This window comes from Gorilla gorilla, chromosome 7 (assembly GCF_029281585.2).
Source record: "Gorilla gorilla gorilla isolate KB3781 chromosome 7, NHGRI_mGorGor1-v2.1_pri, whole genome shotgun sequence".
NCBI lineage: Eukaryota > Metazoa > Chordata > Mammalia > Primates > Hominidae > Gorilla > Gorilla gorilla.
This window is the reverse complement of record NC_073231.2, coordinates 27,416,588-27,487,612: the sequence shown is the minus strand read 5'-3', so window position 1 is coordinate 27,487,612 and position 71,025 is coordinate 27,416,588. Positions and strand designations below refer to the sequence as shown.

Sequence of the window (71,025 nt, the reverse complement as noted above, 5' to 3'; positions counted from 1 at the left end):
ATTCTGAGAGTTTCTTGTTTAAATAACTATGTACACACCCAGCAAGCCTGGTCTCTCTTTCACATGAGGGTCCTTCACTTGAGGGTCCTACAATGGCTTTAGAGTCGGTTCCAATTGCCTTTTCGGAGATTTACTGCTTGGGACCAAACCTGCAAGGCAAAGAAATGACTGAACACTATAACAGGAAAATCTTGAAGATGAAGGCATTCCAGTGATTAAGAGACTGAGTCTTAATATAAACAACCCTCAACTCCCTACAGGGCTCTGGTACTCTGGCAAATGGAGTAATTGGGCTTGGGCCCATCAACTCTGTCAGCCAGAAGGCCACATGCCCTCCAGAGGCCTTGGAAAACAGCTCCATACCTCCCTCTGATAAGGACAGTTTCTCAAGTTCAGCTTCAAGTTCAGCATCTGAGATCCTAGGGTTAGGCACACTGTTGGTAAAATGCCTATTGCGGGGGTTGTCAGGCAGATCCAAAGGTTCTTTGGTGGTATCCTGAAGGAGGATGTCCAATTCCTTCTCCAGTTCTTCACTGTCAAAATCTGGAAAGAAAAGACAACATAAAGATGCATAAACTCCAGGGAGAAATGCATTAATGAGTACAGGACTGAGGTTACCAAAACCCGCTTAGCTTTACAAAAGATGCCAGGCCTCCTTGCAGATTAAAAAAAAATCCCAGAAGTCAGGAGGGTAGCTTCAAGCAGAGATGTTTCTTCCACACTCCAAGCTAAGTCACCAAGGAGGTGTATTCTGTTAACACCATGGACCTGACCCTGATTCCCACTGCCCTTGAAGGAGGATCCTCCAGTCAGAAGCCTTGTGAATGAGGAATGCCACAGCACAGATGGGTCATGAGCACAGCTGTCGAGGAGGAAATGGCAATTCCCTGACTGCTCCCGCAGATGAGCCCCAGGGAGGGCAGGCTAGGAGATGCCTGCCTGCACCCGGAAAAGCAAATCTACTGTCAAACTCATCACAGCACAGGGGAGCGAAGTCTTCCAGGATGAAAGGAAGAAACACTCACCTTGGGCCGGGTGTGGTGGCTCACACCTGTAACCCCAGCACTTTGGGAGGCCGAGGCGGGTGGATCATGAGGTCAGGAGTTCCAGACCAGCCTGACCAACAGGTGAAACCCCATCTCTACTAAAAATACAAAAATTAGCCAGGCGTGGTGGCGGGCGCCTATAATCCCAGCTACTCAGGAGGCTGAGGCAGGAGAATCACTTGAACCCAGGAGGCGGAGGTTGCAGCGAGCCGAGAATGCGTCACTGCACTCCAGCTTAGGTGACAGAGTGAGACTCCATCTAAAAAAAAAAAATGAATAAAAATAAAAATAACCACCTTGTCCACTCACCTAAGCCATTTGTTACCCCACCAGCCAGAGTCTGAGAAACTTCATCCTGGGTGTCACAGAGCTGTAAGAGACAAGTGCAAAGCCTTGAGCTGGGCATGGTGGCTCTGAGCATCTCAGTCTTTGGTGGAAAATATCTAGGGTTACAAAGCAATCCTGCCCCAAGTGAGAATCAAGGAAAGCTTCCTCAAGTTCACAAGGTCACAAGTCAAGTTTCGTTAAAGAGGATGTGCAATGAAGTCAAATCTGTCCTCTGTCACCTCCTTCTCTGTGTGTCCCTCCCTGGCCCCTTTCTGTACCTCTTGGATCTGATCCACGAGGCTCTCTGCCTTCTCCACTGTGACATCCTTCATGGAGAGTTTGAGTGCTCCTACCCCAGCCTGGTAGGCGTTAAAAACCTAAAGACAAAGCAAAGCTATCAGTGCAAATGACAGACATTTGGCAAAACACATACAATATTGTTTCAACTCCAAAAGGCAGCTTTGGGGTTTTTTTTTGGCACCCAAGCTCAATTTACCCTATACCCACCGAGGCCAAACCTCCTGACTGGAAAGGCAAAGGCAACCCCAGCCACATCCCGAAAGAACCCAGGGATCCTCCAAACAGCCAAGCCGAAGCTGCAAGTGACCAACACACACGGAGAGACCAGCCAAGTGCTGGAGTAGAGGGGAGTGACTACCATCTGATCTGTCTGGGAGGCATAGATCCGGTCCAGGATGCCTTGAACAGTGTCCAGCTTGGCATGCAAGGCCTCGATGCGCTTCTCTGTCCGTTGCTTGGCCTTGAGAGACCTCAGTGCCTAGAGGCATGGAGACTTAGGTCAGTGCTGAACTGGGCGAGCCAAAGGGCAAGAGGAAGACAGCCCTTCCCAGACGCTAAGGATGTCCCAGCTTTCTTCCCTCCCGTCTGTAAAATAAGCTGTGGTGCCTGGGCCCCCTGCAGACTCTACCCCCCTCAAAACCCCAGCAAGCTGCTCTCTGAACTGCTGGGCATTGCTCCAGGCCTGCCTGGGGCACTGCTATGGGTCTGGAGGAGACAAGAACTCACCAGCTGCTTCTTTCCTGCTCGGCATGCCCGGCGGGCTTCTTCTTTACACCTGGAAACAAAGGGACAGATAAGATTACTGTGCCACAGGATGGGAGTGGCAGGGTCCCAAAGGGTCCCTGAGAGCAGCACTCAGTTAAGGTGGTTTTAAATCTGAAGACTAAACCCAATACCCAGTGGCAAGAAAACTGATGCTGACGGCAAAAACTCTTGTGGCAAGTCTGTTGACAGTCTGTTGTGGCAGGCTCAAGCAGGCTGACTAAGGATAAGCTTTTTCAACCCACAGGGACAGAACATGCAAACAGGGCACATTATACACATCTTCCTGTTTTGGGGAGACAGGGAAGGAACTGTTAACACCAACAATGACCTTGGACATATCCTCTGCCTCCCAACAAGGCTAGACTTTCCCACCTGGAAGACAGACTTCAATGTCTGTGTTCTCCTGCCAGAGGGTGTGTCTTTATTAGGGATTCCTTGTACAGTCATTCAGGGGGAAGGGCAGGGGAAGAGCCCCTCAGAAAGACCTCTGCAAAGGCAGGGACCTGTCTTGTCCACGGCTGTATCCCCAGTCCCTAAGACAATGCCTGGCTCAATAAATATTAGTTGAATGGACACTGGCAAGGAAGCATAAACATAACATTCACAGTCATGGTCTGTGGGGGAAGCATTAAGACTCACGTTTTCAGCTGGGCACAGTGGCTCACCCCAGTAATCCCAGCACTTTGGGAGGCTGAGGTGGGGGGCTTGTTTGCGCCGAGGAGTGTGAGACCAGCCTGGCAACATGGTGAGACCCCATCTCAACAAAAAATTAAAAAATTAGCCAGGCATGGTGGTGCACACTTGTGGTCCCAGCTACTCAGGAGGCTAGGGCGGGAAGATTGCTTGAGCTCAGGAGTTAGACTGCAGTGAGCTAAGATCATGTCACTGCTCTCCAGCCTAGGGGACAGTGCAAGACCCTGTCTCAATTGAGGAAAAAAAAAAAAAAAAAAAAAGGCCGGGCACGGTGGCTCACGCCTGTAATCCCAGCACTTTGGGAGGCCGAGGCGGGCGGATCACGAGGTCAGGAGATTCAGACCATCCTGGCTAACACAGTGAAACCCCATCTCTACTAGAAATATAAAAAATTCGCCAGGCGTGGTGGTGGGTGCCTGTAGTACCAGCTACTCGGGAGGCTGGCGCAGGAAAATGGCGAGAACCCAGGAGGCGGAGCTTGCAGTGAGCTGAGATCGCACCACTGCACTCCAGCCCGGGTGACAGAGCGAGACTCCGTCTCAAAAAAAAAAAAAAAAAGAGGCCTCATTTTTTTTTCTCTTTTGTGATATTCTGTGCTTTCCATGATTTCTGCATTGAGCAGTGAGTACTTTTGTAATTAGCTAAAAAAAAAACAAAAAAACCACCTATTTTTTAAAAGCCCACATATACTAACATTTTGCTGGCTCTGGGGGCCAGCGACAGTGGGGAGGAGGCTCAGTTCAGGGTTAAAAGTTACCTCTCTGCTTCCTGGGATAAGGACTCCACTTTGCGCGAGAGAAGCTGTTCACTCTGCATCAGCTGGTACACCCCAACATCTACGTCATTGACTGGAGAGACCTTGGCATGTGGCCCTCGGGCAAACTTCACAATCTGAGGGACAGGGAGAAATTACTACTGCTGCTACCACAAAGGCTGAGAAATTCCCAACCAGGAGTGCTGGTGGTGGGCATATGAGAACAGCAGGCCCCCCTTATCCATGGGGGATATGTTCCAGTGAATGGAATCCCCTGTGGAGGTCTGAACCCTCAGAGAATACTGAACCCTATACATATAGCTATGTAAACATTTCTCCTTCTTCACAATTTTTCCTATAGAAGATTCATTCTTACTGTAGATCCTAGCAAACTCAGCAAATGATATTTGGTCTTCCTTATTTGGTCCAGAACCTTTGCCTTTTCACTTAAAGGAAGCACTTGACAGCTTCTCTTTGGTAAATCTGGACTGCCAGCACCACTGCTCTTGTGCTTTGGGGCCATTATTAAGTATAATAGGCCAGGCACGGTGGTTTACACCTGTAATCCTAGCACTTTGGGAGGCCGAGGCAGGCAGATCACTTGAGGTCAGGAGTTCAAGACAGCCTGGCTAACTGGTGAAACCCCTTCTCTACTAAAAATACAAAAATTAGCCAGGGGCCGTGGCGCATGCCTGTAATTCCAGCTACTCGGGAGGCTGAGGCAGAAGAATCGCTTGAACCCGGGAGGCGGAGGCTGCAGTGAGCTCAGATTGCGCCATTGCTGGGCGACAGAGCAAGACTCCATCTCAAAAAAAAAAAAGTACAATAAGGGTGGCTTGAACACAACCACTGCAATGCCGTGACAGTCAATCTGATCACTGAGACGACTTCTAAGTGACTCAGGCGGGGAGATGCTGGACAAAGCAGGGATGCGCATACAGGCGGGATACTACGAGGTCCCATCACACTACTCAGAACAGTGCACAACTGAAATCTATGGAACTGTTAATGTTTGGAATTTTCCACTTATTATTTTTGGACCGTGGTTGACGGCAGGTTACTGAACTCTGGAAAGCAAAATCTGAGATAAGGGCTCACTACTGTATGTACTTAATCAATCACTGCTGAGTCAGTGAATGAACAGATGAGCCTCCATACCTTCTCCCCGTTCTGCTCGAGGACTGTGACCCTCTTCTCCTTCTGCAGCTGCAGCAACACCAAGTAGAAGGTCCTCTCATCTGGGCAGGAGTTAGCACAGAGGGTGCTGAGCTCTGACAGGGCCACCACGGGGTGGGAGGAGAGGGGCGAGTTCTGATACAGACGATACACCTCCTCAGCCTTTTCCTGTGGGAAAGGCAACATTGGCTGACAGGCCCTGGCCACTGCCATGGGATGCAGGGACCCTGACCCTGAGTTTCAAAACCATGATCACACAAGGCAAGCACCCGGGAATCCCAACCCCATCCTCCCCAAAGTAGCGGCTTTTCAAAAAGGAGGAAGGATCTGTGTTTTTAAGCCTTGGAGGAAAGTTTGGTGACTCCACACGAAATGAGGCACATGAGATGCTGGGAGCCAGCTCTGCGCTGCATGCCCATCGGGGATTTTACACTCCTGCCTCTCCCTGGCCTGTGGTTTCCCAAGGGAAGACTGAGGAGGTGAGGTGAGGTAGAACAGCTGTGAACAAGAGCTGAGGCCTGATTTCCAGCCTAGCCTGGGTGACCTTGGGCCAGTCACAGCCTCACTAGTCCTCAGTATCACTCTCTGAAGAGGGTGGATGAAATGATATCTAATTCCCTTCCAATTGTAGTCTCTCCATTTTCCTGCCAATTGGCTATACTGCAAACACAAACATTATTGAGTCTGTAAAAAGCCTTAAGGGAAAAGGGCCAGGCGTGGCAGCTCATGCCTGTAATCCCAGCACTCTGGGAGGCTGATCACCTGAGGTCAGGATCACCTGAGGTCAGGAGTTCGAGACCAGCCTGGCCAACATGGCAAAACCCTGTCTTTACTAAAAACACACAAAAAAATTAGCTGGATGTGATGGCGGGCACCTGTAATCCCAGCTACTTGGGAGGTTGAGGCAGGAGAATCACTTGAACCTGGGAGGCGGAGGTTGCAGTGAGCCGAGATCGCACCACTGCACTCCAGCCTGGGCGACAAGAGCAAAACTCTGTCTCAAACAGAACAAAACAAAACAAAAAACAAAGAAAAGCACATAATAAACAGATGGGATAAGATTAGTGACAAGACTAAGAAATATAAGTTCCAAGAAATAATGTCACCATTTCACTCATACATGGAAATTACTACCAGAAACAAGAAAGACTGAGGTGTCCATGGGATGCTATGAAAATATAGGGAAGGACTGCCTGGGGATTCAGGATTTCTTGAAAAAAAAAAAAAAAAGTTGAGCAGAATTCTGAAGAGTGAGCAAGTTCCTAGGTGAAGAGGTGAAACGGGTATCTTGGGAAGAGAGAGGAACATGAGCATAGAAGGGTGGGTCAATGCGGCACGTGTACAAATGTAGAGGGGAAAGGAGAGAGAGGAGAAGCACTCCTATATTATAGAAAGTGTAATATCTTATGATGATCCTTTATTCTGTAGATGGTGGGTGGTCACTGAAGGAAAGTGACATGGCTAGATTAACAGAAAGCTAACTGCCAATTGGGAGAGGATGGATTGTAGAGTTAAGATTAGAGGCAAGGAGACCGTTTACACAAGAGATTATGTGGGTCTGAACAATAGACTATTTGAATAATAAACATAGAAAGAGGAGTGGTGGAGACAAACAAAATTCAGAAGATAACACTGGTAACTGGATATAGGGTTGGAGGAAAAAGTCTAGTGGAAAGTCACTATGGATTGAGTGACTGGTGGATGTGATGCTATTATTAGGAAAAAATTCAGGAGGAAAAGCCTAGTTTAAAGTAAAGACAAAATATCCCATCTTGGTTATGATGTTTTAAGATGTCTGAGAGAGGCCAGGCACGGTGGCTCACGCCTCTAATCCCAGCACTTTGTGAGGCCGAGGTGGGTGGATCACCTGAGATCAGGAGTTTGAGACCAGCCTGGCCAACAGGGTGAAACCCCATCTCCACTAAAAAAAATACAAAAAATTAGCTGGCCATGGTGGCAGCGCCTGTGATCCCAGCTACTTGAGAGGCTGAGGCAGGAGAATCGCTTGAACCCAGGAGGCGGAGGTTGCAGTGAGCCAACATTGTGCCACTGCACTACAGCCTGGGCAACAGAGCGAGACTCTGTCTATAAATAAATAAATAAATAAGATGTCTGAGCGACATCCAAGAATATGTATACAACATATAAGTGGATATACAAATCTGAAACTCAAAGGAGACGGCAGGACAGCGATACAATGTTGAAAGTCCTCAGCATATCCACAGCAAAGATCCCAAGGACATTCAGGGAGGAAAGTAATAAGCTGAAGGAAGACCACTGTTTAGGAAGTGAAGGAAGCCACAAAAGAGAGACAGAAGGACTACTTTGGGGGAACCAAGGAGAACTTGCAGCGTCATGTAAACAAATTCAAGGAAATTGGACATTTCAAGAAGTGACTCGTCAACAGTGTCAAAGGGTAGAAGAGAGCCTAATAAGACACAGACATCGAGTTTTCATTGATCTGACTGCCCTACCAGGTATGCAACCACTGCAGTAACCGCACAGTAACCACACACAAATAAATTAATGTTACACGACATCAAGAAAAGATACTGAGACAACTGGCTATCCATTTGGAAGAAAATAGAGCTTTTCCCCACCACATACACAAAAATAAGTATTGAAGGAAATGTAAACGGAAAAAATTAAAGTACAAAGTAATAAATTAAGCTTGAGTCAGAAGATGCCTTCCTAAACAAGACCTGAAATTCAGTAGCCATACAGAAAAGTCTGAGAGATCTGACTACAGAAATATGAAATCTTCTATACGGTAAAAGACATCATAAATAAAAATTAAGCAAGCAACAGACTGAGAAACAATATTTACATCCTTAATACTAAATACATTATATATATCTATAATACATAAAGAATACAGATTAACATAAAAGATAACACAATAAGGCCAGGCGCGGTGGCTCACACCTGTAATCCCAGCACTTTGGGAGGCCAAGGCGGGTGGATCACGAGGTCAGGAGATCGAGACCATCCTGGCTAACATGGTGAAACCCCATCTCTACTAAAAAAATACAAAAAATTAGCCGGGCGTGGTGGCGGCACCTGTAGTCCCAACTGCTCGGAAGGCTGAAGCAGGAGAATGGCGTGAACCCGAGAGGCGGAGCTTGCAGTGAGCGGAGATCATGCCACTGCACTCCAGCCTGGGTGACAAACTCCATCTCAAAAAAAAAAAAAAAAAAAAAAAAAGATAACACAATACAAAACAGGAAAGGATATAAACAGACAATTCACAGAAGGGGATATGTAAATGGCTAGTACATAGGTGAAAAAAATGCTCAATTCCCAAACAGGACGTATCATATTTTTTTCCCAATAAGCTGGCAAGATTTAAAAGACTGATGTCAACCAGTGCTGACAAGGATGTGGGGAGACTGGACTCCCTAATACAGTCTTGATGAAAGTGCAACTTATTACAAACTTTTGAAAAGTAGTTTGGCAATTTTTGTTAAAATTGAAAAGGCACATATGCATTTCCGAAAAATCAATTCCATAAAAATAAAGGGAGAAGTACATAGATCTCTGCACAAGTGGCATTTTTTTGTAATGGAAAAATGGAGAGAGAAATTGGAATGACTGAAATGTCTATCTGCGGAGCACCTGTTGCATAAATTGTGGCATATCGATAGATTATCATGCAGGCATCAAAAAGAATCGAGTAAATCCATACTGTGTAGGGCCTGGAAAGAGGCGCCTGATATAATGCAATGGAAAGAAAACAAAGCAGGGTGCACACCAATTCCATTTCTAGAAAAAAATGGAGTGATGTGTACACGTGTCTGTGCGTGTGTATTCACTCACTCAACAGGTATTTATTGACTGTCTACCAGGTATCAGGCACTGCTCCCAGGGTCCCAGGGCCCATGGTGCTGTTCCCTTCTAGTAGGAAAGACAGACAAGAAACAAGTGAATAAGATTTTCAGGAAGAACTAGAGTTGACAAAGCCATTAAGGAAACATAAATCTGTAAACATACACACTCACGCACTCTCACACAAATGGGAAGAGAGTACCCAAAGAGAGAAAAGTTGGATGAACAGGAAGAAAACTTTCATTTCTTTGTATTTTTTTTTAAATAACAAAATAATGGACAATTTTTGCTTTTTTGTATTTTTCAGTACCATCCAAAAGTAAAAAGTTACTGGCTGTTTCTCTGTCTGGACTTGGGAAAAAAAATTTACCTCAAGAGCAGGCTTTCTTTGTTTGCCAGTACAAACCTCATCTGTGGGGATCCATGGGTTTACCTCTCCTCTGCCCCAGGCTGCAGGACAATGTGAGATGAGAGAAAGACCGCAGAGAGGACCTGAGCTTGGCCCAGAACCACCCAAACCATCCCGCAGTCTTTGCGGGGACCCTGACTGAGCCCTGGAGACCAGGCCACTGGGCAGGGGAATAACTGCATGGGTGCGGGGAAGGGGTGCAGATGGAGCGAGGGGCTGCCCTGAAGAAAATGTGGGCTGCTTAGTCAACAATCCTGGGAGACAGGGAGAGATTGGCAGATTTTGGAGACCTCTTCCTCAATCTGAGGCAGAGTGGGCTGGAGTCTCTCAAGGTGAGGAAAAATGGGTGCTTCTCTCGGGGTGAGGCGTGGGGATTCTGGGCTGGCTCCAGCTGTGTGAAGCCTCTAGGGCTATGCAAGGGCCCTGAGGTCAGGCTTGGTCTGTGAATTTCAAAAATAACTATTCTCTGCAGTGTCCTTTAGTCACCAGGTGCTCAGTCAACACACACACACACACACACACACACACACACACACACACACAGGCCCCTATCACCTCATCCACAGCAGTCTGGGTGGAGGGGGTGGTTGAAGCAGGTCTGCACCAGATGACAGAGTGAATGGGAGGTAGGAAATGGTGACACAAAGGTCGGTTGAGAAGGAAACAGCAGTCACTAGGCAGGGCCCAGCTACCATAAAAGAGACAATCGGTGTTCGGAAAAGCATTGAGTGGGTTTGGGTTTACAGGCTGAGAGTGAGACAGAACATACCAGGCAAGAGGCCAGCCGATGGGACAAAGGGACAAGAGGGGCAGGGTAGACGCAGAGCAGACGAGAGGCAGAGGAAGGACACTACACTCTGAGCACAGGAGGAGGTGGGCTCTGAGGAGGTCAGGCTTGGGGTAAGAGGGCAGAAAACTGTAGGCCGACTCAGGAATCCTGAGTCTACTTTCTCAGTGAAGTGCCCGCAGCGAGCAAAGAGGACACAGGATGGAATGAGTGTGTGAGGGGACAGAGAGAAAGAAAAATAAGGCTGTGGTGTGGCTCCGAGGGCCTCCCACAGCTGGGGACCATGAAGGGGACCGCAGTCTGATGACACGTGATTTTCTCCAGCAGGGGTGGTAAACCCCATGTGGCTGATCGAGGGCTACGGATTTGCTGGGAGTCTCCTGGTGTGGACCAAAGGAGATGCAAAGGAGCTGAGGAAGGGAGTGGAGCAATGAGCCATGCGATCAAGGCTGTGGGAAAGGCAGGCCGGGAGGAGGCTGACTGACCAGGAGGCTAGGACGGGACCATGGCCCCAGTGGCCTCTTTGAGGGAGAAGAGCATGTGCAGCAGAAGGCAGGCCATCAGAAAGCTGGAAGGGGAAAGGGCACGGTCACAAAGTAGGAAAGTGGAGCTGAGTGGGCCAGTTTAGAGGTGGCAATGCTGAAAGCCACAAGGTCCTCAGGAATCCTGAGAAACTCTTGTCAGTAAACTACAGAAGGCAAAGCATTTCCTAAACTGCTGCTTAACATTAATCCCTACAGATACTAGAAAATAATCCACTGTTACTGAAAATTCCGAGACAAAGGCTAACCCCTTGAAATGTACAAGTCCCACTAATGAATATATATACAAAGCGCAAGTACAAGGGAGAGCAGATAAACTCAGTTATCAACTCAGTTGCCATGTAAAAAAAGAGACAGTCTTTTTTCAAGAACGCACACAAGGGATGTGGAGGATGCTGTGATCACACCAGGTGACACCCAGACACCCCCTTCTGAGTACCCACCTTCAACAGCTCCACAGCGACAAGGACCTCCTCAGCTGGAACCTTATTATCTCCCAGCATGTTAGAAAGAGTCCACTTGAGAGGCTTCAGCAGGAAGACCCCAACCCCCCAGGAGATCCAGCTGCTGTCTACACTGGCCATGAAGTCTGACTCCCGCTGCAGCTCCCCTCGACTGCAGGGAAGAAAAAGAAGGGCGTGTAGTAGCACTTAATGCAATGTCCCATTCCAGTCTCCAGCTCCCCCTTTACCCTAAAAGAGGAATTTTATCATTATCATCATGATCATTTGTTAAGCACCTACGCTGTGCCAATGACACGCAGCATTGTTTATACTCCAGCTCTAAGCGTCACAACACTTCTGCATGGGAGGCGGTATTATGAGCATTTTAACGAATGAGAAAACTGAGGGACTCAGAAGGTAAGCAGAGAGGCCAAATCTACACCATGATAGGTCTGGAACCAAAAGGCAAGTGCTCCACTAAGACAACAGAAACACAGGCGGCTTCTGGGCCTTCGGTGAGATCTCCTTTTACAATTGGTGCTCAAAACAATAAAATGAAAATAAATCACTGTCGAGTGCAAGACATAAGAAAGAAAACAAAGATGTACAGAGAAGGACTTCTTGCTCTTCCAAGGCAAGGGTGAGGATACGATGTAACTATTTGGTGGTGCTGGTAACAGTAACAGCAGCTCAATTTATTAAATGCTTGCCGCGGGCCAGTCACTATGCTGAAGGCTATATAAGGAGTATCTCTTCATATCCTCACAATAAACCTAGGTACAATTATCATCACCATTTTAGAATTCGTCAAACTGATTGCTAAAGACAGCATAAAATTTGTGCAGGGCCACATAATTTAGCAAATGACAGAGCCAGGATTCAGGCCTAGGCCAGCCGGCCCTCAAGCAAAAGCTGTTAACTATTAGGTTGGTGCAAAAGTAATTGTGATTTTTGACATTGCTTTTAATACTAATACTATGCCACGTCGCCTCCGTGGAGAAGTATCACCCTCAGAAATTCTTCAGGACCCAGGCAAGCACCGTGAAGCTTCAGTGGAGCACCAGCAGTCAGGAGAAGAGACTTTAATACCACCATACAGGTATTAAAGTGTCTGAATTGGAAGTGGAAGATGATCCACTTCCAATACAGTAAGGAGGCCCATTCTGGTCCCATCCCTCACTGACTTCTTCAACTACTGTTTCTCCTGTTCCCTGCTTCAGGCATGAACGAAAACGGTTTCCACTGTATGCAATCTCAGAAAGCCTTGTTGGCCAGGTGCAGTGGCTCAACGCCTGTAATCCTAACACTTTGGGAGGCTGAGGTGGGAGGATCCCTTGAGTCCAGGAGTTCAAGACCATCCTGGGCAATATCAATGTCCAGTCCAATGGGAAGGTACTGGGAACAAAAGTAGAGAAGGGAGATCTCTTAATCAGAAAGAGCAGCAAACTAAAAAAAAAAAAAACCAACCAAACAAAAAACATCAGAGTTGACTTTCTCCTTCCCTCACTGAGACAGGTATCACGCTAGGCTGGTCTCAGAATGATAAGTACACTGAAGTGCAAATGACTTATCCAAAGACCAGGGATCCAGTCCCGGTATCACCTTTAACTAGCTGTGTAACTCTGAGTAAGTCACTTGATCTCTCTGAAACTCAGTTTCCTCTTCTGTCTGCTGAGGATAATTCTATCACCGCACCACAAGACCGCTGAGTGGGTCAAATGGTGCATGCAAAGTATCTGCATGCTGGGAAGTACTGTACATGTATTAGTTATCAATGTTACCCTCAGATACCGCCAAAACACTGCACCTGTCGCATACCTATCTCCTACAGACCTTTTAAGGGCACCCAGATACTCAGCAAAGCCCTCATTCTCCTTCACGTCCTCTCTGCTCCAAAAAGCCTGTGCCAAGGACAAGCCAGACGAATGAGCTGTGCCAGGGGTTGTTGGCAACATGCCTACAGGCCTCTTCCCCACCAATGCCCGCTTTTTAGCTCTGACCTTCCCTAGGTTAATGAATCCTATCTCTTAGACCTTCTGCTCCACGGGCCATTCAAATTTGGAGGCCCTTAAGAAACAACAACATAACGGGGTCCCAGTCCAGGCAAATTACTGTCACCTCTGTTAGGCTGGCTTCTCTGGAACTCATCTAATCGGACTATCCCCGCCCCCCAATCTTCCCCCAGATCCCCTCTTCCTCTCCCTCCAGGCCTCCCTAGCCCAGCCTCCTTATTTTCCTTCTTCGCCTTCTGAACACACACTGGATGCCTTCTCTGGGCCAGACACTGGGCTGGGCGCTGTGCGCTGTGCAGAGAACAGGACCAGGGCCCGGCCCTCCGAGAGCTGCCCCCGCCCGCCCTCGCGGCCCTGGCCCCAGCCCGCCCCTCACCGCAGCAGGTCCTGCAGCACCGTGGCCAGCCCCAGCGGGACGCTCCCCTTGCGCTGAAAGGCCTCCTGCAAGTCCCGCAGACGCAGGCGCACCACCCCCTGGCGGCGGCTGTGGCTCAGCACCAACGGCGCCCAGAAGCCCATCTTGCTGTCCCAGTCGGTGCTGTTCACCTCGCGACTCCTCTTGAAAGCGGAGAACAGGAAGGACATGCGCTCCTCGTCCTCCTCCCACTCGGGGGGCAGAAGGCCCGCCGGGTCTCCCCCGGCTGGGGCCTCGGCCTCCCGCTCCGGGGACCACATCGGAACCCCAGCCCCGGCAAGGCTCCGAACACAAGCCTGGCCCTCGTCCGCTTCCGCCCTCGTTCCCTCCCGGCTTCCGTTCCTTGACCACCTCCTTCTCGTTCACACGTCACCGCCGCCCTGAGCGTGAAATAAGTTCCATAAGTCTTCAAGGCGCATGCGTTGCGCTGCGCTCCGTCAGCCAGGAGGCAGGATGATGAAGTTCTTTTCAGAGAGACACCGAGCGCTTGCGCCGACCCCTCCTCCCACGGTCTTTGTGCGGAAAGAAAGGCTTGCGCCTGCGCGGCAGGTGGCTGCACCTTACGTCCCCTTCAAGATTCTGGCTCGGCAAAGCGTTGTACAGCGGCTTCTGACCTGTGGCTTCAGAAAATGGAACTGGGGAATAGCCGCAGAGGGGCGCCAGTGGTGCCCGGACCACCCGGATGGATCCGTGAATCTCTGTATAGAGGGAAATTTATATCAATGAATGCACAAACCAGAAAAGAAGAAAGATCTAAAATAACCAAAGATTCCACCTTGGGAATCTATAAGAAGAACAAATTAAGATCAAATTAAACAGAAGAGAAAAAATAATAAAAAGAGCAGAAATCAATGAAATTGAAAACAAACTCAAAAGATTATCAACAAAACCTAAAGCTGATTTTTTGAAAAGGTCAATGAAATTGATTAACCTGTAGCCTGGCTAACAAAGAGAAAAAACAAATACTCAATATCAGAAATGAAATAAGGGACATTACTGCAGATCCCATGGGCATGAAAATGATAATAAAGGAATACTATGAATAACTATATGTCCACAAATTTGATAACCTAGACGAAATGGACACATTTCTTGAAAGCACACTCTGCCAAAACACACAAGAGGAAACAGACCACTTGAATATGTTTATATCTAATTAATTGAATCAATAATTAACAACATCCACACAGAAAGCATTAGGCCCAGATGGTTTCATTTGATAAGTTCTACCAAATATTTAAGAAAAAAGTTGTACCAGTTCTGTGCCATCTCTTTTATAAGATAGAAACAAAAGGAATACTTCCCAACTGATCCTATGAGGCAAGGATTACCCTAACGCCAAAACCACACAAAGACATTACAAGAAAGAAAAAACACAAAACAATATATCTTGTGAATATAGATGCAAAAATCATCAATAGAACGTTAGCAAATTGAAACCCACAATGTATCAAAAGAATTGTACACCAGGATAAAGTGGAATTTATTACAGCTAGGCAAGGCTCGTTCAATGTTCAAAAATCAATTAATATAATCCACCAATAGACTAAAGAAAAATCATATGATCATATTGCTAGATGCAGAAAAAGCATTTGACAAAATCCAACACCAGCTCATGATAAAAAGTCTCGGCACTCTAGGAATAGAGGGACACATCCTCCACTTGATAAAGAACATAAACAGGAACCTTACAGCCAACATAAGAATTAAGGGTGAAAACCTAGATCGTTTTCCACTGGAGTCAGGAATAACACAAGAATGTCTGCTCACACCATTCCTAGTCAACAGTGTACGGGAAATCCTAGCTAACACAGTTAGCCAAGAAAAAGAAATAAAAGTTGTACAGACTGAAGAGGAAGAAATAAAATGGTCTGTCTTTATAGAAGACATAATTATCCATGCAGAAAATTATGAAAGAATTGCCAAATCGATGTCCTGGAACTAAGAGGCAATGAGAACAAGATTGCAGATACAAAGTTAATATATAAAAGTCAATTCCCATATACCTGTAATGATCAAGTGGAATATGAAATTAAAAATGCAATACCATTTACATTAGCACCCCCCTATAAAACTTAGGTATAAATCTAACACAATATGTACAAATTCTACATAAGGAAAACTACAAAATTCTGATGAAACAAATCCATGAAGGACTAAATAAATACAGAGGCATTTTATATTCATGGACAGGAAAACTAAATATTATCAAGATATCAATTCTTCCCAAATTGATCTGTAGATCCAGTGAAATCCCAGTGAAAATCATGGCTAGTTATTTTGTGGATATCAACAAACTAATTCTAAAGTTTATGTGGAAAGGCAAAAGACCCAGAAGAGCCAACACAATATTGAACAAATAAGTCAGAGGACGGATACAACCCAACTTCAAGAATTACTATAAATCAACAGTAATCAAGATAGTGTGGTATTGGTTAAAGAATAAACAACTAGATAAATGGAACAGAATAGGAATCCCAGAAATAGGCACATGTAAATACAGTCAACTGACCTTTCAAAAAAGAAAGGCAATACAGTGGTTCAAAGAGCCTTTTCAACAATGAGCACTGGAACAACTGTATACCTACATGCAAAAACAAAAACAAATCCAGGTACAGATCTTACACCATTCACAAAAGCCAGCTCAAATGGATCATGGACTTAAATGTAAAAACATAAAACAATAAAACTCCTAGAAGACAAAACATCTAGATGACCTTGGGCATCATGATTACTTTTTAGATACAACACAAAAAGCATAATCCATGAAAGAAATAATTGATAAATTAGACGTAATTATTATTATTATTATTATTATTATTATTATTATTATTTGCTTTCTGAAAGACACTGTGAAGAGAATGTGAAGATAAGCCACAGACTGGTAGAAACTATTTGCAAAAGACATCTCTGATAAAGGACTGTTATCCAAAACACACGAAGAACTCTTAAGACTCAAAAAAAAAAGAAAAAGAATAACCCAGTTAAGACATGGATAAAAGATCTGAGCAGACCTCTCACCAAAGAAGATATACCAACAGCAAATAAGTATATGATAATATGCCCAACATCATATGTCATTGGGGAACAGCAAATTAGACAAGAATAGCATACTACTACACACCTATTAGAATGGTGAAAATCCAAAATACTGACCACACCAAATGCTGGTGAGGATGCAGAGCAACAGGAACTCTCATTCATTGCTGGTGGAAATGCAAACCGGTACAGCTACCGTAAGGTTGGCCAAGAGAAAGGACGAGTATACTCAAAGTCAGGCAAGCAAGTTTATTGACCTGCCGGCCTGCTGCATAACAGTCAGAGGAGGCAGCCCAGGCTGTTTAAGGTGAGGGACTTATATAGGGCTTTGAGGGCCTAGGGGCTTTCTGAGGTTAGTCTACATCCTGCAGTTGTTTGTCACTTCTTGCCCCACCTGACTTAGAGTACCAGGATGTGGTTTGGCCTGGCGGTGGATACAGCTGTACTTAAGTTCCGGTAACTTGGAGTAGGGGCAGCATCTCAGAAGAAATAAGCTGCAGGGCATTTAGGGGAGGGGGCTTGCTGCGTTCTTCTGGGGACAGGTTGTCTCTAAGAGCTACTTTGGAAGACAGTTTGGTTGTTTTTCACAAAATTAAACATTCTCTTCCCATGCAAGTTTACTTATAGTTTCACTTTGAAACAAAGTATAACAGTTCTTTCCCAAAACAAACCTCCTTACTGCCTGTGGACTAGACTGCCTAGACTGCCACAAGATTAGAAGTTATGGTAATTTTACTAAATCAAGATGTAGCTATTTTCATTAAACCAGTATCAATGTCTTATTTATTAATGGTTACACAAGCAGGGATCGTTCTGTCTTGTGCTGGGTTTATAGCCTGTGCCAAATTTTGACACCTTATAGTATTTGGCAGGGTTAAGTATGAAATTGCTTGATTAATAAATGCAAATAAAAATGTATGCTGGCAATTCCTAAGACATTTCTAATATTACTTTACCAATAGTTTTAAAGATAGCTTATTTATTAAAGATTTTACTTAAGTCACATAACTTGAAAAAGCATTTGACTAGTCTTTCCTTTTTCTAATAAAGTATTTGATGTAAATGCTTTTATTTTTTAAGACAATTAATTAGAGCTCTTTGATATATTTTCAGGAGTGCAACATTGTATACATAACGCATAAATACATAGATGTATTAGGCATGCTGATAGAAGAAGTGCATCTTACAGATTCATAAAAACCTTTTTTCTTTATCTTAGACTTTCAGATTCTTGATAACCTGTTTCACAATGCTAGGCAGTAGTCAGCTAAATAGTCTTAAATTTGCATATTAAAGGAAACAACTCAGGTGAAAGTCAGATAGCAAAATTTACATTATAAGGTCTGAAGAGAAATTCTGGTGAGCTAGAGGGAAATTAAAACAGATTTAATTGCCAATTGAACATAAAATTATAGAAATTTATCACTGGATTGTATAAGGAGACCAGTGTTATTTAGATAGGGACTACCAATTCTTTTTTAACTGGATCTCTGAGCTCTGGGCAGAGCCCACACTGAATCCTGGGTCTCCAAAAAGGGAGAATTATTATGAGGCTAGACCACATGATGCTTTTACAGTGCACTTAAAACATTTTTGTAAACAAAGCATTTCTAAGTGTCTAAACTATACCGTTTCTTAAAAACCCAAGAGTAGCCTCTGTTGCAGTAACTATTTTAGTAAAAAAAAAAAAAAAAATCTAGTGGAAACAGAATTGAGTCAATTGAGAACAAAAAAAGTTTTTGCTCAAAAAAAGACAAGGTCCTAGCAGAGAAAAACAAAAACAAAACCATGAAGGCCTTTTAAATACAAACACGCACTTATGCACACATACACATACATTTCAAATATTAGCTTTTAATTAAGTTGACTTTTAACTATTGAGTGTCTTTAAAAATAAAAAATCTTGGGCTGGGTGCAGTGGCTCATGCCTGTAATCCCAGGACTTTGGGAGGCCGAGGCGGGCGGATCATGAGGTCAGGAGATGGAGACCATCCTGGCTAACATGGTGAAACCCCGTCTCCACTAAAAATACAAAAATTAGCCAAGTGTGGTGGCACGCGCCTGTAGTCCCAGCTACTCAGGACTACCAATACTTGGTACTTCTGAAATAGCAGCAATTTGTCCTAGCTGAAATATAATAATAAAATTTTGATTTTTTTTTTTTTTTTTAGACGGAGTCTTGCTCTGTAGCCAGGTTGGAGTGCAGTGGCGCGATCTTGGCTCACTGCAAACTCTGCCTCCTGGGTTCAAGCAATTCTCCTGCCTCAGCCTCCTGAGTAGCTGGGACTGCAGGCGGGCGGATCATGAGGTCAGGAGATGGAGACCATCCTGGCTAACATGGGGAAACCCCGTCTCCACTAAAAATACAAAAATTAGCCGAGTGTGGTGGCACGCGCCTGTAGTCCCAGCTACTCAGGAGGCTGAGGCAGGAGAATCGCTTGAACCCGGGAGGCAGAGTTTGCAGTGAGCCAAGATTGTGCCACTGCACTCCAGCCTGGCGACAGAGCAAGACTTCGTCTCAAAAAAAAAAAAAAATTCAAAATTTTATTATTATATTTAAGCTAGGACAAATTGCTGCTATTTCAGAAGTACCAAGTATTGGTCCGGCGCGGTGGCTCACACCTGTAATCCCAACACTTTGAGAGGCTGACGCTGGTGGATCACCTGAGCTCAGGAGTTCGAGACCAGCTTGACCAACATGGAGAAACTCCATCTCTACTAAGAAATACAAAAGGCGCATGCCTATAATCAATCCCAGCTACTCGGGAGGCTGAGGCAGGAGAATTGCTTGAACCCGGGAGGCGGAGGTTACGGTGAGCTGAGACCACGCCATTGGACTCCAGCCTGGGCAACAAGAACGGAACTCTGTCTCAAAAAAAAAAAAAAAAAAAAAAAAAAGCAGAAGTACCAACTATCAAACCAGAAAGGACTTGATTTAGGAACCAAACTTAGGCTGTCATGAAGACGGGAGAAAAAAAAAGGCAGAACCTTAGCTATTGAACTGCAGAGCAGGGGGACAGCCATCGCTTTCAGTTTGGCCTGGTTAACAAAAAGGAGGCTTTGTTATGTAAATAAAACCCCTTAAGTAATCAAAATAAAACATTTTTCTTGCCGGCCGGGCGCAGTGGCTCAAGCCAGTAATCCCAGCACTTTGGGAGGCAGAGGCGGGCAGATCACCAGGTCAGGAGATCCAGACCATCCTGGCTAACACGGTGAAACCCCGTCTCTACCAAAAAATACAAAAAAATTAGCCAGGGGAAGTGGCGGGTGCCTTAGTCCCAGCTACTCGGGAGGCTGAGGCAGGAGAATAGCGTGAACCCGGGAGGCAGAGTTGCAGTGAGCCGAGATCGCGCCACTGCACTCCAGCCCGGGCGACAGACAGCGACTCCGTCTCAAAAAAAAAAAAAATAATAAAGTTTTTATTTATTTTTTTTCTTTTGTTGGCCGTTTTTCTCCCCTCACTATACCACCTTTTTTTGTGTATGGGAATTTAGCCACTTTAGAGGCCTTGTTCCCCATAATTTGGAACTTTCCTTCGGATTTGATTGAGTTGGATAGAGTTGGTCAAACCCAATGGGAGAAAGACTGAAACAACAAAAACAGAAACAAATAAACATCAACAACAACAAAAAAGTTAAGCAAAACAAACAGTCTCACAACTTACATAATTCCTGAGCACTCTAATGGTAAGGAGAAATAAAGACCAGCTGGTTTTTAATCTTAACTTTAGCCAAGATAAATCCCAATTCAGTTGCTTATCTAGGAATGGATCTCAGGCTGTAGACCACTCTCTACCATCCTAGAAGCAGAAAAACAAACAAAACAACAACAACAAACTCACCTTCCCTGTTGGAAGTGAGCTCAAACTCCATAAAGGAGTTACCTATCTTCCATCATCATGGAAGCAGGAAAACTTGCCTTTCTTGTTGGAAGCAAGTAAAACTCCAAAAAAAAAAAAAAAAAAAAAAACAAAAGTTGTACAGCAAAATAAACTTTAGATTTCAACCAAATTTGGGAAGATCAGTAATTCTCTTGGTGGGGCAGAGGGGTGAGGGGCGGGTTGCTCTCAGACCTCAGCAAATTGTCCCATTGGTTTGAGCCATAAAGTAAGCTCATGCTGGTACCAAGCACCAATAGGTGCTTGTCAAATCTAGCTTGTCAGAGGCTAGATTTGTCAAAGGTGGGGAGCATTCCACTCAGGATCCCTTTATGGTTATTAAATATGGGCCCAGAAAATCTGAGACAGGTCTCAGTTAATTTAGAAAGTTTATTTTGCTGGCCGGGCGCAGTGGCTCACGCCTGTAATCCCAGCACTTTGGGAGGCCAAGGTGGGCGGATCACCAGGTCAGGAGATCGAGACCATCCTGGCTAAGACGGTGAAACCACGTCTCTACTAAAAATACAAAAAATTAGCCGGGCATGGTGGCGGGTGCCTGTAGTCCCAGCTACTTGGGAGGCTGAGGCAGGAGAATGGCGTGAACCTGGGAGGCAGAGCTTGCAGTGAGCGGAGATCACACCACTGCACTCCAGCCTGGGCGACAGAGCAAGACTCCATCTCAAAAAAAAAAAAAAGGTTTATTTTGCCAAGCTGAAGACATGTGCTCATGACACAGACTCAGGAAGGCCTGAGGACATGTGCCCAAGGAGGTCAGGGCACAGTTGGTTTTACACATTTTAGGGAGACATGAGATATCAATCAGTATATGTAAGAAGTACATTGGTTTGGTCTGGAAAGGTAGGACAACTTGAAGCAAAGGCAGGAAAACTGAAAGTGGAAAAGGGATGTATTAGTCAGGGTTAGCTTAGAGGGATAGAACTAACAGGATATATATAAAGAGGAGTCTCTTAAGTATTAACTTACATGATCATAAGTCCCACAATAGGCTGTATGCAAGCTGAGGAGCAAGGAGTGTCAGTCCGAGTCCCAAAACTGAAGAACTTGGAGTCAGACGTTCATGTTCAAGGGCAGGAAGCAGCCAGCACAGGAGAAAGATGTAGGTTGGGAGGCTAGACCCATCTCTCCTGTTCATGTTTTTCTGCCTGCTTTATATTCACTGGAAGCTGATTAGATTGTGCCCACCAGATTAAGGGTGGATCTGCCTTCCCCAGCCCACTGACTCAAATGTTAATCTCTTTTGGCAACACCCACACAGACACCCCCAGGATGAATACTTTGTATCCCTCAATCCAATCAAGTGGACAGGCAGTATTAATCATCACAGAGGGCTTCCAGGTCACAGATAGGTGAGAGATAAACGGTTGCATTATTCTGAGTTTCCGATTAGTCTTTCCAAAGGAGACAATCAGATATGCATTTATCACAGTGAGCAGAGGGATAACTTTGAATAGAATGGGAGTCAGGTTTTGCCCTAAGCAGTTCCCAGCTTGAATTTTCACTTTAGCTTAGTGATTTTGGGGGCCCAAGATATTTTCCTTTCACAAAGCATACCCAAAAATGTGGAAGCGACTTCAGAAGTGGGTAACAGGCATAGGTTGAAACAGTTTGGAGGGCTCAGAAGAAGACAGGAAGATGTGGGAAAGTTTGGAACTTCCTAGGGACTTGTTGAATAACTTTGACCAAAATGCTGATAGTGATATATGGACAATGACGTCCAGGCTAAGGTGGTCTCAGATGGAGGTGAGAAACTTGATGAGAACTGGAGTAAAGGTCACTCTTGCTATGCAAAGAGACTGGCATCATTTTGCCCCTGCCCTAGAGATTTGTGGAACTTTGAACTTGAGAGTCATGATTTAGGGTATCTGGAGGAAGAAATTTCTAAATGGCAAAGCATTCAAAAGGAAGCAGAGCATAAAAGTTTGGGAAATTTGCAGACTGACATTTCAATAGAAAAGAAAATCTCATTTTCTGAGGAGAAATTCAAGCTGGCTGCAGGAAGTTGCATAAGTAATGAGGAGCCAAATGTTAATCACCAAGACCATGGGGAAAATGGCTTCATGTCTGCAGGGCATATCAGAGGTCTCCATGGCAGCCTCTCCCATCACAGACCTGGAGGCCTAGGAGGAAAAATTGGTTTCCTGGGCCAGGCCCAGGGTCCCCCTGCTGTTTGCAGCCTTAGGACTTGGGTTGAGCCATGACTAAAGGGGGCCAATGTACAGCATGGGTCATGGCTTCAGAGGGTGCAAGCCCCAATCCTTGCCAGCTTCCACATGGTGTTGGTCCTGCAGGTGTGCAGAAGACAAGAATTGAGGTTTGGAAACCTCCGCCTAGATTTCAGAGGATGTATGGAAATGCCTGGATGTCCAGGCAGAAGTGTGTTGCAGGGTGGAGTCCTCATGGAGAACCTCTGCTAGGGCAGTGCAGAAGGGAAATGTGGGGTCAGAGCTCCCATACAGAATCCCCACTGGGGTGCTGCATAGTGAATCTATGAGAAGAGGGCCACCATCCTTCAGACCCCAGAATGGTAGATCCACCAACAGCTTGCACTATGCAACTGGAAAAGCCACAGACACTCAACACCAGCCTGTGAAAGCACCCAGGACAAGGGGGTGTACCCTGCAAAGCCACAGGGCCAGAGCTGCCCAAAGCCTTGGGAGCCCACCTCTTGCACCAGCATGACGTGGATGTGAGACATCAAGTCAAAGGAGATAATTTTGAAACTTTAAGGTTTAATGACAGCCCTACTGGATTTCAGACTTGCATGGGGCCTGTGGCCCCTTTGTTTTAGCCAATGTCTCCCATTTGGAATGGGTGTATTTACTGAGTGCCTATACCCCCTTGTATCTAGGAAGTAACTAGTTAGCTTTTAATTTTACAGACTCATAGGTGGAAGGAACTTAATTTGTCTCAGATGAGACTTTGGAGTTGGACTTCTGATTTAGTGCTGAAATGAGTTAAGACTGTTGCCAGGGCATGATTATGTGTTTTGAAATGTGAGGACATGAAATTTGGGAGGGGCCAGGGGTGGAATGATATGGTTTAGCTGTGTCCCCACCCAAATCTCATCTTGATTTGTAATGAGAGGTAGTTTAATCATGGGGGTGGTTACCCTCATGCTGTTCTCATGATGGTGAGTAAGTTCTCATGAGATCTGATGGTTTATAAAGGGCTTTTCCGTCTCTTTGCTCTGCACTTCTCCTTGCCTGCTGCCATATAAAATGTGCCTTTGCTTCTCCTTTGCCTTCTGCCATGATTGCAAGGTCTCCTCAGCCATGTGGAACTGTGAGTCAATTAAACCTCTTTACTTTATAAATTATCCCATCTTGGGTATGTCTTTATTAGCAGCATGAGAACAGACTAATACAAATGGTTTAGCACCATCCCATGGTGATAAGTGAGTTCTTGCTCAGTTAGTTCGTGCAAGATCTAGTTGTTTCAAAGGGTATAGCATCTCTCTCCTTTCTCTCTTGCTCCCACTCTCACCAAATAATGTGCCTGCTCTCACTTCACCTTCCCCCCCATGAATAAAAGCTCCCTAAGGCTTCACAGAAGCCAAGCAGATGCCAGTGTTATGCTTGTACAGCCTGCAGAACTATGAGCTAATTAAACCTTTCTTTATAAATTACCCATATAGCAATGCAAAAATGGCCTAACACAAGTGGTTATGAGATCTCTGTCAAAAATCATTTGACTGTATTTGTGAGGGTTTAATTTTGGGCACTTTATACTATTCCATTGGTCTACATGTCTGTCTTTCTGCCAGTAGCACACTACTTTGATTCTTATAGCTTTAGTTAAGTTTTGAAAAGAGGAAGTATGAATCCTCCAGCTTTGCTCTTCTTTTTCAAGGTTGTTTTGGCTGTTTAGAGTTCTTGAGATTCCATATAAATTTTAGGATGGATCTTTCTATTTCTGCAAAAATACATCATTGGTATCTGGATCGTGATCACATTGAATCTGTAGATTGCTTTGAGTAGTGTTGGCATCTTAAGTCTTCCAATCCATGAACACAGACTGTCCTTCCATTTATTGATGTTTTCTTTAATTTCTTTCAGGAACATTTTGTAGTTTTCAGTGTACAAGTTATTTGCCTTGTTGGTGAAGTCTATTCCTAAGTATTTTTATCATGCCATTGTAAATGGAATTGCTTTCTTAACTTTCTTTTCAGATTGTTTATTGTTGGTGAATAGAAAGGGAACTGATTTCTGTGTATTGATTTTTTCTGCAACTTTTCCAAATTTGTTTATTCATTCTAATAAATTTTTGTGAAATCTTTAGGGTTTTCTATGTATAAGATCATGGCAGCTGCAAATAGAGATAATTTTATGTCTTCTTTTCAAATTTGAATGAGCATATTTCTCTTTCTGGCATAACTGCTGTGACTAAGACTTCTAGTACTATCTTGAATAGAAGTGGTGAAAGCAGGCATCCATGTCTTGATCCTAATCTTAGACAAAAATCTTTTAGTCTTTCATCCTTATGTTGGTTTTCATTTTTCAAATATGTTTTTCATTATGTCTATCTAGTTTCCTTCTATTCCTAGTTTGTTGAGCATTTTTATCATGAGACAGTATTGAATTTTGTCAAATGCTTTTTCTGCATCAGTTGAGATGAGTATGGGCAACAAGGAGACCTTGTCTATACTAAAAAAAAAAAAAAAAAAAAAATAGCCAGGCATGGTGGCACACCTATAGTCCCAACTCCTGGGGAGACTGAAGGAGGAGGCTTGCCTGAGCCCAGGAGGTGGAGGCTGCAGTGAGCTATGATCAAGCCTCTGCACTCCAGCCTGGGCAACAAAGTGAAACGCTGTCCCAAAAACAAAAACAAACAAACAAAAAGAGATGAGGATTATGTGGTTTCTGTCCTTCATTCTGTTAATGTGCTGTATTACTTTGATTTTCATATGTTGAACCATGTCAGCATTCCAGCAATAAATCCCGCTTGATTATGGTGTATAATCCGTTTCTTTGTTTTTTTTTTTTTTTTTTTTGAGATGGAGTCTCGACTCTTTTTGCCCAGGCTGGAGTGCAGTGGCACAATCTCAGTTCACTGCAACCTCCCCGTCCCAGGTTCAAGTGATTCTCCTGCCTCAGCCTCCTCAGTAGCTGGCATTATAGGCAACCGCCACCAAACACGGCTAATTTTTTTTTTTTTTTTCTGAGACAGAGTCTTGCTCTGTCGCCCAGGCTGGAGTGCAGTGGTGCGATCTTGGCTCACTGCAAGCTCTGCCTCCCAGGTTCACGCTGTTCTCCTGCCTCAGCCTCCCGAGTAGCTGGGACTAAGGCGCCCACCACCACACCCGGCTACTTTTTCTATTTTTTAGTAGAGACGGGGTTTCACCGTGTTAGCCAGGATGGTGTCCATCTCCTGACCTCGTGATCCGCCCGCCTCGGCCTCCCAAAGTGCTAGGATTACAGGCATGAGCCACCACGTCCGGCTCTTTTTTTTTTTGAGACGGAGTTTCACTCCTGTTGCCCAGGCTGGAGTGCAATGGCTCGATCACGGCTCACCACAACCTCCGCCTCGTGGGTTCAAGTGATTCTCCTGCCTCAGTCTCCCAAGTAGCTGGGATCACAGGTGCATGCCCACCGGCCCGGCTAATTTTGTATTTTTAGTAGAGACGGGGTTTCTCCATTGTTGGTCAGGCTGGTCTCCAACTCCTGACCTCAGGTGATCCACCAGCCTCGGCCTCTCAAAGTGCTGGGATTACAGGTGTGAGCCACCGCGCCCAGCCTAATTTTTGTATTTTTAGTAGAGATGGAGTTTTGCCATGTTGGCCAGGCTGGTCTCAAACTCCTGACTTCAGGTGATCCACCCGCCTCAGCCTCCCAAAGTGCTGGGATTATAGGCATGAGCCACTGCGCCCGACCGGTGTATAATACTTTTTTAAATGTTTGATTCAGAACCAGGCATGGTGGCTCACACCTATCATCTCAGCCCTTTGGGAGGCCGAAGCAGGAGGATTGCTTGAGCCCAAGAGTTTGAGACTAGCCTGGGCAACATAGCAAGACCCCATTTCTACAAAAAAACAAGAAATTAGCTGGGCATGGTGACAGGCAGCTAAAGTCCCAGTGACTTGGGAGGCTGAGGCGAGGGGATAACTTGAGCCCAGGAGTTCAAGGCTGCAGTGAGCTATGATCACACCACTGCACTCCAGCGTGGTGACAGAACAAGACTGTCTTTAATAAATAAATAAATAATAAATAAAAATCTGTAAATGTTAGTTTCAGTTTGTTATTATTTTGTTGAAGATTTTTGCAGCAAAATTTATAAGGGATATTGGTCTGTAGTTTTCTTTCTTGTAGTATCTTTGCCTGACTTTGGTGTAAGGACAATTCTGGCCTCATAGAATCAGTTAGGAAGGGTCCCCTCCTTTTCACACCTTTGAGAAAACTTGGGGTTGATTTTTCTCTTTTTCTTTTTTTTTGAGACGGAGTCACTCTCTTGTCGCCAGGCTGGAGTGCAGTGGCGCAATCTCGGCTCACTGCAACCTCCGCCTCCTGGGTTCAAGCGATTCTCCTGCCTCATCCTCCCGAGTTGCTGGGACTATAGGCGTGCACCACCACGACCGGCTAATTTTTGTATTTTTGGTAGAGACGGGGTTTCACCATGTTGGCCAGGATGTCTGGATCTCTTGACCTTGTGATCTGCCCACCTCGGCCTCTTAAAGTGCTGGGATTACAGGCATGAGCCACCGTGCCCAGCCGATTTTTCTTTAAATATTTGGCTGGACACAAATCTGGTCCAGGGAAGTTTTTGATTGTTGATTCAATGTCCTTCCAGTTATGTCTGTTCCAATTTTCTATTTCATTATAAATCAGTCTTGGTAGGTTGTGTGTTTCTAGGAATTTGTTCATTTTAGCTAGATAAATGTGTTTTTTTGGCATACATTTTTTCATAGTACTCTCTTCTAACCCTTTTTATTCCTGTAGAATCAGCAACAATGTCCCACTTTCATTTCTGATTTTAGTAATTTGAGGATTCTTATTTTTTAATAAATCAAGCCAAAGATTTCTCCATTTTGTTAATCTTTTCAAAGAATCAACTTTTGGGCTTATTGATTTTCTTTACTGTTTTCCTATTCTCTTTTTAAAATAATCTCTCCTCTATTTTTTTTATTTCCTTCTTTCCGCTACCTTGGATTTAGTTTATTCTTCCTTTCCTAGTTTCTTAATGTGTAGATTGTTTATTTTAGGTCTTTTTTCCTTTTTGATATAAGCATTTACCATGATAACATTTCCTCTTAGCACTGCTTTTACTGCATCCCATAAGTTTTAGTATCTTTGTTGCTTCACTTATCTCCAGATCTTTTCTAATTTATTGTATGAGTTCCTCTTTGACTCGTTGGTTATTTAAAAGCTTGTTGATTTCTACATGTTTGAGGAGTTTACTCTTTTCCTTCTGATACTGATTTCTAGTGTCATATTGTGATCAGAAGAGATACTTTCAGTTATTTTAAATTTATAAAGAATTACTCTGTGGTCTAACTTATGGTTTATCCTGGAGAATATTCCATGTATCTTTGAGAAAAATTGTATGCTTCTGTTCGTGGTGAACTGTTTTCTATGTCTTTTAGTTTCCATTAGTATATAGTGATGTCCAAGTACACTACATCCTTATTGATCTTCATTCTGATGGTTCTATTTTTGAAAGTGGGACAATTGAAGTCTCCAACTATTATTATAGTAGTGCAAATTTCTGCCTTCAATTCTGTTTATTTCCTGTATTATGAACATGATGGATTGGATAAAAGGAATTTAGTGAAACAGAACTTTTAGTAGGAGGTTTTATTTTTATCTGACTAGGAGTTACGGAGTGTTTACTGTGTGCTGTAGCTATTGTTGTCATAGACTAAAATTTCTTTTTCTTTTCTTTTCTTTTTTTGAGACGGAGTATCCCTCTGTCGCTCAGGCTGGAGTGCAGTGGCTCGATCTCTGCTCACTGCAACTTCCACCTCCTGGGTTCAAGCAGTTCTCCTGCCTCAGCCTCCTGAGTAGCTGGGATTACAGGCACGCGCCACCATGTCCGGCCAATTTTTTTTTTTTTTTTGTATTTTTAGTAGAGACGGGGTTTCAGCATGTTGGTCAGGCTGGTCTCAAACTGCTGACCTCGTGATCCGCCCGCCTTGGCCTCCCAAAGTGCTGGGATTACAGGCGGGAGCCACCGTGCCCGGCCGTCATAGGCTAAAATTTCCTCTGTTGTCTTTTTTTTTTTTTTCCTTTTTTGTCTTCCCTATTGTCTTTGGGTTTTCTTTAAGATTTCTTTGTAAATAAGGTCTGAGACATTCCCCCTTTCACTTTCTTCCACTCTCTTCTTCCCTCCTACCTTCTTTCTCCTAATTATCCTAAGCATTTTATTCCCCAAACTAAAAATACAGGTTCTTGGGGATAGAATTATTATTTTTTTCTTTTTTTTGAGATGGAGTCTCGCTCTGTCACCCAGGCTGGAGTGCAGCGGTGCAATCTCGGCTCACTGCAAGCTCCACCTGCCGGTTTCTTGCATTCTCCTGCCTCAGCCTCCCGAGTAGCTGGGACTACAGGCACCCGCCACCACGCCCGGCTAATTTTTTGTATTTTTAGTAGAGACAGGGTTTCACCGTGTTAGCCAGGATGGTCCCGATCTCCTGACGTTGTGATCTGCCTGCCTCGGCCTCCCAAAGTGCTGGGATTACAGGCGTGAGCCACCGCGCCCAGCTGATAGAATCATTTTTAATAGGCCCTGCCAAATCACATTTTATTACAGTTGTTTTACTGTCTCCCTATTAGTGTGCAAGTCCCCTAGATCAGGTACTGCAGATTTTAATCTTTGCATACATTTTGCCCGGTATGTAATAAATTTTCGATAAATACTTGTGAAATTATTGTATGCAGGAGCTCATAAACATTTTCTGTTATTGTTACTCTTCATTAGATAACTCACTCCTGGCCGGGCACAATGGCTCACGTCTGTAATCCCAGTAATTCTGAAGGTTGAGGCAGGCTGATCACTTGAGCTCAAGAACTCAAGACCAGCCTGGGCAACACAGCAAAACCTTGTCCTAGAAAAAGTACAAAAATTAGCTGGGCTTGGGGGCCCATGACTGTAGTCCCAGCTACTCAGGAGGCTGAGGTGGGAGGATCTCTTGAGCACAGTAGGCCGAGGCTTCAATGAGTCATGATTGCACCACTGCACTCCAGCCTGGGTGACAGAGTGAGACCCTATCCCAAAAAACAAAACCCAAACCATAAAAACCTCATTCTTCTAGGTAGAGTTTCTGTCTTCACAGTGGTTTTTAATGCTGATTCATAATAGAATCTCTTTTAAGGAGCTACAAAATATATGTTGGGTCTACAGAAAAGATTGTTGACATGAGTGGAAGATAAGCTATTTCAGCATACATATGATAACTATAAAACAAGAATCAAATGGACATTTTAGAACTGAAAATTCCACTCTCTGAAATGAAAAATTTATTTGGACTTTCTTAAGAGAGATTGAACATTACAGAAGAAAGAATGAGTGAAATTGAAAAGAGATCAATAGATATCATTCCATCTGAAGTGCAAGGGAAAATGAAACTGAAAGAAAACAAGAAAGCGAGTCTCTGTGACATGTGGTACAATATCATGCAGTACACACGGAACCAGAACCAAGAAGAAATGGCTGGAAAAGATGAAAGAAAAAAAAAGTTGATATATTCTCAAATGTAGTGAAAAAACATCAACTTACAGATTCAAAAAGTTCATAAACCCCTCATAAAAATAAATGTAAAGAAAACCCTCCCTGGACACATCATAGTCATCATACAGAGCAAATTTTGTGCATTCACAGGTAACAAAGATATGAACGACAGCTGACTCAAAACAATGGAGGCCCAGGATGTGTGAAATGGTGAAAGAAAGCTGTTGACTCACTATTCACACTCATTGAGAATATCCTTTAAAAATAGTAAGTGAAGACATTGTGGCAGATTGAACTTTCCAAATTTCACCACAACAACAAATGTAACCAGAATAAACAATCCAATTAAAAGGCAGAGTTTCCCCAACTAGAAAAAAAAAGCAAGCTGAAATTATTAACTGTCTAAAATATATGCACCTTAAATATAAAGCTTCAGATAGATTGAAAGTAAAAGATGGAGGCCGGGCATGGTGGCTCATGCCTGTAATCTCAGCACTTTGTGAGGCTGAGGTTGGCGGATCACTTGAGGTCAGGAGTTCAAGACCAGCCTGGTCAACATGGTAAATCCTCGTTTCTGCTGAAAATACAAAAATTAGCTGGGCATGGTGGCAGGTGCCTGTAATCCCAGCTACTCGGGAGGCTGAGGCAGGAGAATCACTTGAACCCGGTAGGCAGAGGTTGCAGTGAGCCAAGATGGTGCCTCTGCATTCTAGCCTGGGCAACAGAGCAAGACTGTCAAAAAAAAAAAAAAAAGAAAAATCAATGAAGTCACAGACAATCTGAAAAAATTATCAACCACCTTGACCTAATAAACATTCATAGAATACTATACCCAACAACTGTAGAATGTTCATTCTTTTCGAGTGCACATAGTATGTTTACTAAGGTAGACCCTATTCTGGGCCTACGAAGAGTCTTAATAAATTTAAAAGGATTGAAATCATACAGAAAACTTTCTTTAGTTGCAGTGAAATTGAATTAGAAGCCAATAAGACATACAAAAAAGACTTTCATATTTGCAGTTTAAACCACTATGGGTCAGAGAAGAAAGCCTGTAGAAATCAGAAAATATTTCAAACTAAATGATGATGCAAAATATCAAAATTTGTAGGACATAACTACAGCAGGACATAGAGAGTATGAGTGCTCGTATTAGTAAACAAAAAAGGATAGAAATCAATGATCTAGGTTTCCACTTAAAAGCTAAAGAAAGAAGAGCAGGCTGGGAACAATGGCTCACTCCTGTAATCCCAGCACTTTGGGAGGCTGAGGCGGGCGGATCATAAGGTCGGGAGATTGAGACCATCTTGGCTAACGTGGTGAAACCCTGTCTCTACTAAAAATACCAAAAAAAAAAAAAAAAATTACCCGGGCATGGTGGCAGGTGCCTATAGTCCTAGCTACTCGGGAGGCTGAGGCAGGAGAATCGCTTGAACCTGGGAGGCAGAGGTTGCAGTGAGCCAAGATCATGCCACTGCACTCCAGCCTGGGCGACAGAGCGAGACTCTGTCTCAAAAAAATTAGAAAAAAAAAAAAAAGAGCAATATAAACCCAGAATAAGTATAAGAAAGGCAATAATGAGAGAAAATCTATAGAATAGAAAATAGAAAAACCCTGAAAGTAATAAAGTTAACATAGACATTATGGCTATTTGAAAAGAATAATAAATCATTAGCGAAACTCATCAAAGAGAGAGAGACAAAACTAAGTTATCAAAATAAAAGAGAGGACATCACTATGATTGCTAAGGATAATAAGGGAATATTGTGAGCAACTTTATGCCAATATATTTAAGAACTCAGATAAAAGAGACAAATGACTTGAAAATTTTTACTTGCCACAAGAGACATATAAAATAATAGAAAATCTGAAAAACTCATATTATAGGATTTGAATTTATTATCAAAAACCTTCAGACACATACATACCCCAAAAGAAAAACAACAAAAATTATCACCAAGTCTAGATGGTGTTACTGGTGAATGGTATCCAACATTGAAAGAAGAAATAATGCCAATCTTATAAGACTCTCAGGAAACTGAGTTTATTTTATAAAGCCAGAATAATGAGTATACCCAAACTTAGAAAGACATTACAGAAAAAGACAATGATAAATCAATATCTCTCATGAATACAGACACAAAAATATGCTTAAGAAAGTATTAGCAAATCAAACCTAGCAATATGTTAAAAAGATAATACATCATGACAAGTGAAATTTAACCCAGGAATTCAAGGTAGATGCAACATTTGAAAGTCAATTTGATTAAACATTTGAATAGCATAAAAGAGAAAAACAATATAATCATCTCAATAGATGCCAAAAAATAATATTTGATACGTTTCAATGTGTCAAACGTTATTGTTTATTGTTATATTTCACATTCTATTAATGGTAAAAACAGCAAAGTAGAAATGAAAGGGAATTTGATCTGATAAAGGGCATTGTCTTACTCCATTTCCTGCTGCTATAACCAAATACCACAGACTGGGCAACTTATAAAGAAATTCATTTCTTACAGTTCTTGAGGCTGGGAAGTCCAAGAGCATGAAACTGTCCTCTGGTGAGGGTCACCACACAACAGAAGAGCAGAAGGCCGAAGCAGGCCTAGGCGAGAGAGAGGGAGGAAATCATGCCAAACTCATTATTTTTTTATCAGGAACCCACTCGCATGAAAATTAACCCAGTCCTGAGACAATAGCGTTAATCCATTCATGAAGATGGAGCCCTCATAAGCTAAATCACCTCTTAAAGGCCCCACCTCCCTGGTCAACATGGTGAAATCCCGTCTCTACTACAAATACAAAAATTAGCTGGGTGTGGTGGTGGTGCATGCCTGTAATACCAGCTACTGGGGAGGCTGAGGCAGGAAAATCGCTTGAACCCAGAGACAGAGGTTGCAGTGAGCCAAGATAGCTCCACTTCAGTCTAGCTTGGGCAACACAGCGAGACTCATCTAAAAAAAAAAAAAAATTGGCAGGCATGGTGTCTCAAGCCTGTAATCCCAGCACCTTGGGAAGCCAAGGCAGGCAGGTTGCCTGAGCTCAGGAGTTTGCGACCAGCCTGGGCAACACGGTGAAACCCCGTTTCTACTGAAAATACAAAAATTAGCCGGGCACGGCAGCATGTGCCTGTAGTCCCAGCTACTGGGGAGGCTGGGGCAGGAGAATTGCTTGAACCCAGGAGGTGGAGGTTGCAATGAGCCGAGATCAGGCCACTGCACTCCAGCCTGGCCAAAAGAGTGAGACTCTGTCTCAAAAAAAAAAAAAAAAAAATTCAACATGAGTTTTGGAGAGGACATTCAAACTACAGCAGGCATCTATGAGGAAACTATAACTAACATCATATCTAATGGTGATTAACTAGATGTGTTCTAAGATATGGAATAAGATAAGCATGTCTGCTTTAACTATTTCTATTTAACATTGTACTGGAAATCCTATCCAGGGCAATTCAGCAACAAAGATGAATAAAAGGAATAAAGATGGGAAAGGAAGAACTGTGACAGTTTTTAGTTACTGACAATAGGATTGCTTACATAGAAAATCCTAAATAATCTATAAAAAAAACTAGAAATATATCAATTTAGCAGTATCATAGCATACAAGGCAGATGGATAAAAATCAACTGTATTTCTGTATAGTTGCAACAAACAATTTGAAAATAAGGGAAGCTAAATCAATTCTATTAGCAATAGTAACAAAAATAGTTAGAAACATACTTACAAAAGATATGAAAGATTTGTACATGGAAAGTTTGCAAAATATTGCCAAGCTTAAGTAACAAATATCTAAATAAATAAATAAGTTTCATGGATTGAAAGACTCAAAATTGTTAAAATGTCAACTATTCTCATTCATCTCTACATTCAATGCAATCCCAATTAAAATTCCAGTAGGCTTTTTTAATTGAAAAAAATTATTCTATATTTAATATATACGGAAATGCAAACCATTTGGGAGGTGGGGAGTAGGGGGAGGACTTGAACTGCCTGATTTCAAGGCTGACTATACAGCTCATAATTAGGACAATGTGGTAATTAGCATGAGAATAGCCAAATAAATAAACGGAACAGAATAGAGTCCGGAAATGGACACATACATATATATGGTCAATTTAATTTCAACAAAAGTGATAAGGCTATTGGATAAGGAAAAAAAGTCTTTTTTTTTTTTTTTGAGACGGAGTTTCCCTCTTGTGGCCCAGGCTGGAGCGCAATGGCTCCATCTCGGCTCCCGGCAGCCTCCGCCTCCCGGGTTCAAGCGATTCTCCTGCCTCAGTCTCCCGAGTAGCTGGGATTACAGGCATCCGCCACCACGACCCGCTAATTTTGTATTTTTAGTAGAGGCTGGGTTCTCCATGTCGGTCAGGCTGGTCTCGAACTCCTGACCTCAGGTGATCCGCCCGCCTCGGCCTCCCAAAGTGCTGGGATTACAGGCGTGAGCCACCGCGCCCGGTCGAAAAGAGTCTTTTCAACAAATGGTACCGGAACACCATTAAAATATGGAGAAAAATGAACATCAATCAGCGCCCCCTTTCTCTTACCCACTCCTCAGCCCCAAGGTCGCCCTGGGAGTTCTTCGCAGGCAGGACGGTGACTCGCGTGGCTTTCGGGAGGCTGATTACCCGCGCCCCTGACCCGTGCAGCGCTGGGTGCAGAGGAACCGCTGGAAGGACCTGTCCCCCGTGGGACCCCCACCAAGTCTCATCCCGTGTCATGTGCCAGGTAGTCTCCCGTGGTTTAAGGACTTTCAAGACTCTTAACAGGTTAGGAAAATCCAGAAGAAAGGCAGAATTGGGTCCCTCGGGCTTGCCTGACACCAGGGACGGTGGAGTTGGGGTGACATTTCACTGGCATGGAGACCTGAAACCAAAAGCAGGATGAGCCGGGCACGGTGGCTCACGCTTGTAATCCCAGCACTTTGGAAGCCCGAAGCGGGCGGATCACGAGATCAGGAGCTCGAGACCAGCCTGGCCAAAGCAGTGAAACCCCGTCTCTACTAAAAATAGAAAAAAATTAGCCGGACGTGGTGGCGGGCACCTGTAATCCCAGTTACTCAGGAGGCTGAGGCAGGAAAATCGCTTGAACCTGGGAGGCGGAGGTTGCAGTGAGCCGAGATCGTGCCACTGCACTCCAGCCTGGGCGACAGAGCTTGACTCCATCTCAAAAAAAAAAAAAAAAAAAAAGGGCAGGCTGAATCACTCGCCCGGTAGTGACGGAGGAGGCCGTAAAAGCCTCTTAGAGGCCCACGGTGGCCTCTGTGTCCTTCATTCCGCCACCCATCCGTCCACCGAGCGCCTGCTGGGTGCCAGGAACTCGGTCACAGAAAGGCTGAGGTCGACTCCCGACCGAGAAGCCTCGCGGTGGGACCAAGTGGCAAAACGACTCCGAATGCAACGGCATCCACGCGGCGGCCGTGGTTGAGGAACAGAAGCTGAGAGCGGCGAGGGCGGTCACAGAGGAAGGAAGTTCAGGGTTAGCCAACAGGAGCCGCAGGTGCCCCCGAAAAGGGGGCGGGGTCAGGGATGCCCTGAACTCCGAATGCGAAGTTCTGTCTTGTCATAGCCAAGCACGCTGCTTCTTGGATTGACCTGGCAGGATGGCGCCACCACCAGCTGGAATAAAGCTAGGTGCGTTCCTGGCAGTGACTCCGAATCCCGGGAGCGCAGCGAGTGGGACAGAGGCAGCCGCGGCCACACCCAGCAAAGTGTGGGGCTCTTCCGCGGGGAGGATTGAAGCACGAGGCGGGGGCCGAGGAGCGCTCCCTACCCCCATGGGACAGCACGGACCCAGTGCCCGGGCCCGGGCAGGGCGCGCCCCAGGACACAGGCCGGCGCGGGAAGCCATCCCTCGGCTCCGGGTCCACAAGACCTTCAAGTTTGTCGTCGTCGGGGTCCTGCTGCAGGTGAGTCCCCACCACGGTCCTGCCTGGGGAAAAGCGCGCCTGGCACCGGGAGGGGGCAGGGAGAGAGGGGGACGCGGCGGGGGTGCCTGGCCCGGGTCACTTGTGGCGGGGCATGTCCGGGCAGGAGGAGCCCGTCGTCGGAGTCGGAGGAAGAACGGGGTCCCCGGGGCCAGGCAGGAGCGACCGGGGCCTGGAGGGAGCAGAGCCCCCTCCCGCAGGAGGCTGGGCCCGGGGATTCCACCCCGTTGGCGGCTGCCTGGCGCGTCTCCCTCCTGCCCACACCTCACGATGTATCGGGAAGTTTCGGAATCGATAGAGCTCAAGTGTGTAAACTTCCAAGCCAACTCCGAGCCACACCAGCTGCGTGAAGGGGAGCGCCATTCTCCCCACTCCCTGATTCCCTCCCCACCCCCATCCTTCTTTTCTTCTCTTTTTTTTTTTTTTTTTTTTTTTGAAACGTAGTCTCGCTCTGTCGCCCAGGCTGGAGTGCAGTGGCGCGATCTCGGCTCACTGCAAGCTCCGCCTTCCTGGTTCAAGCGATTCTCCTGCCTCAGCCTCCCGAGTAGCTGGGACTACAGGCTCCTGCCACCACGCCCGGCTAATTTTTTGTATTTTTAGTAGACACGGGGTTTCACTGTGTTAGCCAAATCCGCCCGCCTCGGCCTCCCAAAGTGCTGGGATTACAGGCGTGAGCCACCGCGCCCGGCCCTCCATCCTTCTTTTCTTGGACAAATTGGTTAAACACGCAGCCCGGCAGGAAAAAGTAACTTTCTCTCCTCTGCTCGTTGTCTTCCGTTTCGAGTCCACTGAGCACACCGGCAGCAGTTTCCTTCCAGCCACTTTCTTGCGCATCAACAGGTACAGGGCAGCGAATTGACCACCACGAGGCAGGCAGCCAGGAGCGGGGCACGCCCTTCCTTCAGGAGGCAGCGTTTCCTGTGAAAGCAATCACTCAGTCTGGAAAAATGCCAATGCCTTCAGTTCTCTTTCAAGTTCATTAAGGCTCTACCAATTGTTCTCATCCAGATTCCTTCTATGTTAAGGAAAAGCAAAACGAAAGCTAAGTACCTGAAGGATAAACCAGTCTTACAAGTGTCAGGAAATTTTACGTGTTTTTGTTTAACAAACTAAACAAAATCCAGGAATCCAATAGCATTTTGAAATCTCCAAATAATTACAGAATTTATGTTTTAAACATCAGTTTATGTTAGGTGGAACCCACGTTTGACTCTTATTTTTAATACGCTTATTAAATGGCTTTCTTTTTGACAGGCTAGTGCGATTCCAGGTGGATGTAGGGCTCACCTGTATAGACAAGGTGAAACATCTGAATTTGGTGGTTTTGGAAATGTCACAGTCCGTTGGTGTGGCTATAAAAGAATACTTGAGGCCAGGCGCGGTGGCTCACGCCTGTAATCCCAGCACTCTGGGAGGCCGAGGCGGGCGGATCACGAGGTCAGGAGATCGAGACGATCCTGGCCAACACGGTGAAACCCCCGATCTCTATTAAAAATACAAAAAATTAGCCAGGCGTAGTGGTGGCCGCCTGTAATCCCAGCTACTCGGGAGGCTGAGGCGGGAGAATGGCGTGAACCTGGGAGGCGGAGCTTGCAGTGAGCCGAGACCACGCCACTGCACTCCAGCCTGGGCGACAGAGGGAGACTCCGTTTCGGAAAAGAAAAAAAAAAAAAAAAGAAAACTTGAGGCTGGATAATTTTAAAAGAGGCTTATTTGGCACATGGTTCTGCAGGCTGTACAAGAAGCATGCCACCAGCATCTGCCTCTGGTGAGGCCTCAGGAAACTTCCACTGGTGGTGAAGGGGAAGGACAGCTGGATTCTGCCCATCAGGGGAAGGGGTGGGGAGGATGGCAGTGGGAGGGGGATGAGATCCGGAAGGGGGGCGGGGAGGGGCCAGGTTCATTCTAACAACCAAGTCTCATGGGAACTAAGATTGACAGCTCCTGGGGGAATGGGGGAGGGGGCGGTTATGGCACCAAGCCTTTCATGAGGGATCTACCTCAAACCCCAACAGGCCCCACCAGCTACATTACGGTTCAGATTTCAACATGAGCTTCTTAACCCAGGGGTCTTTTTATACCAAAAGAACAAAGAAAAAAGCCACGAATGACTCAAAGGAAGCAGATTTCCGACCACAGCCAACCTCAGAACAATTCTGAGTTGCTCATTTTAAGATCAATAAGGCATTTTTTAGGGTGTGTATGCCGGAGAGAGGAAATCACAGTGTGAATATCAAACTTGCCTCTGAAGCAGCCTAACACAATGCTAATCCAAGAGGAACAAGGCAAGGAAACCCCCGGTGAATGACTCATCTCAGGAAGAGGCAGGGCAGGGTCAGGAGAGTCTGTGGAGGAGAAGACCTGGAACAAGACCTCTCTCTCTTGCTCTCTTTCTCTCTCTCTCCCTCTCTCTCTCTCTCTCACACACACACACACACACACACACAACCTCACACCCCCATGAGCCCAAATCTGTGAACTGAGAACCTCACTTCTCTGACCTCTCCTTCCATCTCCCTCAGTCAGACGCCCACAAACCTCAGAGCTGTGTCCCAGCATCACTTGTTTTGACTCCCCTCCCCCACTGCCTTGACTTCGTATCTGCCTAGGAACCTGCCTGGGTGGACTTTTCCCTCTATGTGGACCTTTCCCTCTATGTCTACCGGTGTCCCTGCCATCAATGGCATTTGTCACCTCTGCCTGGGCAGCCCCTCGTGACTCGGGTTATTGATGGCTGTGCCTCATCTCCCTAGGAACTGGAACTGTCCTAAGGAAAGGGAGGGTAGTGCCTTTTTCTTGATACCCCACGATTCCTTGCAGTGTTTCTACCAGGCGCCGACGTGCCCTCCTTGGATGAATGAGTAACATGGGTTCTAGGAAGCCTGCACTAATGCGGATGTGACGTCCTCAGCCTTTCATAGACTATGTTTCATGTGAGAGGTGGGAAGAACAGCTGAACAGAAGGCTGAGCACTGTCCAGGTCCAGAGTCACCAGGAGCTCGTTGTCAGGTTTTCACTTGCTATTAGTAGAGATTTTTTTTTTAAGGTACTATTTTTAGTGTTAAAAGTGAATTCAGGCTGGGCGCAGTGGCTCATCCCTGTAATCCCAGCACTTCGGGAGGCTGAGGCGGGCATATCATGAGGTCAAGGAGATCAAGACCATCCTGACCAACATGGTGAAACCCCATCTCTACTAAAAATACAAAAATTAGCTGGGTGTGGTGGCATTTGCCTGTAATCTCAGCTACTGGGGAGGCTGAGGCAGGGGAATCGCTTGAACCAGGGATTCGGAGGTTGCAGTGAGCAGAGATTGTGCCATTGCACTCCAGCCTGGCAACAGAGCAAGACTCCGTCTCAAAAAAGAAAAAAAAATGAATTCATCAGAAGGCATAATAATCATAAATGTGTATATGTCTAACAGTAGAGCTTTAAAATACATGAAGCAACGCTCAAAAGGATTAAAGGGAGATCATGTCACCCCCTTGTCAGCAACTGAGAACGATCAGATGAAAACAGTAAAATAACAGATCTGAACATTGTCAACCACCTTGACTTAACTGACATTTATAGAGCATATATGCAACATCTATGGGAGATTCCATCTTTTCTATGAACATGGTACTTCACCAAGATAGACCACATTGTGAACTATAAAACAAATCTAAATACATTTAAAACAAAATTATATAAAATATGTTCTCTGATCTCAATGAAATTAAAGTGTTAAGCAATAACAATATCTAGGAGGACTCCAAAAATGTGAATATTAAGCAACATACTTATAAATAACTCATAGTTCATGGATGAAATCAAAAGAGAATTCAAAATATTTCTTTTTTTTTTTTTAATTGGTGTCTTGCTCTGTCGCCTAGGCTGGAATGCAGTGGCATGATCCCGGTTCACTGCAACCCCTGCCTCCCGGGTTCAAGTGATTCTCCTGTCTCAGCCTCCCGAGTAGCTGGGACTATAGGCACCTGCCAGCACGCCCGGCTCATTTTTGTATTTTTAGTACAGATAGGGTTTCACCATGTTGACCAGGCTGGTCTTGAACTCCTGACCTCGTGATCCACCCACCTCGGCCTCCCAAAGTGCTGGGATTACAGGCGTGAGCCACCGTGCCTGGCCTGGAGTTTCTTTTGGGGATGATGATGAAAATCTTCAAAAATTGATTTTATTGAGGGTTATACACTTCTATAAATACATTTAAAGGAAAGAATTACATCATATATAAAGTATATCTCAGTAAAGTTCTTAAGGATTAAAAAAAGAATGGTATCAAAATCAATGACTCAGAGGTCTGCATTACTTACCCGTAAAATATGTATAAATTAAACTCAAAGGTAGTAACAAGATGACAAGGAAATAATAAGACTGAAATCAATGAAATAGAATTCAAACAATAAAAGGAATCAACAAGCTAAGAGTTGTTTCTCAGAAATGATCAACAAAATTAATAAAAGTAATAAACTGGCCGGACGAGGTGGCTCATGCCTGTAATCCCAGCACTTTGGGAGGCCGAGGCAGGCGATTCACCTGAGGTCTGGAGTTTGAGACCAGCCGGACCAGCATGGAGAAACCCCATCTCTACTAAAAATACAAAATTAGCCAGGCATGGTGGTGCATGCCTGTAATCCCAGCTACTCCGGAGGCTGAAGCAGGAGAATCGCTTGAACCCGGGAGACCGAGGTTGCAGTGAGCCGAGATCACGCCACTGCACTCCAGCCTGGGCAACAAGAGTAAAACTCCATCTCAGGAAAAAAAAAAAAAAAAAGTAATAAACCAAACTTTAAAAGAAAAAAAGAACAACAGCATGAAATACCAATATCAAGAATTAATGATGGGATGTTATTACAGACTCTACAGCCATTAAAAGGAAAATCGTGGGATCTTATGAATAACTTTATGCCAATCAATTTGACAACTTAAATAGACAAATTTCTTAAAAAACACTACTTAGCAAAATAGCCACAAGAAATAAAGATAATTTAAATATTCCTAAAGCTGTCTATGAATTGGAATTCATTGTTTATTTGTTTGTTTGTTTATTTATTTATTTATGCTATTTTTTGAGTCGGAGTCTCGCTGTGTCATGCAGGCCGGGGTGCAGTGGTGCAACCTCAGCTCACTGGAACCTCCGCCTCCTGGGTTCAAGTGATTCTCCTGCCTTAGCCTCCTGAGAAGCTGGGATTACAGGCACCCACCACCACGGCCGGCTAATTTTTTGTATTTTTAGTAGAGATGGGATTTCACCATGTTGGCCAGGCTGGTCTCGAACTCCTGATCTCAGGTGATCTGCTCGCCTTGGCCTCCCAAACTGCTGGGATTACAGGCATGAGCCACCACCTCGGCGGAATTCATTGTTTAAATGCTCACACGATGAAAACTACAGGCCCATGTCATTTCACTGATGAATTCTATAAATATTTTTGGAAGAAATAACACCAACAGTTGACAAGTTGTTTCAGGACATAAAGAAGGAGGAAAAAACTTCTTCACTGTTTTAAAAGGCAAGCATCATTCTGATACCAGAATCTGACAGAAGTTACAAAAAAAGAAAAATACTGATCAATATCTATTATAGATACAGATGTAAAAATCCTTAATTCAACAACAGCCAATTAAATTCTGCAAGAAGATAATACACTGTGAGCAAGTAGGGTTTATTCCAGGAATACAGTTGGATTAAGATCTGAAAATTAATGTTATTCATGATATTAACAGCGTGAAATAGAAAAACTATATAAACATGTCAATGGAAGCAGAAAGAACATTTGACAAACTTTGACTTCCATTTATGATTTAATAATTCTCATTAAAAACAGAAGAGAACTTCCTTAAACTGATTAAATGCATGTATAAAAGCTATGGCTAACATCGGTTAAAATAGTAGAATATTCAATGCGTTCCTTCCATGATTAGGACCAATTCCAAGCATGTTCCTGCAGATCATATCCATTTGGCAATGAACTCAGGGTCCTAGCCAATGCACTATGGCAGGAGAGAAAGACGGAATAATTGGGAAGGAAGGAATGGGACTACCTTCATTTGCAGAGAACTACTACAACTAACAGGTGACTCTAGCATGTCACAAGATACAAGCCAGGTAATACACAAGGAAATAGGACTGTGAGAGCAGAAAAAGGAAACGCAGAGTTTGAGGAACAGACACTAGTTCTTCAACAGACACTAGTAGCTGTCACCAAATACTAGAGACTTTTATGTAGAAAGGGGTTGCATTTGATCTCTTTTAAATCCTGGCAGCAGTCAAACTAAGCTCAGCCTAAGCTGTTTTTAACAACCTCCTTCTCATCCTTCTTCCTCTCCTGCTCCTTCTCCTCCTTTTCTTTTTTTCTTTTCTTTCTTTTCTTTTTTTTTTTTTTTGAGATGGAGTTTCGCTCTTGTTGCCCAGGCTGGAGTGCAGTGGTGCAATCTCAGCTCACTGCAGCCTCCGCCTCCTGGGTTTAAGCAATTCTCCTGCCTCAGCCTCTGGAGTAGCTGGGATTACAGGTGCCCACCACCACGCCCAGCATATTTTTAGTAGAGACGGGGTTTCACCATGTTGGCCAGGCTGGTCTTGAACTCCTGACCTCAGGTGATCGCCCACTTCGGCCTCCCAAAGTGCTGGGATTACAGGCGTGAGCCACGGCGCCCGGCCCCCCTGCTCCTCCTTTTCTAATTTAACTTTCTAATTTAAAAAATCTCCCAGTTACAGAAAAGATGCAAAAATTATACTATACACTTTACTTTGAACCACCTGAGAGCAAGCTACCCACAGAATGCACATCACCCTTAAACACTTGAGTGGATATTTCCAACAAATAAGGACATTCTCCCGTATAACCACAATACAATCCTCAATATCAGACAGTAAGCATCAGTACATTACTACCAGCTAATCCTCAGACCCCAATGGTTTTCACTTGTCTTTATAATGTAATTTATTGCACAGAAATCCTGTCCTGAATAACTATACTGCTCTTTCATCTTTTTCTGACTCTAGTATTTCATGGGACATTGGCAGGCTGTTTTGGGGGACAGTTTGTAAAGTGCCTTTTTAAACCTGCTGTTCATTATTTAATATTTGATTCAGTATCCTGCTTTTTAAAAAATTTACGCATCACATAACCCTCATCAGTAAAAGCGTGTGTGTGTCTGTTTGTATGTGAACACTGCCCAATCACAGGAGAATGTCCATTTTTCTCAAGGGTACATGAAACATTCTCAGGACACACTATGTGTTAGGCCACAAAACACGTCTTAATACAATTTTAAAAATTGAAATAATACAAACTATCTTTTCCAATCACAATAAAAGGAAATTATAAATCAATAGCAGAAGGAAAACTGGAGAATCCGCAAATATGTGAAAATTAAACAACACTTTTTTTGTTGTTTTTTTTTTGAGACAGTCTGGCTCTGTCGTCCAGGCTGGAGTGCAGTGGCACAATCTCGGCTCACTGCAAGCTCCGCCTCTCAGGTTCACGCCATTCTCCTGCCTCAGCCTCCCGTGTAGCTAGGACTACAGGCACCCGCCACCACGTCCGATTAATTTTTTGTATTTTTTAGTAGAGACGGGGTTTCACCGTGTTAGCCAGGATGGTCTCGATCTCCTGTCTTCATGATCTGCCCACCTCAGCCTCCCAAAGTGCTGAGATTACAGGCATGAGCCACTGCGCCCGGCCTAAACAACACATTTTAAAACAACCAATGGGTAAAAAAATAAATCAAAAGGGAAATTAGAAAATGTCTTGGGAGGCTGAGCTCTGTAGCTCACGCCTAAAATCCCAGCACTTTGGGAGGCCAAGGTGGGCAGATTGTGGGAGGCCCCACCCCCCTCAAAAAAGAAAGAAAATATCTTGAGACAGATGACAGGCACACTAAAATCTCAGAACTCACCACTAAAGAACTTATCCATGTAACAACAACAACAAAAAAAAACAGCTGTACCCTCAAACCTATGGAAATTAAAAAAATGTTTCAAAAGAAAATATCTTGAGACAAATGAAAACAATATACCATAACTTACAGGATATGAAAGCAGTGTTATAATGGAAAATGATAGCTGTAAATGCTCACCACATTAAAAAAAGAAATAAATCAACAATCTACCTTTTACATAATGAAGTAGAAAATGAAGAGCAAACAGCTGGGCGTGGTGGCTCACGCTTGTAATCCCAGCACTTTGGGAGGCCGAGGCGGACGGATCACGAGGTCAGGAGATAGAGACCATCCTAACACAGTGAAACTCTGTCTCTAATAAAAATACAAAAAACGTAGCTGGGCATGGTGGCGGGTGCCTGTAGTCCCAGCTACTCAGGAGGCTGAGGCGGGAGAATGGCATGAACCTGGGAAGTGGAGCTTGCAGTGAGCCAAGATGGCACCACTGCACTCCAGCCTGGGCAACAGAGCGAGACTCTGTCTCAAAAAAAAAAAAAAAAAAAAGAGGAGCAAACTAAGCCCAAACCAGCAAAAATTAGATCAGAGACAACAGAAATAGAGAATAGAAAAACTGCAGAGAAACTCAAAGAAACTGAAAGTTGACTCTTAAGAGAGATCCATAAAATGTACAAACCTTTACCTAGATGGACTAAGAAAAAAGACAGAAAACTCAAATAACCAAAACCAGAAATGAAAGAGGGGACATTTAAAACAACTTTACAGAAATCCAAAGGATTATAAAAAATACTATGAATAATTGCATGTCAACAAACTAGAGCTCATTGATAAAACTGGTAAATTACTAAAAACACACTACCTACCAATATTCAATCATGAAGAAATAGAGATTTTGAACAGAACTATAGTAAGGAGATAGAATCCATAATCCAAAACTTCCCAGCAAAGAAAAGCCCAGGACCAGTTGGCTTCAATGATGACGTCTACCAAACATTTAAAGAACTAAGATGAATTCTCAAATTCTTCCAAGAAACTGAGTTGGAGGGAACACTTTCTAACTCTTTGTGTGGGCCCCGCATTACCCTGATAATATAGAAGTGATGAAAGGAGGCCTCCATGTCTTGTTCCTGATCTTGGAGAAAAAACCTTTAGTCTTTCACTATTGAGTAGGATGGTAGCTGTTAGCTTTTCATATGTGGCCTCCAAATGTAAGATCTATAAGAATTATACAACTCTTGTAAGAAAACAGCAATTTTACCTTGGGGTATATATCCAAAAGAATTGAAAGAAAGGGCTCAAAGAGATTTTGTACACCCGTGTTCATAGCAGCTTTATTCACAATAGCTAAAATGTGAACACAAACCAAGTGCCCATTGACAGATGAATGGATAAACAAAATGTAATACATATACACACAATGGAAAGGAATGAAATTCCAATGCATGGTACCGAATGGATGGATTGTGATGATTTTATGCTAATTGAAATATGACAGCCTCAAGAAAGCCATAAAATACTGTATGTCTCCATTTATATGAAGTATGTAGAGTAGTTAAATTCATAGAAACAGAAAGTAGAATGGTAGTTGCCACAGGCTGGGGGCATGGGGACAAAGAGACAAAGATGAGCACAAACAAATGGTTGAGTTTTAGAACTGGGAGAAAGATGCAAGTTCTGTCTAATTTTGGAGGCTTGGGGGAATGGAATGTGAGATTGATCTTGTAATGGGTGAGATCTGGAAGCCACTCATGCCAGTCCCTGCTTTGTCCCCACAGGTTGTACCTAGCTCAGCTGCAACCATCAAACTTCATGATCAATCAATTGGCACACAGCAATGGGAACATAGCCCTTTGGGAGAGTTGTGTCCACCAGGTACATTCTAAGACTGATCTCTAATCCTTTACACCTCTCTTTTCCTTACCCTATACTATATACAAAAATTATCTCAAAATTCATCAATAACATTCCTTTTCCATGTTCTTCAAGTTTTCTGTTTCCTACAGTTTCTGGTTCTTCTATTCAACAGATACTTATTGATCCTTTGCCAAATCCAAGGTTATGAAGCTTTATCCCCATGTTTTCTCCTAAGAGTTTTGTACTTTAACTCTTGATGCATTTTCAGTTAATTTTTGTAAATGGCATCAGATAAGCATCCAACTGCATTCTTTTGCATGTGGCTATCCAGTTGCCATTCGTTGAAATGATGATTTTTCCCATTAAATGGTCTTGGCATCCTTGTCAAAAACCAATTGACCATAAAGGTATGGGTGTATTTTTGGACTCTCAATTCTTTTCCATTGATCTATATCTGTCCTCTTTCCAGTGCCACACAGTCTTGTAGTGAGTTTTGACATCAGGAAGTATGAATCTTTCTTTTTTGTTTTCCTTTTCCAGAATTATTTTGTTTATGCTGGGCTTTTTGAAATTCCATATTAATTTTAGGATCAGCTTGCCAATTTCTAAAATCAGCTGAGTTTCTCACAGGGATTGTGTTGCACCTGTTGCTCAGTTTAGAGGTTACTGGCATCTTAACAATGAGAAGTCTTTTGATCCAAAAGCATGAGTTTTTTTGATTTATTTAAATCATCACTAATTTTTAAAATAATGTTTCGTAGTTTGCAGACTATAAATTTTGGGTTGATTTTGTTAAACTTATTCCTAGATATTTAATACTTTTTTATGCTATTGTGGATAAAACCTTTTCTTAATTTCATTTTAGGATTCATTGTGAGTGTATACAAATATAATTGATTTTTGTACATTGATCTTGTATTCTATAACCTTGCAGAACTTGTTTGTTATTCTTAATGTTTTTATAATGGCTTCCTTAGGATTTCCTCTATATAAGAAAATGTAATTTGCAAATAGAGAAAGTTTTACCTTTTCTTTTCCAATCTGGATGCTTTTTATTTCTTTTTCTTACCTAATTGTCCTGGCTAGAGCCTCCAGTACCATATTGAATAAAAGTAGTGAAAACAGATATCTTTTTTGGAGAACATCTTTCAGTTGTTCACCATTAAATATAATGTTAGCTCTGGGTTTTTGTAGATATTCTTTATCAGGTTGAGGAAGTTCATTTTTATTCTTAGATTATTTTGTGATTTTTATCATGAAAGGGTGTTGGAGTTAGTAAAATGCTTTCTCTGTGTTTTTGAGATAATCATGTGACTTTTGGTTTTCATTCTATTGATATAATTTGTTACATCAATTTATTTTGGGATGTTGAACCAACCTTTCATTCCTAGGATAAAACTTATTTGGTCCTGGTATATAATTCTTTTTTGTTTTGTTTTGTTTTTTGTTTTTGAGATGGAGTCTCACTCTGTTGCCCAGGCTGGAGTGCAGTGGCGCGATCTCGGCTCACTGCAAGCTCTGCCTCCCGGGTTCACACCATTCTCCTGCCTCAGCCTTCCGAGTAGCAGGGACTACAGGCGCCTGCCACCACACCCAGCTAATTTTTTGTATTTTTTAGTAGAGACGGGGTTTCACCGTGTTAACCAGGATGGTCTAGATCTCCTGACCTCGTGATCTGCCTGCCTCAGCCTTCCAAAGTGCTGGGATTACAGTCGTGAGCCACCGTGCCCAGCCTATAATTCTTTTTGTATGCTTTTGGATTCAACTTGCTAGTATTTTGTTGCAAATTTTTGCAACAATATTCATAAGAATCGTTAGTCTGTAGTTTTCTTTCTTTGTGAGGTCCTTTTCTGGTCTTAATATTAAGCTAATTGTATTAGTCCGTTTATACAGTGCTGATAAAGACATACCCAAAGCTGGCAATTTACAAAAGAAAGAGGTTTAATTGGACTTAACAGTTCCATGTGGCTGCAGAAGCCTCACAATCATGGCAGAAGACAAGGAAGAGCAAGTCACATCTTACTTGGATGGCAGCAAGCAAAGAGCTTGTACAGGAAAACTCCACCTTATAATAACCATCAGATATCATGAGACTTACTCACTATAATGAGAACAGCATGGGAAAGACCTGCCCCTGTGATTCAGATACCTCCCACCAGGTCCCTCCCACAACATGTGGGAATTCAACATGAAATTTGGGTGAGAATGTATCCAAACCCTATCACCCCTGGCCCCTCCCACATCTCATGTCCTCACATTTCAAAACCAGTCATGCCTTCCCAACAGTCCCCCAAAGTCTTAACTCATTTCAGCATTAGCTCGGAAGTTCACCGTCAAGTCTCATGTGAGACAAAGCAAGTCCCTTCTGCCTATGAGCCTATAAAATCAAAAGCAAGTTAGTTACTTCCTAGATATAATGGGGGTACAGGCATTGGATAAATACATCCATTCCAAATGGGTGACATTGTCGAAAACAAAGGGCTACAGGCCCCATGCATGTTTGAAATCCAGCAGGGCAGTCAGATCTTAAAGCTCCAAAATGATCTCGTTTGACTCCTTGTCTTACATCCAGGTCACACTGATGCAAGAGGCGGTTCCCATAGTCTTGGGCAGCTCCGCCCCTGTGGCATTGCAAGGTACAGCGCCTCTCCTGGCTGGTTTCATGTGCCGGTGTTGAGTGTCTGCAGCTTTTCTAGGTGCACGGTGTATAAGTTATCAGCGGTTCTACCATTCTGGGGTCTGAAGGACAATGGCCCTCTTTTCACAGCTCCACTAGGCAGTGCCCCAGTAGGGACTCCGTGTGGGGGCTCTGATGCCACATTTCCCTTCCACACTGCCCTAGCAGAGGTTCTCCATGAGGGCCCTGCCCCTACAGCAAACTTTTGCCTGGGCATCCAGGCATTTTCATACATCTTCTGAAATCTACGTGGAGGTTCCCAAACCTCAATTCTTGACTTCTGTGCACCTGCAGGCTTAACACCATGTGGGAGCTGCCAAGGCTTGGGGCTTCCACCTCTAAAGCAACAGCCCAAGCTGTACCTTGTCCCCTTTTAGTCACGGCTGGAGTGGCTGGAATGTAGGGCACCAAGTCCCTAGACTCCACACAGCACAAGACCGTGGACTCCTACCAGGAAACTATTTTCTCCTAGGCCTTCGGGCCTGTGATGGGAGGGGCTGCCATGATGACCTCTGACATGCCCTGGAGACATTTTCCCCATTGTCTTGGGGATTCAGCTCCTCGTTACTTATGCAAATTTATGCAGCCATCTTTAATTCTCCTCAGAAAATGGGTTTTCTTTTCTAGCACATTGTCAGGTTGCAAATTTTCCAAACTTTCATGCTCTGGTTCCCTTATAAAACTGAATGCCGGCCAGGCGCAGTGGCTCATGCGTGTAATCCCAGCACTTTGGGAGGCCAAGGCAGGTGGATCATGAGGTCAGGAGATTGAGACTATCCTGGCGAACACGGTGAAACCCCGTCTCTACTAAAAATACGAAAAAATTAGCCAGGCATGGTGGCGGGTGCCTGTAGTCCCAGCTACTCAGGAGGCTGAGGCAGGAGAATGGTGTGAACCCAGGAGGCGGACTTGCAGTGAGCCGAGATCATGCCACTGCACTCCAGCCTGGGCAACAGAGCAAGACTCTGTCTCAAAAACAAAAAAACAAAACAAAACAAAAAAAGAATTATATACCAGGACCAAGTAAGTTTTATCCTAGGAATGCAACATTGGTTAAAAACAAAGAAACAAACAAATAAACAAAAAAACTGAATGCCTTTTACAGCACTCAAGTCACCCCTTGAATGCATTGCTGCCTAGAAATTTCTTCTGCCACATACCCTAAATCACCTCTTCCCAGTTCAAAGCTCCACAGATCTCTAGGGAAGGGACAAAATGCCACCACTCTCTTTGCTTTCTTTGCTAAAATATAACAAGAGTCACCTTTGCTCCAGTTCCCAATAAGTTCCTCATCTCCATCTGAGATCATCTCAGCCTGGACTTTATTGTCCATATCACTATTAGGCTTTTGGTCAAAGCCATTCAACAAGTCTCTAGGAAGTTCCACACTTTCCCACATTTTCCTATCTTCGTCTGAGCCCTCCAAACTGTTCCAACCTCTGCCTGTTACGCAGTTCCAAAGTTGCTTCCATATTTTCAGGTATCTTTTCAGCAGCTCCCCACTCTACTGGTACCAATTTACTGTATAAGTTTTTTTTTTTTTTCGTGCTGCTGATGAAGACATTCCCAAGACTGGGCAATTTACAAAGAAAGAGGTTTAATTGAACTTACAGTTCTACGTGGCTGGGGAAGTCTTACAATAATGATGGAAGGCAAGGAGGAGCAAGTCATGTCTTACATGGATGGCAGCAAGCAAAGAGAGCTTGTGCAGGAAAACTCCTCCTTATAATAACCATCAGATCTTATGAGACTTACTCATTATCATGAGAACTGCAAGGGAAAGACCTGCCCCACATGATTCGATTACCTCCCATTGGATCCCTCCCACAACTTATGGGAATTCAAGATGAGATTTGTGTGGGGACACAGCCAAACCATATCAGTAATATTGTCCTTATACAATGAATTGGAAAGTGCTCCTTCCTCTGCTGTCTTTAAAAAGGGTTTCTGAATAATTGGTATTAATTCTTCTTGAAATGGTTGGTATCATTCAGTGGTAAAGGCATCTGAGCCTGAACTTTGTTTTTCTGGTGAAAGCATATCCATGTATTTAGAATTAGCCAGCTGGATTCAGTTTAGATGATCCCAATTTTGTTGGCAACATCCAAGACATGGTAATCAGGAGCCAGTCGAACATATGCCTTCTTCTCTCCATCAGGCCTACTCAGGGTGTTGAACCTTGGCCACATAAACGTCATAGAGCTTCTTCACAACCTGTTTGATCTGGTGCTTGTTGGTTTTAACATCTACAATGAACACAAGTGTGTTGTTGTCGTCTTCTATCTTCTTCATGGCGTACTCAGTGGTCAGTGGAAGCTTGATGATAGCATAGTGGTCAAGCTTGTTTCTCCTGGGGGTGCTCTCCAGAGTCTCAGTATCTTGGGCCACTGGAAGGTGGGTGATGTATGGATATTCTTTTTTTCATGGCTGTGGACACCTTTCTACACTGCCTTCTTGGCCTTCAAAACCTTTGCATCACTTCAGCTTTAGGAGGGGCAGGAGCTTCCTTCTTTGCTTTCAGTGCCATCTTGTGAAAACGACTTTTCTTTAGGAGTAGTTTTTGATAAATAAGTCAAAATCTTTACTTGCTATATGTCTATTCACATTGTCTCTTTCATCTTGATTCAGTTTCAGTAGTTTGTGTCTTTCTAGGAATTTGTCCCTTTCATCTAAGGTACCTAATTTTTTGTTGTACAGGTTTCATAGTACTCTTTTATAATTTTTTTATTTCTGTATAATCTGTAGTAATGTGCTCTCTCTCATTTCTGATTCTAATACAGTCATGCCTCAGTTAATGATGGGAACTCATTCTGAGAAGTGCGTCATTGTACAAACATCATAGAGTGTACTTCCACAAACCTAGATGATATAGCCTACTGCATCCCTAGGCTATGTGATATAGCCTATTGCTCTTAGATTACAAACCTGTACTAGTAGACAATTGTAACACTATGATAAGTATTTGAGTTCCTAAACATGTGAACATAGAAAAGGCCCAATAAAAATATGGTATAAAAGGTTAAAAAAAATGATGTAGTTGTCTAGGGCACTTACCATGAATGGAGCTTGCAGGACTGGATCTTGTCTGGGTGAGTCAGTGAGTGGTGAGTGAATGTGAAGGCCTGGGACATTCCTGTACACTACTATGGACTTTATAAACACTGTACATTTAGGCTACACCAAATCTGTAAATTTTTTTTTCTTCCTTCAGTATTAACTTTGTGTAACTATTTTACTTTATAAACTTTTTAATTTTTAAAACTTTTTCACTCGTTTTAACACTTAGCTTAAAAACTGTACAGCTGTACAAAAAATGTTCTTTCTTTATATTCTTATTCTATAAATATTTTTGTATTTTTAACTTAAACTTTTTTTTACTTAAATTTTTTTTTGTTAAAAACTAAGATAGAAACACACACATTGGCCGGGCGCAGTGGCTCACACCTGTAATCCCAGCACTTTGGGAGGCCAAGGCAGGCGGATCACAAGGTCAGGAGATCGAGACCATCCTGGCTAACACAGTGAAACCCTGTCTCTACTAAAAATACAAAAAATTAGCTGGGCATGGTGGCAGGCACCTGTAGTCCCAGCTACTCGGGAGGCTGAGGCTGAGGCAGGATAATCGCTTGAACCTGGGAGGCAGAGGTTGTAGTGAGCTGAGATTGCGCCACTGCACTCCAGCCTGGGTGACAGAGTGTGACTCCTTCTCAAAAAAAAAAAAAAAAAAAAGAAACACAGACATTAACCTAGGTCTACACAAGGACAGGTTCATCAATATCACTGTCTTTCACCTCCACATCTTGTCGCGTTGGAGGATCTTCAGGGGCAGACACACATGGAGCTGTCAACTCCTATGTCCTCTGATAACAATGCCTTCTTCTGGAAAACTGCATGAGGCTGTTTTATAGTTACCTTTTTTATTTGTAAGTAGGAGTACACTCTAAAATAACATTACAATGTATAGTATCAAAAATACATAAATCAGTAAGTCATTTATCATTATCAAATATTATATATAGAACTTTATTATATGTGCTATACTTTTAACTGGCAGTGGAGTAGGTTTGTTTACATCAGCATTACCACAAACACCTGAGTAACGCATTGACTTATGACATTACTAAGCGATAGGAATTTTCCTCCTCCATTATAATATTATGGGACCACCGTCACATATGTGGTTCATTGTTGACCGAAACGTCATCATGCAGTGCGTGACTATAATTTGAGTCTTATTTTTTCCCTGTGCTAATTTTTTAACACAATTAGTTGTGCCAATATATCGATCTATTTAAAGAACTAGATTTTGAGTTCATTAATTTACTCTGTTGTTTTTCTGTTCTCCGTCTCATTAATTTCTGCTCTAATCTGTATTATTTTCTTCCTTCTGCTTGCTTTATCTATAGTTTGCTCTTCTTTTTCGAGTGTCTTAGAGTGGATTATTAGGTTATAGATTGAGATATTTCTTCTTCCTTAATAGACATTTAGGAAGGATATTTCTTCTTCCTTAATAGACAATTTCTCTGTAAACTTCAGCTACGCTAGCTGTATCCCATAGGTTTTGGTATGTTGTTTCTTCATTTTCATTCGTCTTATTTTCTGATTTCTCTTTTGATTTCTTTTTAGACCAGTTGGTTATTTAGGAGTGTGCTATTTAATTTTTATATAGCTGTGAGGTTCCCCAGTTTCTTCCTGCTATTGATTTCTAATTTTATTCCATTGTGGTAGGAGAGTGTATTTTGTATTATCTCTATCCTTTTAAGTGTATTGAGGTTTATCTTATGGCCAAGCATATGGTTTATTTTGGAGAATGTTCTATGTGCACTTTAAAAGAATGTGTATCTTGTTTTGATTGAGTAGAGTGTTTTATAGACATCTGTCCAGTCTAGTTGTTAATAGTGTTGTTCAAGTCTATTACTTTCTTGTTGATGTTCTTTCTAGATTTTTTTGGTATGAATTCCTATAGATTAAGGAAACTATGCTTTGCAGTGTGGTTTTCATTGCAAGTATTTTCTCCTACTTTGTTTTCATCTTAGTCAAGATTTCTTCCATGCAGTTTTCTTCCTAATTTTTATATAGTTAACTTTATGCAACTTTTTAGTTTCTCGTGAGACTGAGAAGGTCCTTTCTCTCTCCAAACTTGTAAGAAAAATTTCTCATGCAGTACTTGTGTGATTTCATACTTTACAGTTAACACCTTGATAGACCTAGTCTCTATTTCCTTATAGGGAGAGCATAAGCAAGAAGCTTTATTATTTTTCAGCAGTAACCTTAGTTGCCCCAGCGCCATTACTGAATAATCACATTTTTATCATTGATAGTGTCATCATCATAACACATCAGCAAGGAAGTTTTTCCTTCACAGTGGCACGGTGGCTCACTCCTGTAATCCCAGCACTTTGGGAGGCCGAGGCAGGCAGATCATGAGGTCAGGAGATCGAGACCATCCTGGTGAAACCTAGTGAAACCCCGTCTCTACTAAAAATACAAAAAATTAGCCGGGCGTGGTGGCACGCTCCTGTAGTCCCAGCTACTCGGGAGGCTGAGGCAGGAGAATCGCTTGAACCCGGGAGGCGGAGGTTACAGTGAGCCAAGATCACGCCACTGAACTCCAGCCTGGCGAGAAAGCGAGACTCCATCTCAAAAAAAAAAAAAAAAGCCTTTATTATTTTTCAGTAGTAACCTTAGTTGCCCCAGCACTATTACTCAATAACCACATTTTTATAATTGGTAGTGTCATCATCGTAACGCATTATCAAGGAAGTTTTTTTTCCACATTTTGGGTTTTCTAAGAGTATCTTTCAATATCAGTAAATATGAATCAGAGGAGAGGGATAAATAAATGGGCACTGAAAGGGGAGAGTGAGGTCACCTGAAGGGGCGAAGCCCTGGAGGTGAAGGTCGAGCCTCCAGACATGGGCTCCCACTGGCGACAGCTCCTGCAGGCTGTCACCTCAGTGCCTGGAGACCCTCTGCAATCCAGGGCAGCATGAGGTAGGCCTTCTTTCTGTGGATCATTCTTTGACTCTGTCCAGGGAGGACCCTTTTTTCCTTCCATTTTCCTCCCATGGCAGGTGGCATGGGCTGTATCTGAAGCCTTCCCCTCATCGCTGTATTGTTTCTGCGCCTGTTTGTACCTTCTACTGACCAAGAGCTCACTGAGGGCAGGGATTAGGACTTTTTGTGAGTTTCCAGGGATGCAGGTGGCATTGCCCTGGTCTCTAGGCCTATGTGGCCATTAATCACTTAAAACACAGCCACTTTGAATTGAGATGTGCAGTGAGTGAAAAATACACTCTGGGTTTCGAACACTTAGTATTCAAAATAAAAGAAAATATCTCAATGTTTTATCTTGTTTACATGTTGGAATGCTAATGTTTTGGATATTTTAGGTCCAAAAAGTACATTGTTAAAATTAATTTGACCTCATTCTCTTTTTATTATTTTAATATGGCTCTCATAGAATTTGAATTTTGCATGCGGTTTGTATTGTATTTCTGTCAGCAGCGCCAGTCAGAGGTGTGTATAGATGCAGAACTGACGACAAGACCAAGCCAAGAAGATGGGATTTCTCTGTCTGGGGTCTACTGATGGCCAAAAGAAGAGTTTCCCAGCCACCGCCACGAGCCTCTGGGAACTCTGTGGCAATTCATTCATTGGCTTTTCTCTCCCTTCCCAGGATCTCATAGATCAGAACATCCTGGAGCCTGTAACCAGTGCACAGAGGGTGTGGGTTACACCAATGCTTCCAACAATTTGTTTGCTTGCCTCCCTTGTACAGCTTGTAAATCAGGTACAGAATGTGTGGACCTCTTGTCCAGAGGTGGAGTGAGGGGCAGTGAGGTGGGAGTTGTAGCCAATGTGAGTCAGGGAACCAAGTTCCAGCCCAACTTGGTCTTCATCATACCCTGTTCCATGGTTATGTCTTAGGTCCATAAAATGAAACAGAAAGAAATCATTTTTATAATGCATGCCACCTGGTAGTGCAAACTATCAGCTCCAAGAGGGTAGGGGCATCATTACAGCACAGAGAAGGCCTGGCTGAGTGGACAGGGCTGAGTTTCAGCGGTGGTATGGGTCTGCTCCGGGGCCACGCTCCCCCTGGGCTGTGTGCTCCTGGCAGGTTCTCAGGCTCACTCAGCCTTCAGTTTCTCAGGCGCCTCCCTCTTCCTCAGCAGGCTGGGTTTTGGGGAAGTCACCCAAGGGCTCCTCTTCTTGCAGACTCTCTCACATACCATGTGCCTCCTTTGCTACTGACCATGCCATCTAAATGGTGCTTTTTCCCTAATCTGATGTAATAAATAATGAATCATGGTCCTTTTGTATGACTCCAGGTGTTGGTGACAGCTGAAGGGTGGGTGTCCTGTGTGAGCCCGAGTGTGCTGGTGCAGAATCTGGCCCTCAGAACTCCTTGGCAAACTGAGTTGAGCTGAGCTGAGGGGGAGGGAGTTGGGGTGGTGAGGAAAGGTCAAGGGACACGTCAGGGAAACACATTCCCAAAACCTTGTACTCTGTCATCAGATGAAGAAGAGAGAAGTCCCTGCACCACGACCAGGAACACAGCATGTCAGTGCAAACCAGGAACTTTCCGGAATGACAATTCTGCTGAGATGTGCCGGAAGTGCAGCACAGGGTGAGACAACAGCCAAGGGGCTCCCAGCAGCCTCAAAGAACCCACAGAAGCAAGGAACCCTAAAAAGACCTGAGTCTCCTTGTACCCATATCTATCAGCCCTGACCCCATGGTGCCTCCACCCCCATAGGTGTCCCTGAGCCTGTGGCGTCTCCTGAGCCTGCAACCTGCCCCTCCTGGTCCATCTGCCTGTCCCCACCCCTGTCCCCTGCAGTGGCCCCTTCTCACCCCTCCCCAGCACTAGTCCCCTTGGCCAGGCTGACTTGTTCACTAGGCACAGGAGGCCATGACTTAGGGCCCACAACAGAGGTACATGAAATATTTTATCTTGAAATCATAAGAAAATAATGGTATAGAATCCAGCTGGGGTTATATTTATATTTAAACAAATTGAGTCATAAAATGTAATTTTTAATATTTGCTTTTAATTCAAGAAGACAGAAATGCCCACGGCCCGCAAAAATCATAATAAGGCCACGGGCGGAGCTCCTTCAAGTTCCCATGAGGACCTGAGTGCACCCAGCCGGCCTCACCCCTGGCCCCTGATTTCTCAATAAGTCCTGTCTTTTTCCTATTTTGGTTTTGGAAGCAAAGAGTAATTGCTCTTCTCTGGTCCTCCAGTGTTTGCTGTGATTGAGAGGAACCAGCAGACAGGTGGGGGCGAGGGCTCACTTGTACTGTGGGTTAACTGGAGGAAGGGGCTCAGCTTGTGGCCACACGGGCTTGTGATCTTCCCCTGGAGTGTGATTCCTCCTAACGCAGGCCTCCCCTGCAGCCCAGGGAAGATTAGTGTGTGCCCAGCACAGAAGGCTCCTGGAACTGTAGCTCTGACCCCAGAGCAGGGAGGCCAAGGGGGTAAAGTGTGCATGCTCAGACCCTTCCCCAGCCTAAACAAGGGAGCATAGGGGGACCCCCTGCAGACACGAGGAGACTATCCTTCCCCTGACACCTTCTCAGGGACATTGGGCAGGGAGAGTGGCTCCTCTTTCATCCCACCTGGCCAGCTTTCCATCAAGAGTCCCCCCTGTCCCTCCCTGTGTGTACCCAGGTGCCCCAGAGGGATGGTCAAGGTCAAGGATTGTACGCCCTGGAGTGACATCGAGTGTGTCCACAAAGAATCAGGTACAAAGCCCACTGGGGAAGCCCCAGCTGCAGAGGAGACGGGGACCAGCAGCCCGAGACTCCTGTCTTTTCCTGTCTTTTCTCAGGCAATGGACATAATGTATGGGTGATTTTGGTTGTGACTTTGGTTGTTCCGTTGCTGTTGGTGGCTGTGCTGATTGTCTGTTGTTGCATCGGCTCAGGTAGGTGCTGGCTGAGGGCAGGGCTCTGGGCACTCTCTGCCCTGCCTTCTTCTGTTCCCACAGACAGAAACGCTCACCCCTGCCCCAAGTCCTAGTGTCTCTGGCCGGGCTCTGTCTTCCTCCTTGTGATCAACCCCCATCCTCCCATCCTGTGCAACCCTAGGGCCCTGGTGTCATCCGTCCCTCTCCCAAGGCTGGGGGTCCCCTCATCTCCCAGCCAAGTCTGGGAAGGCAGGGCCAGTTCCTCCATTGTTCAGGCGCATCCAGGCAGGGGGCAGTCAGCTCCTCAACTGGATGACAAGAGTCGAGACGAGAAGTGGTTGTGGGATTTATGTAGCTTTGTTCAGAGCAAAACACAGAGCAGAAAACAGTGATTTTCCACTTGTTTGTTTTTAGCCTACTTCCCTTTATGCTCCCCGCTCCTGAAGGATCTCCCGAGTTAGCAAGGCCTCATGTGGATCTCCAGGCCCGGGGATCTTTGTCCAGTGTCCCAGCCCCCAGCCCACCCCTGCCCAACACTGCCCTCTAAGAAGGAGTGCTGCATGGGCCCCTCCCTGGCCACTAAGGGAACCGTCGTCTCTTCTAGGTTGTGGAGGGGACCCCAAGTGCATGGACAGGGTGAGTTGATTTCTCCAGGAGCTGGGGGCATCAGGGGCTCAGGAACTGCTTCTTGCCCACAGTGTAGTCCAGGTGGGTGGGTCCCCGTGCTCTCATGGCTGCCCTGAGTCTCTGAAGTGGCCTGGATGCTGTGGATTGACTATGGGGGACACAGGCCATTTTGAGCATCATACAGGCTGGTGGGCCATTCTGTAGCCCTGTGCTTCCTACAGCCCAGGTGAGACCCTTACCCCACAGCCTGTACCCTGGGGATGGGGTGAGCCCCCAAGCCCAGCACCAGGGCCTGGCCCCAGCAGCAGGTCCTGGATGTGCTGAGCATGGACTTCCTGGAGTGACCTCACTGGGAGGGGGTGGTGGCAGCAGGTCCAGCTGTGCCCTAGGGACCCCGTGGGGAGCCCTGGGTGTGGGCTTCTGAGTTGGCTCTTTGCCTTCCTAAGGTGTGTTTCTGGCGCTTGGGTCTCCTACGAGGGCCTGGGGCTGAGGACAATGCTCACAACGAGATTCTGAGCAACGCAGACTCGCTGTCCACTTTCGTCTCTGAGCAGCAAATGGAAAGCCAGGAGCCGGCAGATTTGACAGGTGTCACTGTACAGTCCCCAGGGGAGGCACAGTGTCTGCTGGTGAGTTGGGGACAGGCCCCTCCAAGACCTTGTAGGCAGGGGGTGAAGGCCATGCCTCGGCTCTCCTGGCCAAAGGGGAAGTGGAGCCTGAGGGAGATGGGACTGCAGGGGACGGGGCTGCGTGGGAAAAAGCAGTCACCCTCACAAGGGGACAGGCACTCTTCCAAATGTCTGCTTCTTAGTCCCTGTCCTGTCCTTGCCATGTCCTCAGAAACTGGAGCTCCAGAGGAATAGAGTGGGGGTCACAGGGTTTGTTGATGACTGAGTAAGGCTGCACGGTCTCCACTGTGTGCTCCTACAGAAGTTAGGGAGCCCTTTCTCATAACAGCAGGGATTTTAAATTTACTCTGAAATTATTATTGCATTAAACATATTTGGATATAAATCTCTGCCCAAATTTCTGCATATGGTTGTATGGAGGATTCCAAGAAGAAGCACAATTTCCGAGTCAGCCTGTAACAGTGCTGCTTACTGTGTACACGCACATACACGCACATGCACACACATGCATGTACACACATGCACACACATGCATGTACACACATGCACACACACATGCACGTACCCACACATACAGGTACACACATGCACACAGCCCCCTAGTGTTGGTTTGTACCAGTTCATGTATTTTGATTTGACATTGAAGGGCTTTTTCTTTTCTTTTTCTTTTTTTTTTGCTATTTAGGAAAACATTGTTTTAAACGAACATTTCTTGGTTTTCACTGTTTTTGCGTAAGATCAGTGTCTTGTCTCTCAGAGTCTTTATGAAGAAGGCCTGCTCTCCTACTCATGCTTTTTCTCACATTCAGACAGTAGATTCCTAATTTCTTCTTGCCCCTTTTTGTTCTAATATTTTCAGGTGTAGAAGCTTTAATTTTTAACCAGTGAAATCTGTAGCTACATTTACCTTTTCATTGCTCACTACTGTAGAAAGACCTTTTGCCAACACAAGACGAACTCCTCTAACTTCTTATGGAGATATTTTTTTCAATGATGTGATTTTTGCATATAACTTTATAATCTAAATGGAACTTGTTTTGTGTTTCAGTGCAAAGCGAGGCACTCCCTGAATTGTTCTAGTCACTGTCTGGTTTTTCCAACCCCTTTGAGCTGCCGATTCTCCCATTTCCCTCTGCTTTGGGTCCCTCCTTAATCACAGGTTAAATGCTCATCTAGACAATGATCTCCTTCCACCTAGACTGTTCCATTCAGTTCCTTTCTTGCATTAGTACCCATTTATTCTAACCAAAAATGTAATTAAAAAAAAAAGAAGGCAAACATTAAAAAGGTCAATAATCTCCAGCTTGATAAGGTGCTTTGACATGAACAAATGGTTTATATATTTAAAATGAGAAAATTTAAACTATCAAAAGGTACTCAGTAAGTAAAGAGAGCATCCTCCACTCTGCAGTGCCCTGGGTCTTTTTCCTCAAGTAACTATGAGATATCATTTCTGGTGATTCTTTGTCCAAATCTATGCATCAGTGTATGTGTATACAGAAGACATTATATTATTAACCAATGGTCCCCAACCTTTTGGCACCAGGGACCAGTTTTGTGGAAGACAATTTTTCTATGGACTGGGAGGTGAAGATGGTTTGGGGATGATTCAAGCACATTACGTTTATTGTGTACTTTATTTCTATTCTTATCACATTATAATATATAATGAAATAATTATACAACTTATCATAATGTAGAGTCAGTGGGAGCCCTGAGCTTGTTTTCCTGCAATGAGATGGTCCTATCTGAGGGTGATGGGAGATGGTGACAGATAATCAAGCATAAGATTCTCATAAGGAGTATGCAACCCAGATCCCTGACGTGCACAGTTCACAATAGGGTTTGCGCTCCTGTAAGAATCTAATGTTGCCACTGATCTGACGGGGTGGAGCTGAGGTGGTAATCCCAGCAATGGGGAGTGGCTGTGAGCTATGCGGGACCAGAGGTTTTTCACCATCTCCATGGTGACCCAAGGGGGAAAGTGTTGTGCTGCAGGTTTCCCGGCTGGCTGGTGGTCAGGGTCAGTACTAGACTGCAGGACCCCTGACTCAGACCAAGGCATTCCCCACTGTGTGTTACAGGGACCGGCAGAAGCTGAAGGGTCTCAGAGGAGGAGGCTGCTGGTTCCAGCAAATGGTGCTGACCCCACTGAGAGTAAGTGTTTTGCTCCTGGAGATGCAGCAGGAATGGTGGGAATAGGGACGGTGTCCTAACTGGTGTCCCCATTGCTGAGTGCTCTTCCAGAGCATTCCATGCCAGAAACTGGGGGTCCTATGCTATAGACCATCAAGACCCTAAATTGTCTTCTCCCATCTTTTCTTCCCACTCTACCTCATCCTTTCTGCACCCTATTAATGACACTAGCCACTCTGTCTATCCTCTTCTCCACCTCCTCTCTTCTCCTTTGTTGTTCAGGAGAACAACAGCCCTGAGGGGCTGCCCTGTCCTGCATGGCACCACTGACTTCAGTGGGCTAATAGCTCTTTATCTGTGCCTAAGCCCAATTTGCAGAGCTGTTGTATAAACTACATACTGATTCCAAAGACTTAATGCAAGAAAGAATGGAAAATATTCCACTCATTATTTTGTTACCGAAACACCAGGGGTTGGGTCTAGGTCTTGGTGCTCACTGCACACAGAGGGCCAATCACTGAGACAACGAGTATTGACAAGGAAGAATACTTTCATTGAGTGCTGTAGCCAAGGAGATGGGAGCTCAGTCTCCAATTCATGTCCCCTGATGGACTAAAACTAGGGGTTTATATAGTAGGGATAAAATGTAACAATGTGGGCCGGGCACGGTGGCTCATGCCTGTAATCCCAGCACTTTGGGAGGCCGAGGCGGGCGAATCATGAGATCAGGAGATCGAGACCATCCTGGCTAACATGGTGAAACCCCTGTCTCTACTAAAAATACAAAAAAAAATTAGCCAGGCATGTTGGCGGGCGCCTGTAGTCCCAGCTATTTGGGAGGCTGAGGCAGGAGAATGGCATGAACCTGGGAGGCAGAGCTTGCAGTGAGCCAAGATAGCGCTACTGCACTCCAGCCTGGGCGACAGAGCAAGACTCTGTCTCAAAAAAACAAAAAAAGTAACAATGTGTAAGAAAACAGGAACTAGGGAGGGGTAAGGAAGCAATCAAGATGAATGAGGGGTCCAGCATCCCATTGGATGTAGTGATTGGTAAGTTTCAGTTCTTTGATACTTTGAGAGGCCTGAAGATCATTTCCTGAAAAAGGAACTCAGATAAAACAAATGTAAGATTTGAGCTTTAAGAACAGAAGGGTCAATTTCTATGTTTATCAAAACAACAACAACAACAAAAAAACCTTTTGATGGAACTATTGGGTTGATTTCAGTTCTCCCTTTCTATTTATCAATCCCACAGTCACAGAGAATCTGGTCCTGGATCTTTCTGGCTGCTTCATGGTTGAGGAGGGGCATCATGGGAAGCTTCACATACCATGGGTGACCTCATGGTCACCCAGGAATCAAAGGTTAATTTAATACTAAAAGATTGTGTTTCTTCTGAAACACAATCTCTCTCTCTTGGTCCCACTTCCACCAAAGACAAATTATAGCAGGACCAATGTACCTGCAAAATAAGTTTAGTTCCATATAAGTGGCCTGATTACCCACACAAAGTGCAGCAAAAATCACTGTCCACATAGGCTCTCCTAAGTTGGCTTTGCTGGAACCTCTCACGAGGCCATTGCAATCAAAGCCCTGAGAAAATAACCATTTTATCCAACTGTGTTCCATTGTAAAAGAAAACGTTGTTATTAACCATATGTAAGCAAACACATTGCCATGAATTAATAGTCACAAATAATTTTAAAATTCTGGAGAAATTAGGCAGAGAGAGAAATATGCCTCAAATTCTGTTTACAAAAGTATACTCAATATACTTAAAGTATACTTAAAGGCTATAAATAGCAAAGAAGAAAAAAGTTCTCCAGACTGGAAAACAAAACCAAAAGAATCAGCAATATTTCAAACCAACAAAAGCCATACAAATTATTTCAGTCCTCTATTAGTTCAGTCCACTCAATCAGCTCCTGCCCAGCTTCATGTTTGGTTAACAATCACAATCTTTATGAACACATCAGTCTTTCTTCTTTTTTTGTTTTGAGACAGAGTCTCACTCTGACACCCACGCTGGAGTGCAGTGGTGCAATCTCACCTCACTGCAACCTCCACCTCCTGGGTTCTAGCAATTCTCATGCCTCAGCCCCCTGAGTAGCTGGGACCACAGGTGTGCACCACCACATCTGGGTACTTTTTGTATTTTTAGTAGAGACAGGGTTTTGCCACGTTGGCCAGGCTGGTCTCAAACTCCTGGCCTCAAGTGATGGACATTCACCCGCCTTGGCCTCCCAAAGTGCTGGGATTATAATGAGCCAATGCGCCTGGCCACACATTGGTCTTTCAGTTACTGCACTGTAAGTTTTCTCTGTAATCCAATGACAACAATTTTTAATTACATGAAAAATGTACTTAAAACATCCCATTTATATTTACTCAATTCTTTCATTTTTAAGTTTATCCAGACTGCTTCTGAAAATTGAGATATTAGACACCATCATTTAAAGTTAGTTAATTTCTTTGTCAGCCACTTTTTTAATAGCCAGTGAACATCAGGTGCTCACCTAAGAGCTTCAAAGTTAAATATATAGATATTTTCACCAATAAGTCAGAAGACTCAGCTGTTTTCATTAAACAACATTAATTTAATCTTACTTATCAAAAGCTTGACTCAAAGATCGTTTTGTTTTGGTTGGGCTTGTAGTCTTAAGTTTTTGTGCCAAACTGATATCTCAAAATATCTAGCAAAGACAAATATAAGCCCAGACAAAAATGGATGCTGACAATTCTGAAGACACTTCTGTTTTCTTATTTTACCAATAATTTTAAAGCTGACTTGTTTAGTAAGGATTTCCTTAAGTCACATGAACTTGAAAATTGCTTGAACTTATTTACTTAATTTATGAGTACTCTTTTACTTATAAGTCAATTTGGTAGACACAACATGTAACTTAATAATAAATGTACATACACATAAACACATCTAGACCTATATGTACACACAAAGATCCAATAGCTTTTACCTTTGAACTCTCTCCATGAGACAGTAATACAAACTCACCAGTCTACAAATATGTTCACATGGCTGAAATTTGTTAGCCCCAATAGATAATTCAGTGAAGGCTGTGAACCCAAATTTTAGGTAAAGCAGTTTCCATGGCAGTTTGGTTTTTAAAGGCCAAACCTCTGCAGACTCCAAACAGCATCGCAGAGAACACCACCTAGAACCAACTAATCAGGCCCAGTGCTGCTTAGAACAGCAACATAAAAGCCTGGATACAGGAACTCCATCCCACTTTCTCATTCAGCAGCAAACTTCAGTTTCCAAACAATACTGGAGCCAAACAGTATTACAAAAGAATACCAAGTTTACTGAATTCCAATTTCCCATGACTCTAGCAAACACATACAAATAATCACCAAAACATAATACAACTGCTGCAGCAACAAACAAGCTCCAAGGGTGTCCAGACTGAAACAGGCAGGGTGCTTCCTCTCTCCATTGGTTAGGTTTGATCAACCTGCCAACAAAAATTCCTTTCAAATTTCTCAAATTGAGAGGAGCCAGTCGTGCTGCCTGGTACCCACAAAAGACACTCACTTGCCCTGAAACAACACACAATTACAAACAAGCCTCCAAGAGTGTCCAGACTGAGAGGCAGAGTGCTTCCCTCTCACAGTCACTTGGGCCTGTTCAACCTGCAAATGGAAATTCCTTTAAAAATTTCTCAAACTGAGAAGAGCAGATCCTGCTGTCTGGGCCCACAAAGGACAATCACCTATCTGGATGCAAATGTCAGATTTCAAAGGCAGTTCTTCGGAGGTAATCAGGAATGTGATTGGGGCCGGCTGCAGTGGGACCAGAGAGAGACTGAAACTCACCTCCAGCCAAAGTTAGCAGGGCAACTGCTTGGGAGGGCTTCTGAGACTCCTGGCCCATGGCAGCAGAGCCATGAGCAACACTTTCCCAGCCAGGGAACCAAAACCTGTTACCAAAACCTCAGGGGTTTGGTCTAGGTCCCGCTGCTCGCTGCACAGAAAGCCAGTCACTGAGATGATGAGTATTGCCAAGAAGGCTTTAATAGGGTGCTGCAGTGGAAGAGATGGGAGCTCTGTCTCAACTGTATCTCTCTGACCCACTAAAACTAAGGGTTTATATAGCAGGCAAGAAATGTAACAATGTGTAAGAAAGTAGGAGCTAGAATGGGGCAAGGAAACAATCAAGATGAATGAGGGGTCCCACATCCCATCATGGTCTGGATGTAGTGATCTGGTGAGTTTCAGTTCTTTGATACTTTTTTTGAGATGCCTGCAGGTCTTTCCTGAGGAAGTAACTCAGATAAAACAAATGTTAAGTTTCAAGTCGTTAAGGACCAGAAGGGTCAATTTCTGTTTATCAAAAAAAACTTTCTATGGGACAATTGGGTCAGTTTCAGTTTTTGTATACTCATTGCATATTAAATTATATTTTACACATATTCAGTACCACACATTAAAATGAATGTCACTTTTTTCTTTTTATGTTCTTTAAATGAGGCTGTTAGAAAGCATAGCTTTGTACTCCTGGCCCCTTCTATCGCTGTGGATGGTGGTGTGCAGTGCTTTGCACACACATCTCATTTCATTTAATCCCTGGTAGTCCTGAGATCTGGGCAGGTTTGCTCTGTCTTCAGGTTTGCTTCTTGGTCAGGGCCTGCTTGCCCCCACCTAGCTCTGCCCCAGCCTCAGGGAGGGCAGAGGTCCCCTGCCCCAGACCCTGCGCTTTCCACAGATGCAGAAGTGGCCACCCTGGGACATGCTCCCATGACAAGCGCAGCCCAGGCAGCCCGCATCCTCTGAGCTCCCGCTGCAGCCACTCTCTCTCCCTCCCTCGGGCTCTCACCCACTTTGCTTTCTGCCTCCGTAGGGTCAATCCATCCTCCCCAGGTGGGTTCTCAGTCCTCTCTGAGGGCAGATTCTCTGGTGACCTTGACGCCCGTCAGCGCCTTGGGGGCCACGGAGGCCAGGCAGTGTGGGTGGGCTCTCTGTGGATGGGAGGTGGGTGGGCAATGGAGCAACAGGTTTGCCCACGCAGGGGACTCTCCAGGTTCTCTCCTTGGGTTCTGGGCCTGATGTGGGATCCTCTGCCCCTTCTGAACTGAGTCCCAACTCATCTGGCTGTCTCTGTGGCTTTCTCCACCCAGCTCTGATGCTGTTCTTTGACAAGTTTGCAAACATCGTGCCCTTTGACTCCTGGGACCAGCTCATGAGGCAGCTGGACCTCACGAAAAATGAGATCGACGTGGTCAGAGCTGGTACAGCAGGCCCAGGGGATGCCTTGTATGCAATGCTGATGAAATGGGTCAACAAAACTGGACGGAACGCCTCGATCCACACCCTGCTGGATGCCTTGGAGAGGATGGAAGAGAGACATGCAAAAGAGAAGATTCAGGACCTCTTGGTGGACTCTGGAAAATTCATCTACTTGGAAGATGGCACAGGCTCTGCCGTGTCCTTGGAGTGAAAGACTCTTTTTACCAGAGGTTTCCTCTTAGGTGTTAGGGGTTAATACATACTAGGTTGCTTTTTTTTTTTTTTTAACATTTATACAAAGTAAATTCTTAGCCAGGTGTAGTGGCTCGTGCCTGTAATCCCAGCACTTTGGGAGGCTGAGGCGGGTGGATCACTTGAGGTCAGGAGTTCAAGACCAGCCTGACCAACATCATGAAATGCCATCTCTACAAAAAAATACAAAAATTAACCGGATGTGATGGTGTGTGCGTATATTCTCGGCTACTCGGGAGGCTGAGGCAGGAGAGTCACTTGAACCCACGAGGCAGTGAGCCGAGATTGCACCACTGCACTCCAGCCTGGGAGACGGAGCAAGACTCCGTCTCAAGATAAAATAAAATAAACTTAAAACAATGATTGCCCGACTGAGGCTCACATGCCAAAGAAAAATCTGGTTCTCCCCTGAGCTGGCCTCCGTGTGTTTCCTTATCATGGTGGTCAATTGGAGGTGTTAATTTGAATGGATTAAGGAACACCTAGAACACTGGTAAGGCATTATTTCTGGGACATTATTTCTGGGCATGTCTTCGAGGGTGTTTCCAGAGGGGATTGGCATGCTATCGGGTGGACTGAGTGGAAAAGACCTACCCTTAATTTGGGGGGGCACTGTCCAACAGACTGGGGAGCAAGATAGAACAAAAAAAGAAAAGAAAAGAAAATCCATCTGATCTCCTGGAGCTGGGACACTCTTCTGCCTGTGGACATCAGACTCTAGGATTTCTAGCCCTTGGACTCCAGGGCATACACCAGTGGCCTCCCGAAGGATCCAAGGATTTTGGCCTTGAACTAAGAATTACACCATCGGCTTCCCTGGGTCTTAGGTTTTTGGACTGGATTAAGCCCTGCTTCCAGCATCTCAGGGTCTCTGCTGTGCAGAAGGCCTGTTGTGGAACTTCTCAACCTCCATTATCAGATGCATTAATTCCTCCAATAAGTCCCATTTCATATATAGTCATTTACCCCACAACATTTCAGTCAAGGGAACAGCATATAAGATGGTGGCCGTCCAGTAAGCTAAGGTTAATTTATTAATTATTTAATTTATTTACCTTGAGTTCAAGTCACAATTAAAGTACATATACCTTTGGAAATTTGGACTTTTGTATATAAAAGTACTTTTTTTTGGCGGGGGCAGTGGGGAACCCTCATCCTAAACAAATGTGTTATTTGGTACCTATGCAAAGATTTGGCTAAAAGAAAGAACAGAATTGCTTCCGTAAATGGAGCCTTTTCTTAGAAAAACGGGAGCCCATCTAAATGTTTTTCAAGGTCACGTGATCTGAGATTATCTTTAGTAAATAGAAAGCTAGTTTAAGTTTCTTGGTTTAATTAAAAGAGACAATTCTTAAGAGTTGTCAACACTATTTACAGTTCACACATACAACTTCTACCTGGATTTACTAATCAAAACACTTAAGTGTGGCCGGGCATGGTGGCTCATGCCTGTAATCCCAGCACTTTGGGAGGCCGAGGCGGGTGGATCACAGGGTCAGGAGATCAAGACCGTCCTGGCCAACACGGTGAAACCCTGTCTCTACTAAAAATACAAAAAATTAGCCGGGCGTGGTGGCGGGCGCCTGTAGTCCCAGCTACTCGGGAGGCTGAGGCAGCAGAATGGCGTGAACCTGGGAGGCTGAGCTTGCAGTGAGCCGAGATCGTGCCACCGCACTCCAGCCTGGGCGACAGAGCAAGACTCCGACTCAAAAAAAAAGAACACTTATGTGTCTTTAAGATCATAAAACTGTAAATTCAACTGAAGAACAAAATGCACAAGGAAAAGATAAATTTCTTGATATATATGAAACACAAGAAAGAAAAAGAAGATTGAAAAGAGCCATATATTTTCAATGTATGTTTCTTTGTATTTTGTGTGTTTTTATGTGTTTATTTTTGTGTTTTTTATGTGTTATGTGATGTTTGTGTCTTTTTTGATATTTTTATAAGATGTCTACCTCCTTTTTTTTTTTTTTTTGAGACAGAGTCTCTTGTCACCCAGACTGGAGTGCAGTGGCACGATCTCCACTCACTGCAAGCTCCGCCTCCTGGATTCACACCATTCTCCTGCCTCAGCCTCCTGAGTAACTGGGACTACAGGCACCCACCACCACACCTGGCTAATTTTTTGTATTTTTAGTAGAGACGGGGTTTCACCGTGTTAACCAGGATGGTCTGGATCTCCTGACCTCGTGATCCACCCACCTCGGCCTCCCAAAGTGCTGGGATTACGGGCATGAGCCACTACACCTGGCCAAGATGTCTACTTTTAAATATTTTTATATTTAATTTTTGGTAACTTAAAAATCTTATATTAACCTAAGTTAAATGATGGTTATTTGTATTAGTCTGTTTTCTGTTGCTATCACTGAATACCTCAGAGTAGGGAGTGGGTAATTTATAAAGAAAATAAATTTATGTATTATGGTTCTTGGGCTAGGAAGTCCAAGGGCAACAGGCCAAATCTAGGGAGGGCCTTCTTGCTAATGGGCTCTGATATGGTTTGGATCTGTGGCCCCATCAAAGTCTCATGTTGAATTGTAGTCCCCAGTGTTGGAGGTGGGGCCTGGTGGAGGTGATTGGATTAGGAGGGCAGATTTCTCATAAATGTTTTAACACCATTCCTCTTGGTACTGTCCTTCTGACAGTGAGTTCTCATGAGATCTGATTGTTAAAAAATGTGTGGCACCTCCCCATTCTCTCTTCCTCCTGCTCTGGCCATGTGAAGTGCTGTCTCTTCCTTTGCCTTCTGCTGTGATTGTAACTTTCCTGAGGCCTCCCTAGAAGCCAAGCAGATGCCAGCATCATGCTTCCTGTACAGCTTGTGGACCTGTGCGCCAAATAAACCTCTTTTCTTTATAAATCACCCAGTGTCTGGTACTAATTTATAGCAATGTGAGAACAAACTAATACAAAGTCTCTCTGCAGCGTCCCAAGTTGGTGCAGGAATTATATGGCAAGGGGACACACTGAGAGAGACAAACAGGCTTTTACCACAGAGTCACACTGTATTAGTCTGTTTTGCATTGCTATAAAGAAATACCTGAGCCTGAGTAATTTATAAAGAAAAGAAGTTAATTAGCTCACGGTTCTGCAAGCTGTACAGGAAGCATGGTAGCTTCTGCTTCTAGGAGACCTCAGGAAGCCTCCAATCATGGCAGAAGGCAAAGGGGGAGTGAGCTGTCTCACATGGCCAGAGCAGGAGGTAGAGAGGGGAAGGTGCCACACACTTACAAACAACCAGATCTCAGGACAACTCACTCAGTATCAGGAGAACAGCACCACGAAATTGTGGTTAATCATTCATGAGAAGCCTCCCACGACACAATCACCTCCCACCAGGCCCTACCTCCAACATCTGGGATTACAATTCAACATGAGATTTGGTGGGAACACAGATCCAAACCATATCACGCACAAATGCAATTACTCCACACTCACGGTAACCCATTAATCTGTGAAGGATTAATCTGTTCATGAAGGCAGGGCCCTCATGATGGAATCACATCTTAAAGCCCCTACGTCTGAGTACTGTTACATTGGGGATTTAGTTTTAATATGATTTTCAGAGCAGAAAAACATTCAAACCATAGCAATATGTATTGAATATCTATTTCCAAATAAGATATTAATATGATACTGAAACATTTATTGCTGAACATAAATTTAGAACTTACTTTGCCTACCTATTACAGAAGAACAAAAGATATTTGGGCCTATTAAACCTTTCCTCTGCCATTTCCTGTCCTGTGTCATAGGACTAGGAATCGTGTTTCTAGAAATTATGAAATCGTGTGCTTGCAAACTTGGAAGAAAACAGTTCATGACTGCATACCTTCTAGTTCTCTAGTGTTCACTGGAAATTAAAGTCACTAAAAGTTAACAATTCTTATTAATTAATCATATTAATGTAATTGGAATTTCTAGAAATATTAGGGGAAGCAACTTTATATGCAAAGCATAACAGAAAAATAAGGTGTATTTTTTTCTTCGAAATCTATGAAATATACTGGCCAGGCACGGTGGCTCATGGTTGTAATCCCAGCACTTTGGGAAGCCGAGGCGGTGAATCACCTGAGCTCAGGAGTTCGAGACCAGCCTGGCCAACATGTTGAAACCATGTCTCTACTAAAAATACAAAAATTAGCCAGTCATGGTGGCAGGTGCCTGAAACCCCAGTTACTCCGGAGGCTGAGGTGGGAGAATCGCTTGAACCCAGGAGGTGGAGGTTGCAGTGAGCCAAAATAGCACCACTGCACTCCAGCCTGGGCGACAAAGCAAGACTCTTTCTAAAAAAACGAAAATGAATAAACATAAAAACTATGAGACAGAAAAGATGGGTTTTTGTTAAAATAAAAAATAATATTGTTTTAGTTTGAAAATTATTCAAAGGTTGTTTCAAAATGAATCAATAAAAAACAGATAAAACTGAATGGATATTGTCTTAGTCTATTTTGTGCAACTATAACAGAACGTCTGAGACTGGGTGATTTACTTAAATATGCAGATTGATTTTTTACTGCTCTGGAGGTTTGGAAGTCCAAGGTCAAGGGGCCCATATTTGGTGAGGGCCTTCTTGTGGCCTCATCACCTGGTGAAAGGCGGAAGGACAAGAGGGCATGCATGGGAGGAAGGGAAAACTTGCAAGAGGGGGACAAACTCACTTTTATAACCAATCTACTCCTGCAATAACGAACCCACTCCCACAATAATGTATTAATCCATTCATGTGGGAGGTACCCTCTTGATCTAATCATCCCTTGAAGGTCCCACCTCC

At 44.1% G+C, this 71,025-nt stretch overlaps 2 protein-coding genes, 1 long non-coding RNA gene and 1 pseudogene across 7 annotated transcripts in view; 1 reads left to right on the top strand and 3 right to left on the bottom strand.

Annotated features, from left to right (window-relative positions):
* Positions 1 to 17,127, bottom strand: part of CHMP7 (charged multivesicular body protein 7) — an 18,445-nt gene extending 1,318 nt beyond the window's left edge. The window contains exons 1-11 of one of the 4 annotated variants that reach the window (XM_019032694.4): positions 16,619 to 17,127; positions 13,456 to 14,192; positions 11,068 to 11,239; positions 5,044 to 5,229; positions 3,889 to 4,022; positions 2,400 to 2,448; positions 2,032 to 2,151; positions 1,652 to 1,750; positions 1,356 to 1,416; positions 364 to 543; positions 1 to 149 (exon numbers count right to left, since the gene is read on the bottom strand). The exon at positions 1 to 149 is cut by the window's left edge and continues 1,318 nt beyond it. In XM_019032694.4, coding sequence (XP_018888239.1) covers positions 88 to 149; positions 364 to 543; positions 1,356 to 1,416; positions 1,652 to 1,750; positions 2,032 to 2,151; positions 2,400 to 2,448; positions 3,889 to 4,022; positions 5,044 to 5,229; positions 11,068 to 11,239; positions 13,456 to 13,754 — 1,362 coding nt within the window. In that variant the 5' untranslated portion in view covers positions 13,755 to 14,192; positions 16,619 to 17,127 and the 3' untranslated portion in view covers positions 1 to 87. Of the gene's footprint in view, positions 544 to 1,355; positions 1,417 to 1,651; positions 1,751 to 2,031; positions 2,152 to 2,399; positions 2,449 to 3,888; positions 4,023 to 5,043; positions 5,230 to 11,067; positions 11,240 to 13,455; positions 14,193 to 16,618 lie in introns of those variants that run through there. The other 3 variants (XM_055348934.2, XM_063709136.1, XM_063709137.1) reach the window with 3 other exon arrangements.
* A 14,986-nt stretch (positions 17,128 to 32,113) lies between these two features.
* Positions 32,114 to 36,393, bottom strand: LOC134759069 (uncharacterized). 2 transcript variants are annotated; one of them, XR_010134939.1, is made up of 3 exons: positions 35,134 to 35,311; positions 34,638 to 34,956; positions 32,114 to 32,699 (listed from the first exon to the last, which is right to left on the bottom strand). It is a non-coding gene; the product is annotated as an uncharacterized lncRNA (long non-coding RNA). The 2 variants fall into 2 exon arrangements; XR_010134938.1 differs by having other exon boundaries at positions 34,638 to 36,393.
* Positions 35,433 to 70,681, top strand: TNFRSF10A (TNF receptor superfamily member 10a). Its single transcript, XM_004046777.5, has 10 exons — positions 35,433 to 35,998; positions 45,688 to 45,784; positions 55,123 to 55,236; positions 55,965 to 56,076; positions 57,124 to 57,197; positions 57,284 to 57,379; positions 57,966 to 57,997; positions 58,435 to 58,617; positions 60,702 to 60,774; positions 65,888 to 70,681. Exons 1-10 carry the CDS (start codon positions 35,693 to 35,695, stop codon positions 66,205 to 66,207), a joined length of 1,407 nt encoding a protein of 468 aa, XP_004046825.3. The 5' UTR covers positions 35,433 to 35,692; the 3' UTR covers positions 66,208 to 70,681.
* On the bottom strand, positions 50,519 to 50,970 carry LOC101142775 (large ribosomal subunit protein uL23-like; annotated as a pseudogene).
* Positions 70,682 to 71,025: the final 344 nt, after the last annotated feature.

Excerpts from the sequence above, each read along its gene's own strand:
- TNFRSF10A (XM_004046777.5), top strand. The coding sequence starts at position 35,693 with ATGGCGCCACCACCAGCTGGAATAAAGCTAGGTGCGTTCCTGGCAGTG. Across the intron at positions 55,237-55,964 it reads TTGTACAGCTTGTAAATCAG|ATGAAGAAGAGAGAAGTCCC; the intron begins GTACAGAATGTG and ends CTCTGTCATCAG. Across the intron at positions 57,198-57,283 it reads GTGTGTCCACAAAGAATCAG|GCAATGGACATAATGTATGG; the intron begins GTACAAAGCCCA and ends GTCTTTTCTCAG.